At 44.7% G+C, this 70,614-nt stretch overlaps 2 protein-coding genes, 3 long non-coding RNA genes and 2 other non-coding genes across 9 annotated transcripts; 5 read left to right on the top strand and 2 right to left on the bottom strand.

Moving 5' to 3' along the window:
* Nucleotides 1-1,312: 1,312 nt before the first annotated feature.
* LOC139186592 (uncharacterized) lies at nt 1,313-4,601 on the top strand. The gene is made up of 2 exons (XR_011570231.1): nt 1,313-1,579; nt 3,937-4,601. It is a non-coding gene; the product is annotated as an uncharacterized lncRNA (long non-coding RNA).
* Nucleotides 4,602-5,447: 846 nt separating this feature from the next.
* Nucleotides 5,448-5,519, top strand: TRNAW-CCA (transfer RNA tryptophan (anticodon CCA)). The gene has a single exon. It is a non-coding gene; the product is annotated as a tRNA-Trp (tRNA).
* A 980-nt stretch (nt 5,520-6,499) lies between these two features.
* On the top strand, nt 6,500-6,602 carry LOC139186704 (U6 spliceosomal RNA). Its single transcript, XR_011570376.1, has one exon. It is a non-coding gene; the product is annotated as a U6 spliceosomal RNA (small nuclear RNA).
* A 13,505-nt stretch (nt 6,603-20,107) lies between these two features.
* On the bottom strand, nt 20,108-22,663 carry LOC139186591 (uncharacterized). Its single transcript, XR_011570230.1, has 2 exons — nt 22,418-22,663; nt 20,108-21,913 (listed from the first exon to the last, which is right to left on the bottom strand). It is a non-coding gene; the product is annotated as an uncharacterized lncRNA (long non-coding RNA).
* On the top strand, nt 21,070-22,875 carry LOC139186593 (uncharacterized). Its single transcript, XR_011570232.1, has 2 exons — nt 21,070-21,577; nt 22,583-22,875. It is a non-coding gene; the product is annotated as an uncharacterized lncRNA (long non-coding RNA).
* A 2,901-nt stretch (nt 22,876-25,776) lies between these two features.
* Nucleotides 25,777-44,912, top strand: TTPAL (alpha tocopherol transfer protein like). Of its 3 annotated transcripts, XM_070801733.1 has the most exons (6): nt 25,791-25,900; nt 26,702-26,928; nt 30,216-30,675; nt 34,002-34,195; nt 35,834-35,944; nt 38,720-44,912. In XM_070801733.1, exons 3-6 carry the CDS (start codon nt 30,231-30,233, stop codon nt 38,996-38,998), a joined length of 1,029 nt encoding a protein of 342 aa, XP_070657834.1. In that variant the 5' UTR covers nt 25,791-25,900; nt 26,702-26,928; nt 30,216-30,230; the 3' UTR covers nt 38,999-44,912. The 3 variants fall into 3 exon arrangements, with proteins under 3 accessions (XP_019828000.2, XP_070657834.1, XP_070657833.1); XM_019972441.2 differs by lacking the exon at nt 26,702-26,928 and having other exon boundaries at nt 25,777-25,900; XM_070801732.1 differs by lacking the exons at nt 25,791-25,900; nt 26,702-26,928 and adding an exon at nt 29,746-29,767.
* Nucleotides 44,913-48,339: 3,427 nt separating this feature from the next.
* SERINC3 (serine incorporator 3) lies at nt 48,340-66,784 on the bottom strand. Its single transcript, XM_019972442.2, has 10 exons — nt 66,628-66,784; nt 59,588-59,749; nt 58,846-59,036; nt 57,209-57,288; nt 56,418-56,555; nt 56,122-56,291; nt 55,231-55,321; nt 53,769-53,949; nt 51,895-52,122; nt 48,340-51,026 (listed from the first exon to the last, which is right to left on the bottom strand). The coding sequence occupies exons 1-10, from the start codon at nt 66,664-66,666 to the stop codon at nt 50,888-50,890; spliced, it is 1,419 nt and encodes a 472-aa protein (XP_019828001.2). The 5' UTR covers nt 66,667-66,784; the 3' UTR covers nt 48,340-50,887.
* Between the last annotated feature and the right edge of the window lie 3,830 nt (nt 66,785-70,614).

Genomic DNA, 70,614 nt, shown 5'->3' on the forward strand with positions numbered 1-70,614 from the left:
GGCGAGGTTATAAAAGACGTGGTGGTTTTCATTTTGCCATCTTGGATTACATGCTCTGAGGAAGCCAGCAGCCACGTTGTAAGGAACCTCAAGCAGCCCTGTGGTGGGGTCCACATGGAGAGGAGCTGAGGCCCCCTGTCAGCTGCCAGCCATGTGAGGGCACCATCTCAGAAGTGGATCTTCCAGCCATGGTCAAGCCCTGGCTGCCAATTTGATTGCAACCTCATGAAAGACCCATACCATCGAGGTAAGCCACTCCTGAAGCCCTATCATACAAAAATTGTGATGTCAAAAATGTTTGCTGTTTCAAACTAGGATAATTTATTATATAACCATAGATTAAAAAAAAAAAAAAAAAAACAGTTGCCCAGCACGATGATTGGCTCAGTAAGTATTGAATAATAAAAAACTAGGTGTTTAATAAATATTATAGGACACATTTACATAAATATTTAAAAGGTATAAGTGTAATATTATATAAACATATGTAAAAATGTAAACTCAATAATATAGAAGGGCACAATTAAGACTTTCCAAATTCACTAATAGTCCTTGGACAAGGTGCCTATGCAAGAATTCTTCCAATACTGAGATGCTAAGCTTCTTGAATTCCCAGTTTGTGTGTTTCTAATATTCTGTGATTATATGACTCTGAGATTTTAGGTTTCTGTCTCACCAAGTCCATGATTCTAAGACTCAGTGATTCTCTGATTCTGACATAGTATGAATCATCTATCAATACATCTCATCCTCTCATCCTCAGTCACCTCCTGAGATGGTTAGATGGCATCACTGACTCACTGAACATGAGTTTGAGAAGACTCCAGAAGATAGTGAAGGACAGGGAAGCCTGGCATGCTTCAGTCCCTGGGGTCACAAAGAGCTGGATATGACTAAGAACAGAACAACAACATCAACACATATTTTTGTTCAGAAACTCTTCTTTTCCAGGCACAATGTCAGGAGCTAGGGGCGTGGCAGAGAAAAGACAATCCCTGTTCCTGCCCTCCCTCTTGGGGGAGGCAAGGGGACACAGGCAAGCACATAGGCATGTATGACCCACAGTGAATTGTCATACAGGTAGGCGAGAACTGTGGGTGGGGGTGGACGTTCCAACTGTGGATTGGAAGGAGGCACCAACCCAGCCTCCTTGGGAGGGGTGTGAGCAGAAATAACTTCCCAGAGGAGCTAGGAAAAGAGAGAGAACATTCAACCAGGGAAAGGGAGTGCTAGAGTGCACTGTGTTCCAAGCGAGTGGAACAGCAAGTGCAAAGGTCCAGGGGTTAGGGAGGGAGGGAGAGAGCATGTGGCGTATCTGGTCAATTAAACCGAGGTTTGTCCGAGTTGGTGCAGAGCTGGGGGTGCGGGTGTTGGGGAGAGGCAGAGTGGCAAGAGACAGATGATTTAGTAAACCATGTCAAGGAATTTGAACTTTATCCTGAGGGCAAAGGGGAGCCAATGAAGGGTTTTAAGAGAAAGAGGGACACAGTCTGCTTAGAGTTTAGAAAAATGCCTCTGGCTGCTGCTTGTAGTTTTGAAAAGAAGAGAGACCAGGGAGGAGGCTGGAACAAGATGCGAGGTGAGAGAAGAAGAGGCCTGAATGCATGGGAAATGGACCCTAGAGAGACGCTTAATCCGTGGTGTGGTGATCAGATGCGGGTGTGGACTGTACTGGTAACCTGTGAACCCAGCCCTCCTGGACTTCTAAGGTTCTCTGACTCTGTGCTCAAAACTCCATACCTCTCCAACACAAAAGGCCTGTTGGTATCACTATATATATTTACAATCCCTGACCTCACAATGCCCTGCATCTCTCCTTTCCGAGCCTCAGTTTTTCTTGTTTGCAAAGTGGGGGTCATCAAGACCTTCTTGAATAGTAGCCAGGAACTGAAGGCTGGTGTGTGGTCAGCATCTAAAACAAGGCAGGTGGTCCATCTGTGGTAGGCAACTTTGCCCCAAGTGCTGGAAATACGGGTATTGTCAGAAAAGAACCGAGTTTTATGGTGACAAGACAGATCAGAAAGGAAAAACAGAGGTAAGGAATAACCCTGTTCTCGTCTGCTCCTGGTGACCTGGGTTGCTCTGGTTTCTGGGCTTCTGGCTGGGCAAATGGTACCCAGACTTCTTTGCTTGCTTCCAGGTACCATCAGGTATACCAGTTGGCCATCAGGCTCCCTATAACTGTAGCTTGATAGCCTTCCCAGTTCCTCCTTTTGATCTTAAACTCCCCTGAGAGCTTCACACACCAGCTAGGGGTAGCCCAGCAGGGTCTAGTCTTTCCTGGGCAGCTCAGAGCCAGGTTAAGTGCCACCCAGTTGGTTGGAGCCAACCAGCTTCCAAGTCAGCCCATGCTCAAGGTTATAGTACTGTAGGCACTCTCTTCTTAGACAACGATTCTGTTGGCTCATTCAAGAGCATGTCTTTGGAGACAGAAACCTCATTCATCTCCCTAAAATGACAATACAAGGGCCTGAGAGAGACCCAAGGCTCTTTTGTTACAATCTGCTTCTTGCTAGTGGTTCAGCTTTGAAAAGTGAAAGTGTTAGTTCCTCAGTCATGTCCGACTGTTTGCGATCCCATGGACCCATGGATCCCAGGCTCCTCTGTCCATGGGATTCTCCAGGCAAGAACACTGAAGTGGCTTGCCATTCCCTTCTCCAGGGGGGATCTTTCCAACCTAGGGATTGAACCTGGATCTCCTGCATTGCAGGCAGATTCTTTACTGTCTGAGCTACCAGGTTCAGCTTTAATTCCATTTAATTCACAAACCATCAGTTGAACTACACAACTGTAGGGAAACCCCACAGAGCTGGCAGAACCCTTGGAGACACTCCTTTCTTGGAAGAGGATATGGGAAGCTGAGAGTGATGTGCCTAAAACTGCATGGTGTTTTGTGAAGGGCTGGGCTTGGGGTTCAAGGTCAGAGCTCTCCACCTGTTTCTCTGCACACCACAGGGGCTCCACAAACATCAGTGAAATTAAGTCAAATTAGGAGTTTGTGACACATGTCATATACATTACTAGCTAGTATTTGCACTGACTATTTCTAGAAGTGAGAGGAGCCTGGAGAGAAAGGTGGCTTCTGGGAGGTTAGGGCAGCTGGGGTCAGGGGTGGGAGGAAGCTCTACTTTTAATTTTATGCCTTTGTACCTTTCGAGTGTTTTAGAACAGAGTCAATCAATCAAACAAATAATCATGATTAAATAAACAGTGAAGTGGGAGCCAGGCTCTTTTGTAACTCCATACCTTTGTACATGCTGTTCCCTCTGGGTGAAATACCCTTTCCCCATTTGCTCTACCTGGAAAACTCCTACGTAATTTACAAGACCAGACTCAAATGTCCAGTGTCTGAGGCCTGCTGCTGCCTCCCTGTGATGGTTCCTGTCTGTCCGTCCAGCACCTCCACACACCCTCATCAGCTCTGTTTTGTGCACCAGGAGGTGCCCATGCCTCCTGACTTCTCACTGGATTCCTCCAAAGAGAGCCATCAAGGGGAGATTAACAGGCAGGATGAGGAAGAAGCATGGCTATTTACGCCACGTAGCCCCTCATTTGACAGGGCCTGCACTTCTCCACGGCCTCACTTTCACAGTTCCAGCTACTTCCGGGAGCAGTAACACCGTTCCCTCTCAAACTCCTGCAGGTCTGGGGGTGAGATCAGTTCCCCATATTCTAGACCCTGGGTGTGTCACTGCTCCCTGAGGTATCCCTTAGCCTGCCCACACCTCTGTAAACACGCCATTCATTAAATTTGCCTCAGTTGAGCCAGTGGTTCTCGACCTGGAGATCTTGCTTCTCAGGAGACATCTGGCAACATCTGAAGACATTTTCAGTTGTCATAATTGGTTGTGAGGGTGCTGCTGGCATCAAGTGGGTGCAGGCCAGGGATGCTGCTAAACATCCCACAATGAACAAGGCAGCTTCTCTCCCCAGCAGAGAATTATTCAGCCCCAAATGTTAATGGTGGGACTTCCCTGGTGGTTCAGTGGTGAAGAGTCCGCCTGCCAACGGGTTCCATCACTGGTCTGGGAAGATGGGTTCCGTCACTGGTCTGGGAAGCCTCCACATGCTATGCAGCAACTAAGCGCGTGTGCCGTAACTACTGAAGCCCTGGTGCTCTCGAGACCACGTGCTCCGTAACAAGAGAAGCCACAGCAATGAGAAGCCTGAGCACTGCAAAGAAGAGTAGCCCCCGCTCGCCCCTAGAGAAAGCTCACGCACAACAGTGAAGACCCAGTGCAGTCACAAATAAATAAGTATAAATAAATAAAATGGCTATTTTTTTTTTAAGTAAGAGCCCCAGTCTGTTATGTTATAGTGAAGGGTCACTGTTAGGAAGACCGAGGGTGACCAGTTGATCCTTTTTTGCCCGGGACTTTTCCACTTTTGAATTCCATGGACTATACAGTCCATGGGGTCACAAAGAGTCAGCCATGACTGAGCGACTTTCACTTTCCAGTTTTAGCAGTGCAAGTCCTGATTCCTGAAAGCCCTCTCAAGTCTTGGGCAAACTGAGATGGTTTGTTACCTTAGCAGGTCAGATGATTGGTCTGCCCACAAAATTTAAAAATAATAAAAGCCTAACATATGTTGAATATTTATTATGTGTCAGATGCTTGTCTAACATTGTTATAAGTATTAGCTCATTTAATCTTCATAAGAACCCAGTGAGGTAAATATTAGTATCCCCGTTTGTACTGTGGCACAGAGAGGTACCACAATTACCTGAGGTCACACAGCTCCTGAGTAATAGAGCCAGGATTTGATTCCAAATCATCAGAATCATATTTAATTATGGTCTTTACTATACATTTGAATACAGTTGACTCTGAACAAAGTTGGGGTTACAGGCACCCATCCTCCGTGCAGTCAAAAATCTGTGTATAACTTATATCAGCCCACCTTACAATGGTTCCTCCATAGTAGTGGTTTCTCCAGTATCTGCAGTTCTGCACCCATGGATTCAACCAACCATGGATTGTGCAGTATTGTAATATTTACTATTGAAAAATATCTGCATAAAGGTGGATCCACGCAGTTCAAATCCATGTTGCTCAAGGGTCAACTGTATATTTTAAAAGATCTTTTGATTAATAATAATAATGATAATGGGTTTCCCAGGTGGCACTAGTGGTAAAGAATCTGCCTGCCAATCCAGGAGACATTAGAGATGCAGATTCATCCCTGGGTCGGGAAGATCCCCTGGAGGAGGGCATGGCAACCCGCTCCAATATTCTTGCCTGGATAATCCCATGGACAGAGGCAGCCTGGCCGGCTAATGGTCCATAGGGTCGCAAAGAGTCAGACATGACTGAAGCAACAGCATGCATGCATGAAATAATGATAATAACAATAATCATGAAATATATTTTAAAACTTTTAAAAATAGTAATAATGATAATATATATAAGTGTGTGTGTGTGTGTGTGTGTGTGTGTGTATGGACTTCCCTGGTGGCTCAAAGGTTAAAGCGTCTGCCTCCAATGCAGGAGACCCAGGTTTGATCCCTGGGTTGGGAAGATCCCCTGGAGAAGGAAATGGTAACCCACTCCAGTATTCTTGCCTGGAGAGTCCCATGGATGGAGAAGCCTAGTAGGCTACAGTCCACAGGGTTGCAAAGAGTCAGACACGACTATATATATATATATACATATATATATATATATTTGGCTGCACCACTAAGAGACCTATGGGATCTTAGTTCCCTGACCAGGGATTGAACCTGTGCCCCTACAGTAGAAGTGTAGTCTTAGCAGCTGAGTGCCAGGGAAGTCCTAAATTTTTTAAGCATTCAAATATACCTTCCAAATTTTAACCCAGTGGAGACAATTTATATTCTAACTTGAATGATCAGATTTTCCTGTAGTGTAGACCACAGAATAAAGCATGTTGGGGGCCACTTCTGCTAAATTAAAGCTGGAGTGGAAGACTCACGTGTTTACAGGACCAAACAACAAGGTCCTACTGAGTAGCACAGGGAACTATATTCAATATCCTGTGGTAAACCATAGTGGAAAAGAATATGAAAAAGAACGTATATACATATGTGTGTAACTGAATCACTTTGCTGTATAGTAGAAATTAGCATAACATTGTAAGTCAACTATACTTCAATAAAATAAGTTTTTAAAAATAGAGGTCATATGTAACTAACAAAAAATAAAATGCTTACAGGGCCAGGTGGGCAATATTGGTGGGTAAGGTGGGCCTATGCAATAGGGGGTGGTGGGGACTGTGGCAAAATGGGAACAGAAAGCATTGTTGAGAAGGGGCAGCCGGGATTCAGCTCCAGGCACTTGAGATCGGGGGCCCAAAAACAGCAGATCTTCTAAGAGAGGCCAGACGTTGATTTTTAACAGCAGCCAAGACAGTGAAGACAAAACAGAAACACTAGGTGCATAAACCGAAACTTACCTGTGGGTCAGACCCAGTCCCTGCCCACTACCCCTAGTGACCTGTTTTTTTTTGTTTTTTGTTTTTTGTTTTTAATCACTATTTGGTGCTTGCTTCAGCAGCATATACACCAAACTGGAAAAAGACAGAGAAGATTAGCACGACCCCTGTGCAAGGATGACGTGCAAATCCATGAAACTTTCATATTTGGGGAAGGGGATATATGTAACATATAGCTGACTCACTTTGTTATACAGAAGAAACAAACACAACATTGTAAAGCAATTAAATGCCAATAAAAAAAGAAAAAATAATAATATATGCAAAAACCATTTAAACATTTTAAAAATCGCTTTTTTAAACTGTGGTATATTCATACAATGGAACACTATACAGCAATGAGAATGAACAGACAGACTCCAGCTGTAAAAAATACAGATGAATCTCTCAAACACAAGCCAGATACAAATGAATATGCCCTGTATTTCATGTCTGTGAAAGTTCAAGAGACCAAAATAACCTAGGGTGTTAAGGGTCAAGATCATGGTTACTCTGTAGAGAGGTGAGCTGTGAATGACTGGAAGAGATGGGGCTGGCCAGGGTCCCCGTCTTCATCTGGGTGCCAGGGACATGGCGGTGTTCTCTTTGTGAGTATTACTGAGCTGTACGCTTAGGCTTGGTACATTTTTTAAAAATGTATGTTGTATACTTTAATTATATAAAAATTTTGAAACATACACATACACAGACTTTTACCATTTGGAAATATTTCTATGGATGAAGCAGGATTGTGCTTGAATACAAACGAAACCAAATGCTGGAATAATTGACTTCAGAGGCTGGGTTTCCCTGCAGAAAGCCTCTGAGAGCTCTTTGTCGGGTATATAAAAAGAACACATTGTCAGGAATGCCCTGATTTGAAATTATGGCATTCAATAAAACAGCTCCATTTTTCTCAAGGATCATTTGTATATCAATAACTGCTGAGAATCCTGTCAATTTTCTTCATTTCTTTTACTCAGATTCTTGGGTGTTTGAAATTATAAAATAACTTTCTATCTCATTTACATATCAGGCTTCCATGGGAAAGAGGTTTCCTGGCTAAGAAAATACGAGAACCTGAAGGTTGAGCTTCTAAAATCCTGCCTATCAGAAGCAGGATGTGCCTGGAGGTGATTCAAGGACAGGGATGATGGGAGGGGAATGTCCGTAAGGAGGGAGGCAGTGGGGAGGGGAGGCTGCAGCCATTTCTCAGAGGGCGTGTCTCCATTTACAAAGGGCCTTTCTTTCCGTTAGTCATCTCTTCAGCAAACACGTCCCAAGTGCCCACTCCGTGCCAGGTTACAAGTGTGCAAGTTAACCTTAGAATCACAAAGACGGGACTCCTAACACTGCCAAGACACCATCAGAGCCTATGACTGGGACCCTTGCTGGGTTCCACTGACCTCCCAAACAACCCAGATGGACCCCTCCTCTCGGCCTCCACCCTCCGCCCTGGCCCTGACCATCCCCAACTCCATGGGCGCCACCTCACTCATCTCCCTGCCCCTCTCAGGCCCCTAAATCAGCTCTCCTCAGAGTGTTTCTACGAAACACAAGTCAGAAGATGCTTACTTCTGGAGTTCCCTGGTGGTCTAGCCGTTAAGGAATCACCTGCCAACCCAGGGGATGTGGGTTCGATCCTTGGTGCGGGAAGATTCCACCTGTTGTGGGGTACCTAAACCTGTGTGCCGCCACTACTGCAGCTCATATACCCTAGAGCCCATGCTCTGCCACAAGAGAAGCCGCTGCAATGAGAAGCCCGCAAACTGCACCTAGAGAGTAGCCCCCACTTGTTGCAACTAAAAGTCCACATGCAGCAGCGAAGACCCAAGAAAGATCTGGCACAGCCACAAATAAATAAATACATAGATAAATTTTAAAAAGAAATTTATTTATTTAAAATTAATAAAAAAGAAGACGACACTCACTTCTATCTTAGCCAACTCGAAAGTTATACCCAGGCCACAGAGAGTAACATCCGAATTCCTTCCACGGCTCCCAGGCCCCACATCGATCTCCTCTGCTCCCCTCTCTCCAGTAATGCAGGTCCATTTCAGGGCCATTGCTCTCACTGTTTTCTCGGCTTGGACATCTCTTCTCCTACCTCTTCAAATGTCTGCTGATTCTTCTTTTTTTTTTTTTTTTGAGATTTTTTGATGTGGACCATTTTTTAAGGCTTTACGGAATTTGTTACAACATCACTTCTCCTCTATGTTTTGGATTTTTGGCTGCAAAGCCTGTGGGGTCTTAGTTCCCTGACCAGGGATAGAACCTGCGTCCCCTGCATTGCAAGGTGGATTCTTAACCACTGGGCCACCAGGGAAGTCCCTATCTACTGGTTCTTGCGATTCAGATGTCACCACAAATGTCAGCCACCCCCAAGCAATGGGCAACACAGGGGCCTCTCCATGGAGGACTGCAAAGCTGGGGACAGGAAGATGGCAGGCAGAACCATCCTGGGTGATGCTGTGTACTCTTTGAATTTTATACCATGTGCATATTCAAAGATTATTAATTTGAAGCAGAAGTATCTCCTTTGGGAGGCCTCTCTGGAAAGTGACCTTTCCCATTTACTTCCTCTTACGGTGCTCTAATTCTCCTTTATGAAGTGTTTAATACCATGTGTAACTGCCTTGGGTTTTGTTTTACTTTGACTCTTTTAACATTTTTTATTTTTGGCTGAATTGGAGGGGTTCTCTAGTTGTGGTGACCAGGGGCTCCTCTCTAGTTGCAATCTGCCGGCTTCTCATTGCAGTGGCCTCTCTTTGTTGCGGAGCACGGGCTCGGGGCACACAGGGAGGCTCGGGGCACACAGGCTTTAGTAGCTGCAGCTTGCCGGCACTAGTGCTCAGGCTCAGGAGTTGTGGTGCTCGGGCTTAACTGCCCTTACTGCGCACGGAATCCTCCTGGACCAGGGATGGAACCCGTGTCTCCTGCATTGGCAGGTGGATTCTTAACCACTGGACCATCAGGGAGGTCCTTGACTCTCTTTTTAGTTTATTTCTATCTTCCTGTCACGAGCACAGGGACTTTGCCTGTCTTCTCTACCACTTAGCACAATCTGGGTAGACAGTAGGTCTTCAAAAAATATTTATTGAATAAGTAAAGAAGAGAAGGGAGGGAGAGAAGGAAGGATGCCTGGGATGATAATGGAATTACCCGGGCAAAACTGGGGCTGGGAGCGTTGGGGCTTGAGGACCTGAAGAAGGTCAGGCCGATGGATGGACGTGTGAGAGCAGAGAGTGAGGCAGGCAAGATAATGTCCATTTTACACATGAGGAGTCTAAGACTCAGGGAGGGCAAGGGACTTGCCTAAGTCATCTAGGAGGCCAGGGTCTCAATTTGGAATCTAGGTCCCAAGTCAAGATTAAATAGAATCTCATCGGTTTGAGCACTTATGTCTACTGACTTATGAGTTGGGTATTATTATCACTTCCCCATTTAACCAATGAAGAAACTGGGGCACAGGGTGGTTGAGTGACTTGCCCTGGTCACACAGGAAGTAGCTGAGCCTAAAGCCTTTCTCTGGCTCTCAAGGGCTCCCAGTTTCCAACCCCCAGTCTTCCCAAGCCTCTGGCCTCACAAAAGCCCCCACTTAGCCCCTGGAGGAGCTGTGAGTTCAAACCCTGACCTGCTCTAGAGCTTTGGACAAAGCCAGGAAACGCTGTGAAACGCTCTGGGAGCCGGGTTCCCCCCAACTCCAAACTGAAAGAAGGCAAAAGTAGCCTTGCTGTGAGAAAAAAGTGATAAAAATAATTATACAACTTGTTAAGTGATAAAAAATAATTGTAGGGCTCCTGGCAAACAGCCTGAGCCGTAGAGATATGGTCTAATGATAGGAATTTATGGCTCTGTGGGTGCAGCCTTTTTGAGGTGGGGGTGATAGGAGGTGGGGTCATGAGTGGGGTCACAGGCAGAAAACTCCCAGCAGCCCCTTCTTGGGGTGAGGCCTGAGCCCCTCCCCTGCCATCCTGGGCAGTGATTTCTGGGGCTCTCTGACAGCCACATCCCCCAGCCCATGGGCCCCATTAGTCATCCATCTGGTTGTGGCTTGGGTCTCTTGCCACTTGCCTTCTTGCTGCTACTACTGCTAAGTCGCTTCAGTTGTGCCCGACTCTGTGCAACCCCATAGACGGCGGCCTACCAGGCTCCCCCGTCCCTGGGATTCTCCAGGCAAGAACACTGGAGTGGGTTGCCATTTCCTTCTCCAATGCGTGAAAGTGAAAAGTGAAAGTGAAGTCGCTCAGTTGTGTCCGACTCTTAGCGACCTCATGGACTGCAGCCTACCAGGCTCCTCAGTCCATGGGATTTTCCAGGCAAGAGTACTGGAGTGGGGTGCCATTGCCTTCTCCAACTTGCCTCCTTAAAAACCTATAAACTAGAGGACTTCCCTGGTGGTCCAGCGGCTAAGACTCCTTACTTCCAATGCAGGGGGCCTGGGTTCGATCCCTGGTCCAGGAACAAGACCTCACATGGTGCAACTAAGATCCATGTGAAAAAACCCTATACTATCAGCACTTCATAGTGACTTGGTTCAGTCACTAATTCTCGGGGTCCTGGGAGAAGGTAGGAAACAACTTTTGGAGGTGGAGTGAGATCCTGAGGGCACAGTGACCCGTTCCTTCTGCATCAGAGGATGTTTACTGAGGTCCCAATCTGTGCCTACTCTAAGGTGGCCAGGGGGAGGTGATGACTAGATACTGACTTGCCCTGGGTCAGAGTGCCCTGCAGGGGGACCTCAGGACTGAGCAGTGGGTTCCAGGTCTAAGGACTGCAGTCTCCCCACCACAAAAAAGACTGGGAGTGGCTTACCCCTAGAAGCATCCACAGCTAATTCTTATAGACATCAAATTAGAATTCTAGTTTTTATGAAAAACAAAACCTACATACCATAAAAGCTCAGATAATGCAGAGAAGCATAAAGAAGAAAATTCAAAACACTGATGTTTTATCATCCAGAGGGAAAAGAAAACACCCATAGCAGAAGTGGCAGAGCTATGGGGTCAAGAGCACACAGCATCTGAGGCCAAAGTGCCCCGATCCAGGTGGCAGCTCTGTGCTACCTGGACAGCCTAGAGAGTGTTAACTCTGCCTGCACAATCGTCTAAGGCAGCACCTGCCACACACGGCTGTTAGGAGCACTACTTCCAGAGGACCTAGCACAGCACCCACACAGAATGAGTGCTGCTACCTAAGTGACTGTTCAATGAATCCTTTCTCACGCATGCTCCGTACATACAGCTACACCCATGAACTGGATTTTTAAATATACTCAACGAGATAGTCTAGGCATCTTTCTACGTCTTTAAGTTCATTTATGTAAGAAAGGCTTTCCATTTTTTTACAATAATCAGAATTTTTAATTAATCGATTGACTTATTAATTAATTTATTGGCCACACCATACAGCACGTGGGATCTTGGTTTCCTGACCAGGGATCAAATCCATGCCCCCTGCAGTGGAAGTGTACAGTTCTAACCACTGGACCGCTAGGGAATTCCCTGGAACGAAGGTTTTTTGTTTTTTTTTTTTTTGGAAGGAAGGTTTTGATTTAAGCGCTGAACAGCTTACACATTCAGAAGCCCCTTCCTGACTGCAGATCCCCACCAACATCCCTTCAGAGATGTTTGTATCTGCAGAGAGCTTTCTGCAGATGCCCAAGGCAATTCTGTGTAGCGATACAGAAACTAGAGCCCACAGACAGCAAATAACATGCCCAGGGTCACAAAGCTGGGACTTGAATCTCTCACATCTGGACTCCAGAAGCAGAACTCAAGACAGAAAAATTCGCCAGGAGGGTTTTAGTCAAATGGATGTGACGCTGAATTCCTGTTCTGCCAGTACCAGCTGTGTCACCTCGGGCCAGTCTCTTAACCTACCTGAGCATCAGTTTTCTCATCTGTAAAATGGGGCTGCTGAGCCCTATTACACACTGTTGCCATAGAGATTGCTGTGCTCAGTCACGTTTGATTCTTTGCAACCCTATGGACTGTAGCTCTTGAGGAGCCCACAGGCTCCTCAGTCCATGGAATTTTCCAGGCAAGAATACTGTTGTGGATTGCCATTTCCTACTCCTGGGGATCTTCCTGACCCAAGGATCAAACCTACGTCTCTTGCATCTCCTGTATTGGCAGGCGGATTCTTTACCACAGCACCACCTGGGAAGGCTCATAGAGATTCTACTACCCGGGTAACAGCTGTTGTTCCTGGAACAGTAATGCCTGAGGGGCTCCATGCTAAGTGCCTTTCACACTATATAGTTATAGTTCAGTCTCTCAGTCGTGTCCGACTCTTTTTGACCCCATGAATCGCAGCATGCCAGGCCTCCCTGTCCATCACCAACTCCTGGAGTTCACTCAAACTCATGTCCATCGAATCAGTGATGCCATCCAGCCATCTCATCCTCTGTCATCCCCTTCTCCTCCTGCCCCTAATCCCTCCCAGCCTCAGAGTCTTTTCCAGTGAGTCAGCTCTTCGCATCAGGTGGCCAGAGTATTGGAGTTTAGCTTCAGTATCAGTCCTTCCAATGAACACCCAGGACTGATCTCCTTTAGGATGGACTGGTTGGTTCTCCTTGCAGTCCAAGGGACTCTCAAGAATCTTCTCTAAAAAAAAAGACTAACAAACAAAAAAAAGAGTCTTCTCTAACACCACAGTTCAAAAGCATCAATACCACATAACTAATGAGAGGCCCATATAAAGCAGGCAAACTGCACTGTGAGAGCCCTGAGAATGTATATTTCACAACAGGAGGGGCTTTGGCTCTTTTGCTCATCGTGTTACTTCAAGGCCTGATGCATAACGGGTGCTCAAAAAAAATTGATGATAAAACTAATTTAGCCAATATTGATGACAAAAGGGCTCTGGGACTTACCAGGTATAAGACTTTCGGCAAGACTCTTAACACCTCTGAACTTCAATTTTCTCCCAGGTCTAATGGGTACCATGACACAGGCACCATTCATCAGGTGCTAACACTGTACTGGGCCCTATTCTAAGAGATTTACATGTAATATCTCCTTTAAACCTTACAACACCCTTTGAGGTACCATTACTAACCCAATTAAAGTCAAACCAGCTGCGATCAAGTCACTAGGTCAAGGTCTTACAAGTAGTAAGAGGTGGAGCTAGGATTTAAATCCCTCAGGACTCTGATGCCAGACTACACTGTTTAACACTATCTAGGCTGCACTTCTGAGGGTAACCCTTCCTTCTCCTCAACCATACAAAGAATAAATGTATCAAGATACATTCATGGAGTGGAATACTACACAGCAATGAAAAAGGGAAAGTTATAAATAACGAAAACAATGGAGGTGAATCTCACAATTATGTTAAAAGGAACCAGGCACAAAAGAGTACTAGACTCATCAGAAAAAAATATAGGATATTTGGTTAAATTTGAATTTCAGACAAACTATGAATTTTTTTAGTATAAAAATATTCCAGCTGAGCTATTTAAAATCCTAAGAGATGCTGCTGCTAAAGTGCTATATTCTATGTGCCAGCAAATTGGGAAAACTCAGAAGTGGCCACAAGACTGGAAAAGGTCAATTTTCATTCCAATCTCAAAGAAAAGCAATGCCAAAGGATGTTCAAACTACTGTACAACTGTGCTTTTTTCACATGTGAGCAACATAGTGCTCAAAATCCTTCAACTTAGACTTCAACAGTATGTGAACCAAGAACTTCCAGATGTACAAGCTGGATTTAGAAAAGAGGAACCAGAGATCGAACTGCCAACATTTGCTGGATCATAGAGAAAGCAAGGGAATTACAGAAAAACATCTACTTCTGCTTCATTGACTATGCTAAAACCTTTGACTGTGTGGATGACAACAAACTGTGGGAAATTCTGAAAGAGATGGGAATACCAGACCACCTGACCTGTCTCCTGAGAAACCTGCATGCAGGTCAAGAAGCAACAGTTAAAACTGGACATGGAACAACAGCCTGGTTCCAAATTGAGAAAGGAGTCCATGAGGGTTGCATATTGTCACCTTTCTTGTTTAACTCACACGCAGAGTGTATTAAGCGAAATGCTGGCCTGGATGCATTACAAGCTGGAATGAAGATCGCCAGGGTAAAATCAACAACCTCAGATATGCAGATGATATCACTCTAATGGCAGAAAGTGAAGAGGAACTAAAGAGCATCTTGGTGAGGATAGCGAAAGAGGAGAGTGAAAAGTTGGCTTAGAAATCAACAATCAAAAAACTAAGATCATGGCATCTGGTCCCATTACTTCATGGAAAATAGATGGGGAAAAAGTGGAAACAGTGGCAGATTTTATTTTCTTGGGCACCAAAATCACTTTGGATGGTGACTGCAGCCATGAAATTAAAAGACGCTGCTCCTTGGAAGAAAAGCTATGACAAACGTAGACAGCATATTAAAAAGCAGAGACATCACTTTGCCAACGAGGTCGGTATAATCAAAGCTATGGTTTTTTCAGTAGTCATGTATGGATGTGAGAGTTGGACCATAAAGAAGATTGAGTCCCAAAGAATTGATTCTTTCAAATTATGTTGCTGGAGAAGACTCTTAAAAGTCTCTTGGACAACAAGGAGATTAAACCAGTCGATTCTAAAGGAGATCAATCCTGAATATTCACTGGAAGGACTGATGCTGAAGTTGAAGCTCTAATATTTGGCCACCTGATGCGAAGAGCCGACTCATTGGAAAAGGCCCTGATGCTGAGAAAAATTCAGGGCAGGAGGAGAAGGGGCGACAGAGTATGGGATGGTTGGATGGCATCTCTGCCTCAATAGACATGAGTGTGAGCAAACTCTGGGAGATAGTGAAGGACAGGGAAGCCTGGTGTGCTGCAGTCTATGGGATCACAAAGAACCAGACACGGCTTAGCAAATTAAGAACAGTGTCTCATAGGAAATTCAAATTTAATTGGCATCCTGGCCTTTTATGTGATAGACCTGGCAACTCTAAACATTATATATGTATAATTTGATTTATATGAAGTTCAAAAGCGCCCAAAATGAATAAATGGTGATAGCAGTCAGGATAGTGGTTGCCTTGGGTGGGGGGTGAGTGGAAAGGTTGTTATAGCAGTTTCATACCCTCATCTGGGTGCGGGTATCTGTGTATGTACACTTAGAACAATTCACCAGGCTGTACACTCAGGGCTTGTACATTTTACAAAGTAGGTGAATTGTGACTCCATTAAAACATTTTTAAAATTCTCAACAGCAATACACCCTATCTTTAAAATCTTCGGTAATAGCATCAAACTAATGAGGTGCTTGGAATGAGATAATGAGATAATGGAATGACAAAATGAGATAAAGTTTGTGAGTCTGTTAGCACATTCTAGGAGCTCATAGCAAGAACTCAGTAAATAGAAGTGAAGTGAAGTGAAGTGAAGTCGCTCAGTCGTGCCCGACTCTTTGTGACCCCATGGATAGTAGCCTGCACCAAGCTCCTCCGTCCATGGGATTTTCAAAGCAAGAAGTACTGGAGTGGGTTGCCATTTCCTTCTCCAAAGCCACTGTTAATTTGAAGATCGGCATTACTATCATCCTCTTGTTATTTTCTCTAATGCAGATTGACTGGAGCGCCACCAAGTGTCTACCTTTTGTCATAGCACCTCAGTTACTGCAAAGAACATTCTTTATCCAAGCTTGGAGTCTTAATTCCAAAGGGCAATGCTTTGCTTTTCTTTTGCTCCAGGATCACATAAGAAAGTACCAGAATCCACATGAGACCAATGGGTCCCAAGTCCAACTCCAGTCCTGTCCACGATAGCCCCCGGCAGTGCGTCAGAAGGAAGGCAGAAGGGATACACCGGTGTGCCTCTCTGATTCACTGTTGAAGTGCAATGACAAACAGCATCTTGTTTTACAGAAACTTGCATGGTAAACCAGTCCATCCTAAAGGAAATCAATCCTGAATATTCGTTGGAAGGACTGATGCTGAAGCTGAAGCTCCAATAATACTTTGGCCGCCTGATGCCAAGAGCCGACTCATTGGAAAAGACTGATGCGGGGAAAGACTGAAGGCAGGAGGAGAAGGGGGTGACAGAAGATGAGATGGTTGGATGACATCACCGACTCACTTAACATGAATTTGAACAAGCTCTGAGAGATGGTGAAGGACAGGGAAGCCTGGTGTGCTGCAGTCCCTGGGGTCACAAAGTCAGAAATGACTGAGTGACTAAAAAACAAAAACAACAACGAATGGTAATATTTGAAAGTAGCATTGGAAGGGTTTTCACATTAATAATAATCACAACTGTCAGTGAGCTCATCACCTGTGCAGGCACCATGCTAAGAGATATGTATCCATTTTCCCCTTAATCTTAAAATGACCTGTGAGGCATATATTGTTTTGTAGCCTGCTTTTTGCCTCTCAAGAGTACACTTTGGGCATCTTTCCATGTCAATAAATATAGCTGGGGCGGTAAGTACTTGATTCAAAGGCTGAGAAACTTAAACATTGTCAGCAGCCACTGCCCAGGTGAAGATCAATAATAGTTAACATTTATTGAGTGCTTTATTACACACCAGGCCCTATACTAATTGTTTAACATGAACTGTCTCTCATCTGGTCCTTGAGGCAATCTCGAGGCTATTGTTGTTCAGTTGCTCAGTTGTGTCTGACTCTTTTCGACCCCATGGACTACAGGCATCAGGCTCAAAGTAGCTTCTATTGTTATTCAGATGAGGAAGCTGAAGGTCAAAGAGGGAAACAAACTCTTCAAGGTCAGACAGCTGGTGTAAATGTCCACGCTGCGCTACAAAGCCAGGTCTGTCTGATTCTGGCTCTGGGCTCTCAACCAGGAGGACAATAGTGGGGAGGACCCAAGGGAAGGGAAGATCCCCTTGGGTGGATTCCCATGTGGAGAAAAGGAGCCACTGACAAATCCTGAAGGTGGGAGGAGGGAAGAACAGGGGATGCAGTTTCCAAAAGCCACAGTTCTTGGAGGGAATAAGAAGGCTTCCTGGAGGTGGTACCATTTGGACTGATTCTATGAATCCAGCCTTTTAATAACGTACCAGCTCCTGAGTGATTTCACCCCAGGCATGCTGCTGCTAAGTCGCTTCACTCGTATCCAACCCTGTGCAATCCCATAGACGGCAGCCCACCAGGCTCCCCCATCCCTGGGCTTCTCCAGGCAAGAACACTGGAGTGGGTTGCCATTTCCTTCTCCAATGCGTAAAAGTGAAAAGTGAAAGTGAAGTCGCTCAGTCGTCTCTGACTCTTAGTGACCCCAAGGACTGCAGCCTACCAGGCTCCTCCGTCCATGGGATTTTCCAGGCAAGAGTACTGGAGTGGGGTGCCATTGCCTTCTCCATCACCCCAGACATACAGGGGTTCAAATCCTAACTGTGCCACTCTCAGTTTAAAAAAAAAACAGCATTACTGAAGTGTGACTGATAGACAGTAAATGATACCTATTTAAATCATATAATTTGATGAGTATTGATATATGTATGTACCCACGAACTCATCACCACAATCAAGATGATGAACATTTCCATCCCACCAGAAGTTTCCTCAGGCCTCTTTATAAGCTGGATTCTCATCACATCCCCATTCTCAGGCAACCATGGTCACCATAGATGACTTTCTTTCACTGCGGATTGCTTTAAATTGTCTGGAATTTTACAGAAATGACATCATACAATTTGTACTTCTCTGACTTCTTTCATTCTATTTTGAGATTCATCAATATTGCTTACATATCAATAGCTTCTTTTTATTGCTAATATATATTAGCAATAAATATATATTATATATAATAATATATATAATAATGTTATACTATATATTAATATAACATATATAAATATAATAATATATAAATTAATATATATATTAGCAATAAAAAGAAGCTATTCCAGTAGTCATGTATGGATGTGAGAGTTGGACTGTAAAGAAGGCTGAGCGCCAAAGAACTGATGCTTTTGAACTGTGGTGTTGGAAAAGACTCTTGAGAGTCCCTTGGACTGCAAGGATATCCAACCAGTCCATTCTAAAGGAGATCAGTCCTGGGTGTTCTTTGGAAGGAATGATGCTGAAGCTGAAACTCCAGTACTTTGGCCACCTCATGCGAAGAGTTGACTCATTGGAAAAGACTGATCCTGGGAGGGATTGGGGGCAGGAGGAGAAGGGGATGACAGAGGATGAGATGGCTGGATGGCATCACCAACTCGATGGACGTGAGTTTGAGTGAACTCCAGGAGTTGGTGATGGACAGGGAGGTCTGGTGTGCTGCAATTCATGGGGTCACAAAGAGTCGGACACGACTGAGCAACTGAACTGAACTGATTGATATGTATGGGCTTCACAGGTGGCTCAGAGGGTAAATAATCTGCCTGCAATATAGGAGATGCATAGGTTTGTTCCTTGTGTCTGGAAGATTCCCTGGAGGAGGGCATGGCAACCCATGCCAGTATTCTTGCCTAGAGAATTCCAAGGACAGAGGAACCTGGCGGGCTACTGTCCATAGAGTCACAAAGAGTCAGACACGACTGAAGTGACTTAGCATGCAGGCTCTCACACATATCTACTCTGTGATATGTATATACATACATATACATATATAGTAATACATATACAAAAAATGGATGAACATTTTTTCCCCAGTTTTTTTGGCTATTAGAAATAAATAAGAACATTCATGTACACATTTTTTAGTACCCAATGCTTTCATTAATCTTGGGTAGATAAACCTAGGAGTATGTTTGCTGTGCATGCTAAGTTGCTTCAGCCATGTCCGATTCTTTGTGATCCCATGGACTGTAGCCCACCAGGCTCCTCTGTCCATGGGATTCTCCAGGTAGGAATACTGGATTGGGTAGCCATTTCCTTCTTCCAGTGATCTTCCTGACCCAGGGATTGAACCTGCGTCTCCTGTGTCTCCTGCATTGCAAGTTGGATTCTTTACCCACTGACCCGTCAATTGCTGGTTCATATATTAATAAGTGTATGTTTAACTTTTCAAAAAATGTATTTATTTGACTGTTTCGGGTCTTAGTTGTGGCACACAGGATCTTTTTTAGTTGTCGATGCAAACTCAGTTGCAGCATGTGAACTTCTGGGTTACGCCATGAGGGACCTAGTTCCCTGACCAGGAATTGAATCTGGGCCCCCTGCATTGGGAGCGTGGAGTCTAAGCCACTGGACCACCAGGGAAGTCCCGTATTTAACTTTTTAAGAAACTTCTGCAAACTATTTTCCAAAGTAATTATACCAGCTTGCATTTCCACCTGCAGTGTATGGAAGTTCCGGGTGCCATAGTCGGTCTTTTCAATTTTAGCCATTCTAGATGTACTAGTTTTTTCTTTTTTAACCTATGGCCCCCAGAGAAAGTTTCTCAGACTTTCTGAGCCTCTGTTTTCTCATGTATAAAATGGAAATAATCATGTCATCTTTGAAAGGTGGCTCAGCAGTAAAGAATCTGCTTGCAATGCAAGAGACAGGGGAGATGAGGATTTGATCCCTGGGTCGGGAAGATCCCCTAGAGGAGGAAATGGCCACCCACTCTAGTATTCTTGCCTGAAAACCCCCATGGACAGAAGGAGCCTGGGGAACTACAGTCCATAGGGCCACAGAAGAATCAGATGTGAGTGAGCACAGCAGATCAGCAAGTTGGAGAGGTAGTGAAGACATAGTTAAATGGCACATACAGAGATAAGCACACAGTAAACGCTTCGTAGAAAGTGGCTATTTTATTACAAGTGAACCCCGGCCACTCTATGGTCCGGTGACGTATCCCAGGACACAGCATCCTCAACTAGATGCAACGAGTGCCACCTTTGCGCTGAGTCGGTGCTGTTAGCCTGGAGGAATAATGATAGTGGCATTGATGGTGCCAGGCACTATTCTTGGTGCCTGTGTGTGCTTGATCCTTATAAAGCCCTTTGAGGTGGGTAATTGTTTCCTTCCATTTTACAGATGAGAAAACTAAGTTGTAGGAGCCAGATACTGGTCAAGGTCGCACAGCAGTTCATATGATTGTGCTGGGTTTTGAACCTAGGTCAGTCTGATTGGGGGTCCACAGGTCTTGTAACGAAGGACCTGGCTCAGGACTAGCAAGATGGCCCCATTGTAAAAGCGTGTCTCAGACTTCTCTGGCGGTCTAGCAATTAAGACTCTGTGCTTCTACTGCAGGGGACAAGGGTTCCATCCCTGGTTAGGGAACTAAGATCCCACATGCCATGTGGCACAACCAAAAAATGAAAAAAAAAAAGTTTTTAAAAGAAGGAATAATAAAAGCAATAACTGATAATAATACACACATGCATGCTAAGTCACTTCAGTCATGTCCGACTCTTTGTGACCCTATGGATTGTAGCCTCACCAGGCTCCTCTGTCCATAGGATTCTTCAGGCAAGAATACTGCAGTGGGTTGCCATGCCCTCCTCCAGGGAATCTTCCTGACCCAGGGATCAAAACTGAGTCTCCTGCATTGCAGGCAGATTCTTTACCGCTGAGCCACCAGGTAAGCCCAATTGGTAATGAAAGGTATCTTAAAAAATAATACAATGAGACTGGGCTGGACAGGCTCTTTGGCTGATGCTGGTGGGGAGGGGTTGTGATGTCTCACGCCCCTCCGGTCTCCTCATCATTCCAGGCCCTGTTTGGAAAATGCTTCAGTCTGGCTGCCCGCACCTCCATGCAGTCATCCTGACTCAGGTTAGAAAATCAATGCGTGACCAGAAAAACACAGCTGGGCTCTCACCACTTCTGAGAAATCCACACAACCAGCCCACACCATGTCTTCATTCCAAGTCAGAGAGCTGACCAGCTGTATACTGGGTCCTGATTCTGAGGCTCTCAGGAGCAAAAAAGTTTGGCACACAGAGAAACAAATCTCTGGCTCACTGGGGCCATGGATCACAAGCTCTGTATGACCCCCTCATGGGGTCAGGCATACCTGGCACTTGCCAAGCCCCTGACTTCTCCCAGCCTTGGTCTGGACAATTGTCTGGACACTTGTCAAGCCAAGTCAGGCTCTGGACGGCTGGTTGAGCAACCCGTGACCTCACACTGGGTCAGATCCATCAGGTGAGCATCTGGTTAAGAGCAGGGAACATTTCGTTCTTCAGAATCACGGGGCCAAAGAGTATGAACCTGCCCCATCCACAGTTCAAAACCCTGACACAGCCATTTCCTTCAGGTAAGTTCCTTCACCGCTCTGAGTTCCCATCTGCTAAATGCAGGTTAACAAGCTTCTCCACCTTCCAGGACTGTTGTGAAATTCAGGTAATGAGTGTCAAGGGAAGGCACAGACATTGGCAGACACTCAATAAGGGGGAGTTATTATGACAAATGGGGGCACTGAACACCAAATAGAAAACAGAAAGTTATACACACAGTGGGTTTTTCTTCATTTTCTGAATGTTGAGTCAGTGGGTGAGAGCCACTGGGAGCCAGGCTGCCCAGGTTCAAAACCAGGCTGCTCCATCACATTCTGCGTGGCCATGAAAACCTTTCTGAGCCTCAGTTTTCTTCTCTGTAAAATGGGAATAATAATAATAGGGTTATGAGGATTTAGTTAGATTCAAAATACTGGGAGCAGTGCCTGGCATATTATAATCACTTGATAAGCATTAACTATTTTTGATTAGTCACACAAGTTAGTTGTGGCACTGAAATCACACCGGTAAGGGTGTTTGACAGGATTAACAGGGATGGGAACTCATATTTAGTGAGCACCTTCTATGCACCCGGTGCTCCCAGAAGCCATATATTCAGAGATGTGTATTTGTACATACATCATTAACACGCAGTGAGGTGGGTGCTTCTAGTTTCATTTTTTCAAAACTTTCTATTGTAGAAACAAACCACAGATGCAGAAAATCATGCAAATTAATTTTGTACCTTAGTGAATTATCACAAGGAAAATGCCCTTGTAAGCACCACTCGGGTCACAAAACAGAACTCTGCAGTTGCCCCAGAGGACCCTCTGGGTACCCCATCCTAATCACAGCCCCTCTCCCCACAAATAGCCACTTACCTGACTTTTATAGTAATTATATCCTTGCATTTCTTAATGGTTTAAGCATCCAAGTGTGCATCCCTAGACAGTATAGTTTTGCCCATTAAAAAAATTTTTTTGATATGTCTTGTAAGCTTCTTATAATCCAGAGTTTCCCTTTATATCTCTTTCTTTCCCTTGCAGTTTATCTGTTGAAGAATTGAGGCTGTTTGACCTGGAGAGTTTCTCAAAGTTCTGGATTTTGTCAATTGCATCCTCATAGTACAGCTCAACATGGCCCTTTGACCTCTTCATTTCCTGCAAATTAGCCACTGGATCAGACCCAGGCTCCATCCCATTGGCATGATTATAAGTGGTTCTGTGTTCTTTTATCAAGTAGCATGCACCTGGCTGGAGCTTTGCTTTTGCTTTTTTCTTGATGTTAGCTGCTATTGTGAAAAATGGCTAAATATATTAATATATTACAGTTTGCAAAATGGCAATATTGTGTATCATTTAGGTTTCATGTATTCAGTTCAGTTCAGTTCAGTTGCTCAGTCATGTCCGACTCTTTGTGAACCCTTGAATCATAGCACGCCAGGCCTCCCTGTCCATCACCAGCTCCTGGAATTCACTCAGACTCATGTCCATCGAGTCAGTGCCGCCATCCAGCCATCTCATCCTCTGTCGTCCCCTTCTCCTCCTGCCCCCAATCCCTCCCAGCATCAGGGTCTTTTCCAGTGAGTCAACTCTTCACATCAGATGGCCAAAGTATTGGAGTTTCAGCTTCAACATCAGTCCTTCCAGTGAACACCCAGGACTGGTCTCCTTTAGGATGGACTGGTTGGATCTATTTGCAATCCAAGGGACTCTCAAGAGTCTTCTCCAACACCACAGTTCAAAAGCACCAATTCTTCAGCATTCAGCTTTCTTCACAGTCCAACTCTCACATCCATACATGACCACTGGAAAAACCATAGCTTTGACTAGATGGACTTTTGTCGGCAAAGTAATGTCTCTGCTTTTGAATATGCTATCTAGGTTGGTCATAACTTTCCTTCCAAGGAGCAAGCGTCTTTTAATTTCATGGCTGCAATCACCATCTACAGTGATTTTGACACTGTTTTCACTGTTTCCCCATCTATTTCCCATGAAGTGATGGGACCGGATGCCATGATCTTCGTTTTCTGAATGTTGAGCTTTAAGCCAACTTTTTCACTCTCCTCTTTCACTTTCATCAAGAGGCTTTTTAGTTCCTCTTCACTTTCTGCCATAAGGGTAGTGTCATCTGCATATCTGAGGTTATTGATATTTCTCCCGGCAATCTTGATTCCAGCTTGTGTTTCTTCCAGTCCAGTGTTTCTCATGATGTACTCTGCATATAAGTTAAATAAGCAGGGTGACAATATAGAGCCTTGATGTACTCCTTTTCCTATTTGGAACCAGTCTGTTGTTCCATGTCCAGTTCTAACTGTTGCTTCTTGACCTGCATATAGGTTTCTCAAGAGGCAGGTCAAGTGGTCTGGTATTCCCATCTCTTGCAGAATTTTCCACAGTTGATTGTGATCCACACAGTCAAAGGCTTTGGAATAGTCAATAAAGCAGAAATAGATGTTTTTCTGGAACTCTCTTGCTTTTTCTATGATACAGCTGATGTTGGCAATTTGATCTCTGGTTCCTCTGCCTTTTCTAAAACCAGCTTGAACATCTGGAAGTTCACGGTTCACGTATTGCTGAAGCCTGGCTTGGAGAATTTTGAGCATTACTTTACTAGCGTGTGAGATGAGTGCGATTGTGTGGTAGTTTGAGCATTCTTTGGCATTGGCTTTCTTTGGGATTGGAATGAAAACTGACCTTTTCCAGTCCTGTGGCCACTGCTGAGTTTTCCAAATGTGCTGGCATATTGAGTGCAGCACTTTCACAGCATCATCTTTCAGGATTTGAAATAGCTCAACTGGAATTCCATCACCTCCACTAGCTTTGTTCGTAGTGATGCTTTCCAAGGCCCACTTGACTTCACATTCCAGGATGTCTGGCTCTAGGTCAGTGATCAGTACATCCCCAAAATTGCATACTTAAAAAGGAATTCTTTTTTGTATGACAATATTCAACTTTAATTGAGCCTTCTGTCCTTTATCCCAGAAGTGGTAGAGTCAGAGCAGGAACGAAAACCCCTAACTCCCCAGACCCTTGCACCCGCTCCCAGCCCATTTAGCACCTAGCAGAGACTTCTGTGTCCTGCTGGTCCACGTGTGTCAGTCCTCATCTCCCTGGGACTCGTCTTGCTCCAGGGGTAAGAAAGGGGCTAGATTGTTTAACGCCATCTCCTGGATACTGCTTTGAGCTCTTGAGTCCTCCTGGACCACACAGTTTCTCTCCTAAAAGCGTTTCACTGTCTTTACCAGGACATCAGTATTATTCTGCTTGAAAGAGGGACCTAGGATATTGTCTCAAAAACTGTACAAAATATATGGGCGGGGAGGTGGAGGGCGCTGAGGATTTTAATGGACTGCGGTCAGAAGCGGAGAAGGCAATGGCACCCCACTCCAGTACTCTTGCCTGGAAAATCCCATGGACGGAGGAGCCTGGTGGGCTCCAGTCCATGGGGTCGCTGAGTCGGACACGACTGAGCGACTTCACTTTCACTTTTCACTTTCATGCATTGGAGAAGGAAATGGCAACCCACTCCAGTGTTCTTGCCTGGAGAATCCCAGGGACAGCGGAGCCTGATGGGCTGCCGTCATGGGGTCGCACAGAGTTGCACACGACTGAAGCGACTTAGCAGCAGCAGCAGCGGTCAGAAGGCTAGTAAAGCCTTTTTGAGGTTACCACTTTCTGAAACGGACTTCATGAACACCAAAGCAGGAAACAAAGAACTACTGAATCAAGATTCCAGAGCAAGAATTATGCACAAATGAGGGAAAGGAGGCCTAAGGAAGAATGGAAACTCGCTCAAAGTCACTTGGCTAAAGACAGACAGATGTCGGTCCCTGTATTGTAGTTTTAACCTTTGGAGCAGCCAGTCCTGGCGGCAGCTCTGGAATTTTGAAATGCTAACCCTGAGGTCTAGGTTTGAAGACCTATACTTCATTGGTTGACTCCGTTTCCCTTTCATAAAATAGCAGGATCCGTTTGAGAATCTAATGAGGTGACGGATGTAATACACCAGATGACATAGTTAATATGTTCTTGGCAAACGGCAGCTCCTTTCCTTCCTTCTCGAGGCCCCAGCTTCCCCAGCTACGCCACCGAAACCTGTGCCTCGCAGCCAGCCTCTCCCCAGATTCAGGAACCCACGGCGCGGTTTCGGCCACCAGGTGGGGACTGAATGCTTGTCCCTCAAGAAAAGGTCGCACATGCGCACTCACGGGGGCGGCGCCCCACCTTCCCACGCTCTGTGTACGTCACTTCCGGCGCGAGCGGCCGGGCCGGCTGGGCAGGGAGTGCGGGTCTGTTCTGTGCGCGCTGCCGGACGAGGCTCCCGCCGCCGATTGACCCGCGCTCCGCCCCGTAGCCGGGCCGGTGAGTGCCCGCGAGCCCGTGTGCCCGGGGGACGGGGGAGAGGGACCCCCAAGTGGGAGGGATGACCGGAAGTGGGGCACCCGCGTAGGGAGAGACCCCAGGAAACGGGGACCCCTCGGGAAGGGGTGACAACCGGAAGTAGGGGGCCTCGGAGGGTTGTCGACGCGGTGAGGGGGCTCTTGGGTCTCCAGGAACGGTGGATTCCTGACCTCTCCTGGGGGAGGGTGGGGAGGAAGGTGATGCTGGAAAAATGTTAGGCTCCAAGTGAGGAAGGTTCTCGGCTAACCCCTAACAAATCGTGTTTGCACCCATCTATATGCCCACCCATCGATTCCTTCACCAGATTGACCGAGTCGTGCGCTGTATTCGATACCGCCAGGGCCCTGGCTAGGTGCAGCGTGGAGCCCAGTGTGGAGCCCACGTCTTTGCTCTGCCTCACGCGATGGGTACCCTTGGGCCCTTAACCTCTCATCCACTGTTATTTACAGAGCACCGTCACTGTCCAAGCATTGGGGAGAGCAGTGAATGTGAGAGGCAATTTGTCTGCTGCCTTGAAATTCACATTCCAGTGGGCAGATCCCTCTTTGTAAAACAGTAACAGTATTAGTGTTCTCACCAAATATTGTGAAGATTAAACGAGAGATGGATGTAAAGTGGTTATCATAGGGCGCCATACATGGTAAAACATGCATGAACATGTTATCTCTTGTCATCATTCCACTGAGTTAAATTTCATAAAGCAAGCAATTATATTGAACGTTGCTGTGTGCCCAGCACTTCTAAGCATAGTGCCTTCCACAGGTGATCAGTAATTATTTGATAAATGAATGGATGGGTAAAACTGACTCAGAAGAGTTTCGGATAAACACACATGACACTGGACTGCAGTTTCTAAAAGAGAAATAGGAACCGAGTGCTGTGGAACACTGGAGTTAACCTGGAGAAGTCAAGGAAGGCTTCATAGAGGAGGTGACTTTGAAGCTAGGCCTGGTTGGAAACAAATGAGGTGAAGAAACTCCCAGACAGAGGTATCAGAAATGCATGAGGTGTTCATTAGTTTGTTTTGACTGACATTTAATGTGCATTGAGAGGAGGAAAGGTGGGAGAGGGGCCGGAGAGGGACTTTGAGTCTAGTCTGTAGTCCATGGACATTACAGTCAGTTTTCTGGCTTAAGTAATGGATTGGAATTACGGGCATCTGTTGGCGACTCCCAAGAAAACAGAGCCCAGGGTGGGTCCTGTGAACCATGATTGTTGATCTGTTCCTCACTCAGCATACCTCTGCCAAGCAGATTAAACTCATTCAACAAATATTTATGCAGCGCAGGCTATGTGTCTGACACCCTGTTAAGTGCTGTGTTTAAGATGATAAACAAGACAGTTGTGGATATTGCACACAAATTGCCTACAATTGCCACAGTGAGAGAAGTGCTATGCCACAGAGTTCCTGCAGGGGGCGCGGGGTGCTCCTAAACTGACCGGAGTCGGAGAGAGATGTCTTCCCTGCTTCAAAGTGGTCATCCCTGACCTGGATTATTTCAGTAGCCTCTAAATGGTCTCTTTGCTGCTGTCTTCATCGTCTTACAGTCATCCTCTTACATTCTCGAGACAACCCAGTGATCCTTTTAAAATCTAAATCCGATCATATCACTCTACTCAAACCCTCCAAAGTGAGTAAGCTCTTACTGGCCTACAAAGCCCAGTACCAGTTGGGACCCCAGTTCCTCTCTAAATCCATCTGCTAATATTCTCCGCCTTGTGCATTTGGCTCTTGCCATACTAGTCTCCTCCCTATTCCTTGATAAAGCCAGGCATGGTCCTGCCTCAGGCTTTGCACTTTCCTACCCCCACAGACCTACATGGCTTGCTCCCTCATCTCTTTCATCTTTGCACACATGCCACTTGATCTGGGTGAGGACTTCCCTGATCACCCTACTTAAAACTGCAGCTCCTATCTCCAGGTATATCCAACCCCCTTACCTGCAACCTCTTTGCCTGCGACCCCCTTGCCTGCTTTATTTCTCTCCATAGCCCTTATCATCTTCTAGTAGACTATACAGTTTATTTTGCTTATATTCTGTCTCCCTAATGAAAATGTAAGCTCAGTGAAGGCAGGATTTTTTCTTTGCTCACTGCTGTATCCCCCAGTGCCTGGTCAAGGGCCTGGTACCTATTAAGTGCTTGGTATCTGTTGAATGCATGAAGTGACATCTAATAGGGTGTTGGCCAGAGGCACTGAAGGAAGAGCCTGCTAGTCAGAGAAAACAGGATGTGCAAAGACAAGAAAACCACCTTTGGGGGAAAATGAAAGGAGCTGGGCAGGGCTGGAGGTTAGCACACAAGCGACAGAGTGGGCAGACCTAAGAGTTGGAGGAGGTAGCCTGGTCACTGTGGCTGCTGTGGCCTGTGGGGAAGACTGGCTGTGTATGCACAGAGGCCCCAAGACGACCCCTGCCTTCCTTGTGGAGCTCAGAGTTGGGGAAGACTGACAGCCCATGGACAGAGAGCTTGGGCTTCAAAACTGGGCAACCTTGCTGGGACCTTATTTGTGGAATATCTAAGGCAGCTATTTTTTTTTTTTTTTTTCATTTAGTGTGTTAGTTCAGCTCTTCTAAGAAGCAGACACTAGGGTGAGATTACAAATGGAAGAAATTTAATGGTGGCAACACACAAAAGGGAGGGGAAACTGGAGAAATCAGGGAGAGCTGCTGACAGCTATGTGAGCCTGGTCCCTGTGCAGGAGGTTTGGGCAAGAAGTCTTGGACTGCAGTAAAGGCTCGGCCAGGCTGACAGGGGATCCTCAAGGTTAAAGTTGCCTGTTGGAGGAGTCCTACATTTCACTAATTCATTGGCTGGAGCCAGTCTGGAAAGTGTACATCCCCTGGGTGGTGGATCCAGAGGGACAGCAGCTGGGAACACCCATCAGTTATGTTCCACCCCCGCAGGAGATCTGGTCAGTTTTACAGCCGCCATGCCAAGTCATGTGTGGGTATGGTAAAAAATTTTAAAGGACAGTGAAGAGTCTCCTTTTCTCTTAAATGTTCAGTGTCTGGTTCTGTTGCTTAAAGGGAACCATGGTTAACAGTTTTCTTGTACTTTTCTTCCAAAAATTTTAGGTGCATTCACAAGTATATATTTTTAAAATATAAATACAAGTCTTTTTTTTTTTCATACTTTCCTGCAACATGCTTTCTTTTTCCTTAATGTCAATTCATAAAGAGCTATCTAATTCCTTTTCATTACCAAATAGTATTCCGGGCATATGGTAATATTATTTAACTAGTCTCCAACAAGGAGATGGAGGTAAAGTATTTTCAGTCTTTTGCCATTACAGTTAATACTTGTAATGATCATCCATATTTTACACACACATATAAGTACATAAAAATGGAATGCTGGGCCAAAGCATAGTTTTTTTTTAAAATCAAAGTATAGTGAATTTATAATGTTTCAGGTATATAGCAGAGTGATACAGTTATACATATGTATCTATTTTCAGATTCTTTTCCAGTACAGGGTATTATAAGATACTGAATATAGTCCTTGTAGTCCTTATTGATTATGTATCTTACATATAGCAGTGTGTATCTCTTAATCACGAATTCCAGACTGGCTCCAGCCAATGAATTAGTGAAACGTAGGACTCCTCCAACAGGCAACTTTAACCTTGAGGATCCCCTATCAGCCTGGCCGAGCCTTTACTGCAGTCCAAGACTTCTTGCCCAAACCTCCTATATTTCCCCCTTTGGTCACCATAAATTGGTTTTCTACGTCTGTGAGTCTATTTCTGTTTTGTAAATAAGTTCATTTGTGTCCCCTTTTTTTTTAAATTCCACATGTAAATGATACCATATGACATCTGTAAGGGTATGTGGTTTGGAATCTTGATAATTGACACACTGCCCTAAAGAGGCTATGTCAGTTAATTCTCCCAACAACAAGCCCATCAGAATCCCTGTTTTGTGTTTTTGCTAATCTGAGATTCAAAGGTGTTTTAGTTTCCATTTCTTTTATTACCAGTAAGGTCAAGCACCTGTTCATACCTCTGTGAGCAAGGGGTGTGTGTGTGTGTGTGTGTGTGTGTGTGTGTGTGTGTGATGAGCGCGGTGTGTGTATCCTGCTGGAGCTGCCCCGGGGCTGGGTTGTACTGGACCTGACTGTGATTCAGATACTCCTCCAGGAGAGAACCACTGTTCTGAGGATTTGGGCTTGAGGATAGCATCTCTACCCACCTCCCTCACGCCACTCAGGGGTTTGGAGTGACCAATGCCAGTGCCGGGCTTTCTCGGCATCAGGCAGGGCTTCTGATTCGCAGGGATCCTGGGAGCTAATGTCAGAAGAAAGTGACTCGCTGAGAACCAGCCCTTCCGTGGCCTCGCTTTCGGAAAATGAGTTGCCGCCGCCTTCCGCCCCCGCCGGCTACGTGTGCTCGCTGACCGAGGACCTGGTGGCCAAAGCCAGGGAGGAGCTGCAGGAGAAGCCGGAATGGAGGCTCCGCGACGTGCAGGCCCTGCGGGACATGGTGCGCAAGGAGTGCCCCAACCTGAGCACCTCGCTGGAGGACGCCTTCCTGCTGCGCTTCCTCCGCGCCCGCAAGTTTGACTACGACCGGGCCCTCCAGCTGCTCATCAACTACCACAGCTGCCGGAGAAGCTGGCCCGAAGTCTTCAACAACCTGCGGCCTTCCGCCTTGAAGGAGGTCCTGGCCTCCGGCTTCCTTACCGTGCTGCCGCACACCGACCCCAGGGGCTGCCACGTCCTCTGCCTCCGCCCAGGTACCGCGCTTGCTGGGGGCGCGGGGGAGGGATGGGCGTGGGTACAGTCTGGGATGTGTCTGCCCAGGATGCTCTGTGTGTGTGTGTGTGTGTGTGTGTGTGTCTTATTCCCTTTAGTCCCCTCCTGGCCTTAATCAAGGCTGCTGCTGCTGCTGCTGCTGTGTGTGTGTGTGTGTGTGTGTGTGTGTGTGTGTGTGTGTGTGTGTGTGTGTGTGTGTGTGTGTGTGTGTGTGTGTGTGTGTGTGTGTCTTATTCCCTTTAGTCCCCTCCTGGCCTTAATCAAGGCTGCTGTGTGTGTGTGTGTGTGTGTGTGTGTGTGTGTGTGTCTTATTCCCTTTAGTCCCCTCCTGGCCTTAATCAAGGCTGCTGCTGCTGCTGTGTGTGTGTGTGTGTGTGTGTGTGTGTGTGTGTGTCTTATTCCCTTTAGTCCCCTCCTGGCCTTAATCAAGGCTGCTGCTGCTGCTGTGTGTGTGTGTGTGTGTGTGTGTGTGTGTGTGTGTGTGTGTGTGTCTGCCTTATTCCCTTTTGTCCCCTCCTGGCCTTAGTCAGAGCTAGACCCAGAATCCTTCTTAAGAGGACAGGAGCCGAGACCACCATTCTCCTGTGTCTGCTTCTGCCTGTCTGTCAGTCTGTGTGTCCCTCTGGGCCACGTTTTCTGCTGCCCTTTGCACATCTTCACACTTCTGTCCGAGTACTGGCTTTTGATCCCTCTGTACACCCCTCAGCTTACCTGGCCACCCAAATAAGTTCCTTCAGTGCAGATTCCAGATTTCTAGGGTTGGGAATCTGGTGAGCTTAGAAAGCAACCCTGATCGTCAGGTCTAAGCAGGGCTGCCGGGACACCCCCACTCCCACCCTGTCACTCCTTAGTGAGCAGGTGAGGTACAGATATCAATGTCTGCCTGCCTCCTCTGACTTCTCCCCCCTCCCCTCTGCTTTGTGAAGTCAGTGAAAAGCTTCACTTCAGATGCACTTTTCCATCTCAGCAGTGCATGATGGTAATTGAAATGCCTGACATTTCCATGATGCAGTAGTTTGCAATGGGGGTAGTTTTCTCCCTATTCCCTCCCCCACCAAAGTATCAGAAATGCGAGAGGAGGCTTTTTGGTTAACATAGAGACCAAGGGGTCCTAGAACTCAAGCATTCTGATTCTCGGTCTTCTTTTCCTTCTTCCCTGACCCTAAATACTTAGTACACTCAGGAGAGTTCTCTGCTCTTCCCCCTGCCTCAATATTTTCCGTCAGAGCCGAGCTGAGAACAAATGTGAAAGTAAGATGGCTGTGTTCTTCTTCCCAAACATGCCAGGAACATGAGAACCTGCTGGGCACCCTTTCTGCTCCTGTGCAAATAACTTCTTAAAGGGACAGCTGATGGGGAGTGGAAGCCTCCCTCTGTCTTGACACCCCCACGTTACCATTTCCTTTAGTCATTTACCAAAGCTTGTTGGGAGACCAGCCTTTTCTGTGTACCAGGCACAGTATTAACTGCTTTACCTGCTGTTTTAGGTGTTTTCTAAAATTAGGTGGTGTTCATATTAAAACAGGGCTTCCCAGGTGACTCAGTGGTAAAGAGTCTGCCTGCCAATGCAGGAGACATGGGTTCCACCCCTGGGTTGGGAAGATCCCCTGGAGGAGGAAATGGCAATCCAATCCAGTATTCTCTTCTGGAAAATTCCATGAACAGAGAAGCCTGGCTGTCCATGGGTTGCAAAGAACTGGACATGGCTGAGCAACAGAGCACGCATGCACGCATTTTACAATAAACAAGGTGGTCGAGCAGTCAGGGCACCAGGAAACCTAGAAACCAGTCAATGGGACTTTCTGCTGCTCCTCTGTACTCAGCTCATATGAATATTACAAAACAATCAGATGTTACCACACTGGTTTTGCCTGTTTGCGTGCTTTCAACTCTTAGCTCCTGAGATGGATTTTCCCCCCCATATGTCTGGAGCAGATTTGAACACCTCCCCACAAACTCATCATTTTAGCAGGAGGCAGACAGATTTTTGTTCTCAACTAGCTCCCCTGGTGGCTCAGCTGGTAAAGAATCTGCCTGCAATGTGGGAGACCTGTATTTGATCCCTAGGTTGGGAAGATCTCCTGGAGAAGGGAACCCCTATCCACTCCGGTATTCTGGCCTGGAGAATTCCATGGATTGTATAGTTCATGGGGTCGCAAAGAGTCGGACACGACTGAACGACTTTCACTTCACTTCAATGTGAAATAAATCTGGAAGGTGTTGGGTTTGCCTTTTTGTAAGCTCTTTTGAGACATACGTGATTGTAAAGGATGACAGCCAGTCTGTAGAAGCAGGTTTAATTGGCAGCACTACAAATAGCAAGCTGGCACAATTTTTACACAAAGATTTTTTTGTATAGAAATATTGAACATGTCACAAATCTCATTGCGGACAATCCAGTGGAGTTTTATCTTTCTAAGATAAAAGAGACTCACGTATCTTGGTGGGATTTTCTTGAGAATAGTAGATAACACTCAAAAGTTGTCATTCTCATCTTTTCCCCAAAGAAAGAAAGACTCCTCAATCATATGGGGAGCATTAAGGGAGCAACCAGCCTGGAAAGGGGAGTTTGTTCAAGCTACACCATTGGGAAACCATCTCCATCTCTGCTGTCCTTGGTCTGGGCTTCATCCTCGGACCAGCTCTTGCCTCATGGGTCCCTGGGTCTCAGGCTCCCAGCCTCACCACTACAAGACAGAAGAGAGATCTTCTCTTCCTGAAGGGTCCAGGTCCTTTGGGGCCAAGAATTGAGTCCCTGTGCTTCTTCTTGACCTCACTTGGATTACTTGCTGTGGCCAAGAGGATGCTGTGCCCACACTGGCCAAGCCTACCTCTGGACCCAGGAGTGAAGTCACTTTACACACTCAGTATGGCTAGCATGGGAAGAAGTGGGTCCCCCCAAGGAAGATGAGGGTGGTCTTACGAAGATAAGGGCACTTGTGATGGCAGAAGGCGCACATGTCCATTAAGGCAAGCATTATTATCCCATTCGACTTAGGAGGAGACGTAGGCCCAGAATGAGGAGAAAACTTACCCCAGGTCACACAGCTAGGAAGATGCAAACCCCAGGTGAGTCTGACTTCAGAGCTCACGACTTCATCTTCAACACTCAATTGCTTTTCCATTTCAGAACGTGCTGCTATGTTTGGAGTCAAGAAGCATCAGCTCCCACTTAAAGATCTAAATAGTCATGCCAGTAGAATTCTTTTCCATTTTTAAGCAACGGTTTAGGAAGGAGATAAATCCTGGCCTATCTGATTACGTGTTTGTATTCATTTCTGTAACATACTATCTTTTACGACCTTAGACAGGTGGATCCCGAGCAACTATCCAATTACGGAAAACATCCGAGCCATATACCTGACACTAGAGAAACTCATTCAGTCTGAAGAAACCCAGGTGAATGGAATTGTAATTCTTGCAGACTACAAAGGAGTGAGCTTATCAAAGGCATCTCATTTTGGCCCTTTTATAGCCAAAAAGGTGATTGGCATCCTTCAGGTATGGCTCCTATCTGTCATGTACCTGTCCTGTGGCTGTTTGTCTTTCCCAGGGCCCTGTCTACCTCCAGTTCCACCTAATACACAAACCCCACCTCCCACGCCTCCCCACACTCAGGACAATACAAAAGCATTATGGGAAGAAATGTAAAAGTCCAGTTCACCACTCATTCTCATCAAGGTCTCCAGTAGTTACTGGGCAAAATCAACTTTAGGACAAGAGCCCAAAAACCAGAGAAATGCTTTCTGCTTTGTTTGTTTGTTTGTTTGGGGGGTTTTTTTTGGCCCAGAAGACAGAGAAATTCTTGACAAATGGAACTGAGATGTTTCTGCTGAGGTGATGGAGCCTCTCCTTTTTTCTGTAGAACCTGGGCTCAGGGAACCCTGCTGGGCTGTTTTGGTCAGATGCTTTTCACACCTCATGTTGTGCATTTCAGAACACAAGTCTCTGGGAACCATAAAGTTCCTCCTGCGTCTGCAGTGTGTGATGGTTTGCACATGCAAAGTGCTTGTTTTTTTAATTGAAGTATATACTTGCTTTACAGTATTATGTTAGTTTAAGGTGTACAGCAGAATGATTCAGTACTTTTATAGATTATACTCCATTAAAAGGTATTACAAAATAATGGCTATAATTCCCTGTGCTGTCCAATATATCGTTGTTGCTGCAAAGCACACTTACAGTCATGGTAAGCCATTCAGTCCTTCAGGGAATTCTCTGAGATACACAAGGTAAAAGTTATCTTTCCTTGTTGATAGAAGAGGAAACCTTCAGGATGTAGTCTGGCAGCCTGGACCCTCATTCATCAGACCCAGTCGATGGGGTGCTGTCTCCTGTGAGCTGTGGGGCACCAGTGATCCCACGATTCTCCCCCATCAAATTCCATGGTGTTTGAGCCTGTCTTGTGCACCAGGCTGATTATTTAAACATTTAAATGTCACTTCCAGTCATTATCAGAAATGTGAATTCTTGTGTGGAGGTAATACTTGGGCTTCCCTTAGCTTCCACTCTTCTTTGCTTCTGCCAAATATTGTGCAGATTCAAGTGTCAGGATAATGCATTCAATCAGTGGTTTTCTAGTCCTGTAAGATGGTCTGGGGGACAAAAAATGTTCCAGGGTCAAGTATGTTTGGGAAATACAGCATAGCATGCCCCTTTCTTGTGAATTTCAACATAAACATTTGCATACTGAAAGCCTGACCAGTCCCGCAGTTAAGGAAACCTGTTTGACTGTATTTAGTCTACTGTTTCTCAAACTCAGTTGCTTACCACAGAACCCTTTTTGCATCACAGGCTAGTAACATCCTGAGAAATACACTTTGGGCAACACTGATCTAGAAGGCCTGATATTTGTTAGATCTGACCACACAGGCTCAGACTGTTTTTTTGCCCTAAGGAGGGCAGCTATCCACCTGCTTGCCTAACCCTTTCCTAAGCCAGCTCTGGGTCCTTAGATAGACTCTTTGCCTGAGACCCATCTTCCTGTCTAGCCCTGACTTGGGCTGTCTTTGAAGAGACTGGGAGAATCAGACCAGACTGATGTTGGGGCTAAAAATGGGAAAGGCAGGCTGTGGTAACTCAGTTTTCAGATTCTAACATCGGGATTCTAACATTCCCTTCCCTTCCCTTCCCCCACAGGATGGTTTCCCCATTCGGATCAAAGCAGTCCATGTAGTGAATGAACCTCGAATATTTAAAGGTATTTTTGCCATCATAAAACCATTTCTGAAGGAGAAGATAGCAAACAGAGTAAGTGATGATCCTATCAAAGATACTTTAATTTTTTTTTATGCTTCCTTTTCTGTGACATCTCTAAGTTTATTGCAACAACTATAAACTTATTATTCTTTTTTTTTAAGATTTACATATTTATTATTTTTTGTTTCACTGGGTCTTCATTGCTGTGCGTGGTCTTCTCATTGCAGTGGCTTCTCTTGTTGCAGAGCACGGGCTCTACGCACATGGGCTCAGTAGCTGTGGCTCGTGGGCTCTAGAGTGCTGGTTCCGTAGTTGGGCCACATTTAGTTGCTCCACGGCACATGGGATCTTCCCATATCAGGGATCAAACCCGTGGTCTCTTCACTGGCAGACAGATTCTTAACCACTAGACCACCGGAGAAGCCCAGTTTATCATTCTTGCTTGGGACTACTAAGTTGGAAAGTACGAGGTTTCAGATAAAATAAGTGAACAGTCTTTTCTGTGAGGGGAAGATGAAATTAATGGGAAAATAATACTTGACTGTAGAGAGAGCAGACCCAGGGTTGTTTTTGTAGGAGCATCTCTGCTCCATGATCATTTAGGCTTTTTAATATCCTGGTCTGGGCATTGTGAACCAATATCATATTTTATGTATGCTGCTGCTGCTGCTGCTGCTAAGTCGCGTCAGTCGTGTCCGACTCTGTGCGACCCCACAGCCGGCAGCCCACCAGGCTCCCCCATCCCTGGGATTCTCCAGGCAAGAACCCTGGAGTGGGTTGCCATTTCCTTCTCCAAAGCATGAAAGTGAAAAGTGAAAGTGAAGTCGCATAGTCGTGTACGACTCTTAGCGACCCCATGGACTGCAGCCTACCAGGCTCCTCCATCCATGGGATTTTCCACACAAGAGTACTGGAGTGGGGTGCCATTGCCTTGAGGACGTGGCAAAGGGTGGGCATTGGGTGGGCAGTTAAAAAGAGTCCTGGCAATTTCTGACTGTAGCTCCTTGTGCTTTAAAACTGTTGTCTATTTGTCGCTCAGTCGTATCCAACTTCTTGAGATCCCATGGACTGTAGCCTGCCAGGCTCCTCTGTCCATGGGATTCTCCAGGCAAGAATACTGGAGTGGGTAGCCATTGCCTTCTCCAGGGGATCTTCCTCACCCAGGTATTGAACCCAGGTCTCCTGCATTTGCAGGCAGATTCTTTACCATCCAAGCTATAGGAAAGTCCCTGTAGCTTAAATTGTTTAAGCCTTTCCATTTACTTAATTTGTTGTCTTACTGTGTGAAGTTTGTAGAGTAATTCAAGGTTTATGAGATCTGTGAGTTTATAGTTTAATTTTTATGTTAGAGAGGATAGGTGACACTTTAAAAAGACAGTCTGGGGACTTCCCTGGTGGTCCAGGAATTAGGACTCTGAACTTTCACTCCAGGGGACCTGGGTTTGATCCCTGGTTGGGGAGCTAAGATTCTGCAAACCGCAAGGTGCAGCCAAAAAAGAAAAAAACAATAGTCTTCCTCTGACCCTGAAGAGCCAGTGATCTTTTAAACTTTCCGAGGACCATGACTGAAATGTGATGGGTGGTATTTTTCTTCTTCTTTCTTAGGCCTAAGAAAATGGTTATGGTCACTCACATACTCTTCAATTTTGTTCTCGCTTTCAAAGAGGAAATGTAGAATCTCATTTGTGAGGGAGGGAACTTGAAATCCAGATTCCCAGGCCCTTTCCCCAAAGATTTCAACTCGTCAGTTCAGGGGTAGAGCCCAGGAACCTGTGCTTTTAAGACTTCCTTAGGTGATTCTGCTGCACTGTTAGGATTGAGGACCTCTCAGTGTGGCCTCCCACCCTGGGTTTGAACCCATGTTGCTTCCTGGAGCTTCTGTTTGGAACCTGCTTTTACCAAAGCAGTCTTTGGGCAAGGTCTTTTACATCTACGAAATGACCTTACTGGTGTCCAATGATCTGTTCAATTGGTCCATCGTATGGTAATTCATCCACTCAAAACTATTTTTTTATCAGCTTTGTGCAGATATGGTCTCAATGAACAAAACAGACCAAAATCTCCGCCCCCAAGAAGCTTACGTTCTAGAGAGACAGACAGTGAGTTATGTCTGTTATCTAGGATGAGAAGGTGCTAATGCTATGGAGAAAAATAAAAAAGAGAAAGGAGACAGCAGGTTCTGGAAGGAAAGGAGCAGTAGTATTCCGTAGGATAGTCAGAGGTGGTGTCATTGAGAAGTTGGCGTTTGAGCGAAGACGTGAATTCATGAGGGAGTGAGCCTTACAGGGATCTGGGGGACTCTGAGCCGGGCGGGGGGCAGGGGAAGCAGGCCTGGAGGAGCCCCAGCACTCCCCCTCCCCATGGGAGGAAGGGGAGGCAGAGGTGTAACGGGCCAGACCGTGTGGGCCATCATGTGGACTCTGGTGTTTAGTCTGCGTGAGATGGGTGCACTGGAAGTCCATGTGTTTTAGAGGAGTGACTTGATCTGACCTACGTTGACGAGTGCTTAGGCTGTGGTGGGACAAGGGTTTAAGCACAGAACGGAGGAAGACACTCTGAGAATCCAGGAAAGAAGGGATGGTGAACTGGTCCCACTAGGGTAGCAGGGAGTGCCAGAATGCTGGAGGTATTTTGAAGGACCAGCTAACAGGATACAGGGTGTGAGGAAAAGAGGGTGAAGGATCCTCAAGCTTTTCACGGCACTGGAAGAGTGGAGTTGGCATCAACCATTCCCTTATCCATTCAACAGATGTGTGTTTGAGCACCTTCTAGTAAAGGTTACTGATTAACCCAAGGACTTGTGTGCTTTCCTTTCATTCTCTGTAGTTTTTCCTTCACGGGTCTGACCTGAACTCTCTCCACACAAACCTTCCAAGAAACATCCTCCCCAGGGAATACGGGGGCACGGCTGGAGAGCTGGACATCACCTCCTGGAACGCGGTGCTGCTGGCCTCGGAGGAGGACTTCGTAAGGGAGTTCTGCCAGCCGGGCCCTCCCTGTGACAGCATCCTAGGCCAGGCCCTGCCGCCCGAGGGGCTGAGCTCAGAGGTGCCCTGTGATGACTCCATGCGGGCCATGAAATCGCAGCTGTACTCCTGCTACTAGGCAGTCCCCCGCGAATGTCACCATCTTTACAACCTTTCCTTCTTTCTTCGGAGAGGCCCAAGGAGGATTCGAGGTGCCAGGGATTGTCTTGCTCCTTGGAACGGAACTGTAGCATGGAGGAAAATCCTGGACAGCTCTGAGCCATAGGGTGAGGCTTGGGTGGCTTGAATGACTCTGTGGAAGACATGGAGAAAGTCCCCCAGCAATTCCAAAATATTTGGAATCCCAGTGTGCAGCCATGAATGTGGAAGCCGTATCTGGTTCTTAGAGAGCTCAAAGCAAGAAAAATGAGGACCAACGTCACTTTGATCCCACATTCCAGGAGAAAACCCCGATTGGCCAGGCAGTGCATTCCTGTGAGACGGTTTGGCCGAGCCTGCCAGGGGGCCACATGTGAGATGATGAGATTGTCTTGAAAGAGACTACAGACCTCTCTCATCTTGAAAGTCAGAGGTCCATCACTGGGTCTGGAAAGCACCTTCACCGAATCATGCAAGAGGACAGAAGCAGCACCTCCTGATCAAACTCGGGAACCAGGGGCCTTATGTACCTCTGGGATTCATGGGTTGAATCTTGCAATAGAACCTTAAAGTTTTTCCGAACCCATAAAGCCTTAGTCCTGGTTCTCAAAAGAATCATACATGATCCTAGACGCACGTGATTTTACTCAACCAAGAAGCCTGGACGTCAGTCCTGTGTAGCTAAAAGAATTCTGGCCTAAGAATTATGAGACTTGGGCCCCAGCCTTAGATGTGTTTCTGTGGACAGGACACACGAGCCTCTGTGGCCTCCAGCCTTCTCATCTGTAAAATCAGGCTGAATGAAGTGACGATGAGGGCCCTTTTGTCCACTAACGGGGCTCTGCAATTTGGTTATTTATTGAATGTTAGACATTGGTTTTCTGCCTAGAAAGAGCACTCTCTAGATACCAGTGGTTGGATTCTGTATTTTTGTGGTATGCATGGGCCTTCCCAAGAGGGATGCGTCATTGCTTCGGCCCTGTCTTTATAGAAACCAGTGGATCAGCAATACCCATTTTCCTTTCACAGGGAGGGTAGTGAAGGCAGATGCGATGCCCATGATCTTGGATGAATTCCTTCCATCTCTGAGACTCTGGCTTATATTTTAAACTTGGCGATGGTAAAGGGTTAAATTAATTGGCATTCTTAAAATCTGGCCTCTGGAAATAAGGGCAAGTTATTCTGGAACACCTGCACCCCAACCCACTTGAGTTTCTCTCTCTCATGTCCAGCCAGATTGAATGTTAGTTCTGCATTTTAGCACTTTAGACCCTTCCTGTCAAGAACTTAGCCTTAGCCCAGGCCTCAAATTAGGTGGTTCATCTGATGGCTTTTGACCTATTTCCTTTCATTCATTCCATGCACATTGTGGTGTTAAAAAGTGACAAGTACCATGCACTGTGTGTGTTAGCTTCTCTGTGCACTTGTTAGAGCAGCAGCAGGCAAACTGAATGACTCAGTTAGGACTAGAACAGTCCTCTGACACGTAAAGGCCAATCAGTTGTTTATAAGCTATTTCTCTCTCTCTAGCACTTTTTAAAATGTCTGGAGAAGTTGTTGGTGGAAATGACTTACCTCATTCGTGCCAATTCTAGGAAGAACTGTTTTCACCATAGATACTAACCTCGGATGCTCTAAGGACCTGGCTGGGTGGGAGGTGTCAAAATACACCCCCTGGCTGCCTCTAGTCCCATCTAGACGATGCCATGACAACGATGGCATGACCACCACTGCTGAAAAGGTCTAAATGGGACAAGCGGGATGGCTGTAGTAATGAGTGCAGAACCCAGCTGCCTGGGAGAATCGGTCACAGGTTTTCTTAGGTCCCAAAGAGGACAGAGATTAAAAAACAAAACAGAAAAGTTAGACATGAATCATTCAGCCCCAAATTTCCAAGGTTTAAACTCTGCATTGCATTCCTGGCCAGTTGACTTTGTCCATGTGTCTTAACGTGGGGACGGCCAAGCTCACCTCCAGAAATTCCTCAAAGACCAGGAAGGGTGTTGCCCATTTCCCAGACCTTCCCAGTTAGATCAAGGAGCTGTTTCGTTCGGCTTCCGAAAGGATTCAAAGCCAAGGGCTGTTCTACCTTCTGGAGCTGCTGGAGCTGCTGTGTTTTATGTTGGCTCCAGGGAGAGCAAGTGGTTTTGGCACTTCAGGAGGCTTGGTCCGAGCTGTGAAAGCAGGATCTCCCTGGGTGAAAGACGTGGGGGTCTCTGCCTGGCTTCTCTCTACAGCTGCCTCAGCAGGGCAGGGGAATGACCACAGGGGCACCCCGGGAGTTTCACTCAGCAGTGGGAGCAAGTAACTGAACACCAGGAGAACTGAGTGTTTTCCTTAAGGTAAAAGTTTTGACTCATTTCAGACACCTGAAAAGGAACATTTCCTGCAATTCAGGGCTGTGTGCTGTAGGCAAGAGAAAGAAATAGTAAACCAGGAGACCCAAGTTCCAGCTTTACTTTGCCACATGACCTTGGTCAGCTGCTGAACATCCCTGAATCGTCTTATGATGAAGGGGGTCTACACTTGGGAGCCCTGAACCCTCTGTTCCTGGCATCAGGGATTTGTTCTCCCCCGCCCACCCCCACCCCCGCCATCTGAATGACTTTTTAGGTAGTTTAGGTCTGAATGAACTGACACCTAATGCTTCCAAATGAGTCTGTAAGCTTGGGTAATGGGGAGGGGGGTTTTTACTTCTCTACTGTACAGAATTCTGGAAAATTGTGCTTCTTCCTGGAATTCTGTTCTTTCATGGCCAGAGGCTGGGAGTAATCTACAGAAATAGCCAAAAGTGCAACAACCCTGGCTTCTCCTCTCGAGTTTCCTATTTTCTGTCGGCAGAGGTGGCCTCAGCTCCCTAGTACTTCATCCTGCTTTCACAAGGAGCAGCCTGTCCTTCAGTCAGTTCAGTCACTCAGTCGTGTCCGATTCTTTGTTACTCCATGAACCACAACACGCCAGGCTTCCCTGTCCTTCACCAACTCCTGGAGCTTGCTCAAACTCATATCCATTGCATCGGTGATGCCATCCAACCATCTCATCCTCTGTCATCCCCTTCTCCTCCCGCTTTCAATCTTTCCCAGCATCGGGGTCTTTTGCAAGGAGTCAGTTCTTCGTATCAGGTGGCCAAAATATTGGAGTTTCAACTTCAGCATCAGTCCTTCCAATGAATATTCAGGACTGATTTCCTTTATGATTGGCTGGTTTGATCTCCTTGCAGTCCAAGAGACTCAAGAGTCTTCTCCAACACCACAAAAACAAAAGCATCAATTCTTCAGCACGCAGCTTTCTTTATAGTCCAACTCTCACATCCATACATATGGAAAACCATAGCTTTGACTAGACGGACCTTTGTTGGCAGAGTAATGTCTCTGCTTTTTAATATGCTGTCTAGGTTGGTCATAGCTTTTCTTCCAAGGAGCAAATGTCTTTTAATTTCATGACTGCAATCACCATCTGCGGTGATTTTGGAGCCCAGATAAAGTCTCACTGTTTCCATTGTTTCCCCATCTGTTTGCCACAAAGTGATGGGACTGGATGCCATGATCTTAGTTTTTTGAATGTTGAGTTTTAAGCCAACTTTTTCACTTTCTTCTTTCACTTTCATCAAGAGGCTCTTTAGTTCTTTTTCGCTTTCTGCCATAAGGGTGGTGTCATCTGCATATCTGAGGCTATTGCTGTTTCTCCCTGCAATCTTGATTCCAGCTTGTGCTTCTGGCCCAGCGTTTCTCATGATGTACTCTGCATGTAAGTTAAATAAGCAGGATGACGATATACAGCCTTGATATACTCTTTTTCCTATTTGGAACCAGTCTGTTGTTCCATGTCCAGTTCTAACTGTTGCTTCTTGACCTACATACAGATTTCTCAGGAGGCAGGTAAGGTGGTCTGGTATTCCCATCTCATTCAGAATTTTCCACAGTTTCTTGTGGTTCACACAGTCAAAGGCTTTGGTGTAGTCAATAAAGCAGATGTTTTTCTGGAACTCTCTTGCTTTTTCTATGATACAGCTGATGTTGGCAATTTGATCTCGGGTTCCTCTGCCTTTTCTAAAACCATCTTGAACATCTAGAAGTTCATGGTTCACATACTTTGAAGCCTGGCTTGGAGAATTTTGAGCATTACTTTGCTAATGTGTGAGATGAGTTCAATTGTGCAGTAGTTTAAACCTTCTTTGACATTGCCTTTCTTTGGGATTGGAATGAAAACTGACCTTTTCCAGTCCTGTGGCCACTGCTGAGTTTTCCAAATTTGCTGGCATATTGAGTGCAGCACTTTCACAGCATCATCTTTTAGGATTTGAAATAGCTCAACTGGAATTCCATCACCTCCACTAGCTTTGTTCGTAGTAATGCTTCCTAAGGCCCATTTGACTTCACATTCCAGGATGTCTGGCTCTAGGTGAATGATCACACCATCGTGGTTATCTGGCTCATGAAGATCTTTTTTGTACAGTTCTTCTGTGTATTCTTGCCACCTCTTCTTAATATCTTATGCTTCTGTTAGGTCCATACGAATTCTGTCCTTTATGGTGCCCATCTTTGCATGAAGTGTTCCCTTGGTATCTCTAATTTTCTTGAAGAGATCTCTGGTCTTTCCCATTCTAGTGTTTTCCCTTATTTCTTTACATTGATCACTGAGGAAGGCTTTCTTCTCTCTCCTTGCTGTTGTTTGTAACTCTGCATTCATATGGGGGTATCTTTCCTTTTCTCCTTTGCCTTTAGCATCTCTTCTTTTCTCAGCTATTTGTAAGGCCTCCTCAGACAGCCATTTTGCCTTCTTGCATTTCTTTTTCTTGGGGATGGTCTCAATCACTGCCTCCTGTACAGTGTCACGAACCTGACATTGCTCAATGTCACGAGCCTGTCCTTAGAGCTTTACAAACACTTCAGTTCACAAGATACTACATTTTTGCCAGAAAGAGAGTCAGGGTAATAAGAGATATTTTCCCTGAATTCCTGTGAGATGTTGAGCCTTCCAGAAATCTCCATGTGTGGGCAGTTACTTTAAATGCCATCTGATTCTCAGATCAGTTATGGGGTCGCTTTTTCATTTGCGTAGCCAAAAGCTATGGTACTGTTGTGGCATTATCATAATACCTCATTTTAAGGTTTTCCTTTGAAACCACTTCTTTCATTTAGGAAGTAAAATGTCCGCTAAGCTAATGATGTGTGGCTGTCCTGTGCCATGAGAGGCGTGGAGATCACAAACAGAAAACATGGCAACTGTTCAGGAAAGATGTCTAGTCACGCTGGACATCTGAAAAGTCACACTTTTCAGTATTGAGGTCTGTGAGTTTTGTAAATCTCGACTAAATTCCCTCCTGCTCTCCTGACGCAGAAATGGCTTGAAATACAATATATAACGTCAGAGTCAGATATTCTTCCTTCACGGCGCTTGCTCCGTGCAAAGGCCCAGGGTGATTTGTGAATGGCCTTGATAGTGACCGTTCCGCTCTCTGCCAATCAGCCACTCATCTTTTCGTCTCACTGGGCACCACGTTTTGCTGGGCAGTTAAGTAGCTGCCGTCCACTGGGATTCTTAGGGATATGCCTTGACCTCTTGGCATATCAGGTGGGAACCAGTTACAGGTAAAATACTTAAAAGTTCTCTGGGGCCAAGAGCCTCTGACAGTGACTCTGAAGGGGTTAGAGATGGACTAATTGGGACCAGATTGGGGCATCATTTCGGCCACTGGTTGCCTTCCTTGCTTCAAACTGAAATTCAGTTTGGCTTCAAGTATAGGGACACGTGGTGGTGGATTCATCTACTTCGGTGTTTGTTTTGACCAAAAGTTTATTTTTCTAGTGCATTTTCTAAGTCAAAATGGTGAAAACATGTAATTTTAGTATGCATGACTGGGTCTTAAATAATAAAAAATCTCTGTAAGGCTGTGTGTGGAGTTCTTTTGTGACTATGGCAGTTTGGGTAAAGGTTCTAAGTGTTTTATTTTTCATGGCCAGGGCTTCCAGCTAGTAAAGAGTCCACCTGCAATGTGGGAGACCTGGGTTCGATCCCTGGGTCAGGAAGATCCCCTGGAGAAGGGAAAGACTACCCACTCCAGTGTTCTAGCCTGGAGAAGTCCATGGGCTGTATAGTCCATGGCGTCACAAAGACTTGGACACAACTGAGTGCCTTTCACTCCCTCACAGTGGCCTGGGGACAGCCTCTCACCTGCTGAGGCCGGAAGGGGGCACTGTGGCAGCACGTGCATTTTCCAGGCAGCAGGCCAGCTGCCTCTGAAGATCAGATGCGGTGAGAGGACAGCAGTGTGAAGAAAGGAAGTGGAGCGAGATGTCCACAGTGACACAGAGGGCCACTCGCGAGGCCCAGGTGTACTTCCCAGACTGGCCTTGAACCCTGATAGCTAACAGTCCCTGAGTGCTCTTATGGGCTGTGCATCCATCTTGTTAAGTGCTTCATGTACAAAATGTCATTTAATCTTCAAGCACCCTGAATTAAATATTATTGCCCCTGGGGGAGAAGTAAGGTACAGAAAAGCAGCTTGTCCAAGGACCCACAGCTATTAACAGTTAAGTAGCACTGGGATTCAAGGCCAGGCACTCTGACTGGAGCCCACAATCTCCTCCTGATGGCTGGAGTCAGCCCCCAGACAGACCATAGAAAGAAGGGAGGTATTTATAGAGTCAGAAAGCGTCAGTGTAAAAAGTGGCTTGTTTTCTGGCTTCCTGGAGAATAGAAAGCAGAAGTTCCTAATCTCTTGAGGCCCAAATTGTAACTGAACACTTTATTCTGGAAGCACCTACAAGTGAACACAAACTCCTTGAGGGTGACTTGGGTGTGGCCTGCTCAGCTCTGGTCCCCTGGTGCTTAGCTGTTTCTCTGCCCTCTGTTCATCTCCCCAGAGGAGACAAGAGCTAGGTCCCCGTCTGTGGCGGGTCTGGTGTGTTGGGGATGGGCCAGTTGAGAAACCCTCGGAATATCCATACGTTTACTGCTGGCTTTGATGATGCAACAGTTAGTACTTAACACTGCAACATACCAGCTCTTCAGGTCAGCATTCTCAAAGAACTTAGTCTGTTTCTCACGTCTGGAAAGACAGAGTTCATGGCTTCAATTCTTTTTACCTCCATAACAGTGTTAAAAGGATCAACTTAGGTACTTTAGAAGCCATAGGAGTTTTTTCTACGAGTTTTCTAAAATACCCCTTAGTTTTCTCCAGTGCCCACGCCTCACAGGACTTGTTCAGCACTTCTACACAATAAATGGCACCAAATGTTTCATGGTATTGTGTTTAAAGCTGCTGAGTATGGATGAGGACCTCCCTTGTGGTCCAGTGGCTAAGATTCTGCACTCCCAATGCAGGGGGCCCGGGGTTCAATCCCTGGTCAGGGAACTAGATCCTACATGCTGCAATTAAGAGTTCACATGCTACAACTAAGACCCGGCCCAGCCAAATTAATAAAAATTATATATATATATATATATATATAATTTTTTTTAAAAGCTGGTAATAAATTCCTTTAAGGGCACTACTTTTGTGGAAAAAAAGAAGAACTTTAACCAAATGTTTGCTCTCTTATCTGATAAGGTACCAACCCTCTTGGAATACACTGACCCAGTAGGACAGCAGTTACTGCTTTCAGGGAGCTACTAATTTTCCTTCATTAATAATGGGTAGAGAGCCAGCTGGCCTGGCCCCCCTACATGAAGCAGTCTCTATAGTTTATCTCGTCTCCTACATCCTTTTGGGCCAAGGGAGACTGGGATCTAAATCAGCCCTGGATTTGTTTCTCTGCTTTGCTTCTTACTAAAGTGTCTGTGGGCAAGACACTAGCCTCTCTACATCTCAGTGTGATCTACAAAAGGGGAGAATCATCACCACTTTACAGGGCTGTGGATAATATCTGTTCCTTGCTTGGGACGTGTTGCTATTTGGGGGCAGCTCTCATTTTTCTTCACCTGAGGATGCAGGCACCATGTGACTGAAGTCACCCAGCAGTAGTGAGGAGCCCGCTGAGCAGGTGGCCCGATTTGGGCAGTAAAAAGGATGGAGAGACCGACACAAAAGTGTAAAGAGATGAACAGCAGCTCCCATTAATAAGCACGACCCTGGCATCTGCCATCCATCCACAGAGATCAAACACATGCCTCATAGTACTGAATATTCACTTTAGCCTCAATGTGTAAAAAGAAAAATATCATCAAGCAGGGACTTGGAATGAACACAAAAGTTGTTGGGTTTAAATTAGGTCTGAGTTGTGGTTTGGTCCAGAACATCAAAAGCACGGAAAACCAGGTCCACAGCCATTCTTTGGGAGTATCTTTGATCATCAAGAGTTTTATTTCCCATCCAACAGAATGCCTAGCAAGAGCAACCTAGAAAGGGAAATCCGAGAAGGGCCGACAAGCTTTCTCCCAGCTCTAAGCATGCAGAAGTGGCAGCCACACTGTTGCCTTTAATGAATTCCTAGGGCACACGGCTGGCCTTGGAGCCAGGGCCCCCAGTCAGCAACAGTGGGGGACAGACAGGCCTGCCTCATGGCGATGAGGCACCAGGGGACTCTTCTAGAATGCGACGACACCATGAGGTCTGAGGATTCAAAATACCCCCTTGCTTTACAGTGGAATCCTGAGCTTCCCTAAAATACTGTTTTTTTTTAATGCATGTGTATAATTCAGCACTCAACATGTATAATTCACTTGAGTCTTGAGTACACCAACCTGGACAGCATATTAAAAAGCAGAGACATTACTTTGCCAACAAAGGTCCATCTAGTCAAGGCTATGGTTTTTCCAGTGGTGGTCATGTATGGATGTGAGAGTTGGACTATAAAGAAAGCTGAGTGCTGAAGAACTGGTGCTTTTGAACTGTGGTGTTGGAGAAGACTCTTGAGAGTCCCTTGGACTGCAAGGAGATCCAACCAGTCCATCCTAAAGAAGATCAGTCCTGGGTGTCCATTGGAAGGACTGATGCTGAGGCTGAAACTCCAATACTATGGCCACCTGATGTTAAGAGCTGAAAAAACCCTGATGCTGGGGCAGATTGAGGGCAGGAGGAGAAGGGGATGACAGAGGATGAGATGGTTGGATGGCATCACCGACTCGATGGACGTGGGTCTGAGTGGACTCCAGGAGTTGGTGATGGACAGGGAGGCCTGGCATGCTGTGGTTCACAGGGTCGCAAAGAGTCGGACATGACTGAGTGACTGACCTGAACTGAACGGAACTTGAGCACACTACTGGCTGTCCCAGCAACAGGCCAGCTTGAACTTGCTCTTAGAACCAAGCAAAGCAGGGACTCTGCCCCCTCGGTTTTAAAAGAGAATTTGTTATTTCAAATTAATATCGAAGTTATCATCATGAGAAAAAAATAAAACCTTTATTGGACTCTGTTACACTTATTTTACAGTTTAGTATTGCTTTTAAGTGACATAAGGTGGGGGAGGGGTGGTACACGGTGATGTTTTTAAAGTTCAGGACCCTTAAAAGTCTTAATCTGGCTGGCCCTTCTTTAAGGAAAATGGGGTGACTGCTTTACACCGGCAGAGTAAGGGGCTATACCTTCCCTAACTGTCCCCCACATCCCTGGCAATTTTCTCTCTGAGCCATGGTATAAAGAACTGGTTTAAATGGTGGTAGTTCCAACAGTTCCTATCCAGCCCTGCTTCCTGACCCCGCACCTACAGCTCAGCTGAGACTGTCCCCTCTAGGCCGTGTCTAATTCTGTAAGAACCCTCAAATCTCACCTCCATTAGATTACGGCTGAACACCTCTGACCTCCGACTACTGACCAGTCTCATTTTAGCCCATGTGGAGATGAGCAGCTACCACCAGCATGCTTACAATGGTTAAGCACTTTGCAAACTAATTTTACTCTCTAAATGCTCTTCCGTACCAAGATAAACTTTCAAACAAAGGAGACACTGAGGCTTAGATGGCTTGTCTTTGCCTAAGGTTGTAAAGCATAGTATATACTCAGTAAATATTTACTGACCAGCCTGACAGAAAATAACAAAAGCATGCTTCCAAACCCAAACAGCCATCTTCAGAGACCACCTCCATCTTCCTTCGAGCACAGGTTGTTCCTCCCCTTCTGGTTTTTCTCACCATATAAACAGAACCACCAGAGATTTCAGGTGGCTAAACTAGCATCGCTCAGGATCGACCTCTCTCCCACAGCTAATCAACTGCCGAGTTAAAACGTTTAATTACTGAGGAGCTCTCAGCTGTCAATTTCTGTTCTCACTTGACTTCTCTGTTTCAGATCTCCTAAGGACTGCCCCGGTCTCATTCTCTAGATCCCTTCTCCATACATCAGCCGCAGTGACTGACGAGACCATCTGCCCACAGCACTCTGTGCTCCCTGCTGCCCCTGCACAAGGTCCAAACTCTTCAGTGTGGTTTACAAAGCCCTTCGTGGCCTGGTCCCAGACCACTTCTCTCCATTAAAGCGCCACTGAACACGATGTATTTTTTTTTAAATCTCCCTACCTGTAACATACCGTTTAGTCTATCCTTCAGCAATGCCACTCCACTCCTCTATTCCTCTCATTAGTGAACTCCTAACATTTCTGGGCTTAGATATCACTTTCCTCAGGGAGCCTACCATGACACTCCCCACCCAGCACCTCTCCTGTGAGTTCTCTGCAATTCCTAAATCACAGCACTAATTACAACACGTTGTATCACCTGTCAGCTCATTTCACCCTCTTTGAAACTCTAAGTCCAAGCTGGCAGAGCCGGTGTCTGTCTGTTTGAGGCTGTATCCCAGGCCTAAGGGGCCTGGTACAGACGTGCAGTAAACCTTCGCTGAGCACGCAGACTGCTCTATCCTTCCGTGTGCCACCTCTCCCAAAGAAGCTGCCAGAGAACACAAGCCTTGTCTCTCATCTACCCAAGTGTCTTGCCCAGGAAAGACATTTAGTAGAACTTCTGAATGAGTTCAAGACTTTACTCACTGGTCAGACCTTAAACTTTAGAAGGAACAGGAGAGCATTCTGGAAGATGCTTTATAAACCTTACTGCCCAAAAAAGTCTAAAAAAATGAAAAACCTAGAACGCTGCTAACTCATCAAAGCTGTTAAAGAAAGGACCTTAAAAAGCGTAAGTCTTTCTATTTTAATCAAATACCTTTATAGTGCAAATATAATATATTCACATGCATTTGTAGTTTTACATACTCGTAACAAGATAATGACATAGACTAAAGCTGCACCAGTTTTTCAAGTGAATCTTCAGTTTAACCAAACATACAAAGCGTTTATTGAAATTAACATTTCTAGCAAAGCCACAGGCTTGAATCAAGCAGCATCAATGCTGTAGTATAAAAAATAAAAAGGAAATTAAAAAAACTCAAGACGTAGAAGCAGCAGCCAGACCAACAACCCCTCTTCTGCGGCAAGACCTGCACACAGACTCCTTTCCCCAAGCACTGAGTTTAAGGACTGAACAGAGGGCCTGTATCACACAGTAAAGACTTTCACAGAAGAAAACTGTCATAGAAATGCATCATTATAATTATTTTGTTCTTTAAAGATACTGCAATAGAAATATATTAATGACAACCTCAAGTATCCAATATTTTTCTGTCTTACATTTTAAATCAAAGTTGTAGGAACCTACAAGTCTTAATAAAGAACTCTCTTCACAGCACAGCTGTAGTTCACTTTAAAACATAATGTTCCTTTTGCTCTCTATCCTTACAAATAAACACAATAGAGATATAAATGAAAGGTTCTGATCCTGCATCAAGCATTATTCCATCTTGCCCTCCGATATAAACCTGGATATAGTCTTATTTGCAAAGCATTTGCTTAATATATTAGTTGAAGCGAAAGTAAACAGTAAGTGAGCTTTCAGCAAAGGAGACCTTTATGAATTTCAGTGGTGTCCTTGGCACTCAGCTTCAGCTGAAGTCTCGATTGGTGAGGACAAGCGGAGCCACAAGGGTCCAGACGTAGAGGAGGAGGCAGACCCAGCTGGAACTGATCTTGACCCACACAGCTGGCCACTTGCTGGTCATGCTCTGGAAGTTTGCATCAGGGCTGAGAAAACAGCAGAGAATTAGATGGTTGCTGTTGTTTAGTCACTAAGTCCGACTCTTTTGCAACCCCAGGGACTACAGCCCACCAGGCTCTTCTGTCCATGAGATTTCCCAGGCAAGAATACTCGAGTGGGTTGCCATGCCCTTCTCCAGGGGATCTTCCCGACCCAGGAATCGAACCCATGTCTCCTGCTTGGCTGGCAGATTCTTTACCACTGAGCCACCAGGGAAGCCCCTGAGAGTTAAGCAAAGTAGCCTAATTTCAGCATATAGCAGCCCCTCAGCAAACGCTAAGAAATTCTCCACTGAAACTTGCCTGACACTCACTACTCTGTAGTCAGTTACCAGAAAGGACTTGATAAAGTTGCTATTTTTTCATTTTTATGAGCAGGGGGCTCTGCCACTCAAACAGCTTTTATCTTTTAGCCTGCATGAAGAACTCTGATCATTCCCTGCAAAAAGTTCTTCAGGGACATCTGCCTATTCTACATACTGGTAAAATTCAAAACTGAAATGAATTTACTGAATCCTCCCTGCTTTACCAGATGTTCCCTTTGATCAGAATACTCTACATGGCCATCTCTAGACAAAGAAAACTCAGGGAACAAAAGACAAGTCAGATTGCTTTATGTCATGATTTTCTCTCTCAAGTTACTCAAGTTTGGAAGGGCTTCCCATGATTTTAACTGTAAGTATTCCAACTGGATTTTAAATGCAAGAGGAGAAAAAAAAGTCAGAAGTATTTCAGGAAAGTGTGAGCACTGAACATACTTTCATTATATGGGTAAAAGAAGGGGATTCTGAGGTCAGGAGCTTTTACAGGCCACGCCAAGGGGCTGGGTGGGCTTCCTCAGTTCTCTGCCTCCTACCTGTACCAGTTGGTCAAGGTCATCATGATGTACAGGGAAGCCGAGCAGAGCATGAGGTGGAACATGGAGTAGTTGTATTGCACCCCCTCTCGCTCGTTGTCCACTGCCCGCCGAGGCCGTCCATCTTCCTCATCGCTGGCACCATTGGCAGCCGTATCTCGGAGGATCACGCTGTCACTGCCCGACAGCGTCAGCTTACTTACTTGGCTATTGCTGGAATTGCGGATGCTGGAAAGTGATCCCAGAAAGGTAAATCAGAAGGGGGCCATGAAGATGAAGTGCTGTCACGAGCCTGTACACGTGAAGGTTATTTCTAAACTGCTCCTGCTTCGGGGACTGAAGGGCTTCTGAAGGGTTTGCTTAAAGTTCTGATCCTAACAGTTACAATTTGATGCTTTAACTGCCTGGAGGGGTTTCCCAAAATACACTATGCTTACGGTGTCTGCTTCCAGGACTTCAGAAGTATCTCTCCTTTGTTCAGAATGCAATGCCCGCCTTCGCCCAGCTAACTCACTCACTCTTTAACTCTCTAATCATGCCGTGTCCTCTAGGAAGTCTTCTCTGACGTCACCCCGTTGCTAGGCTGGATTAAATTGCTGTAGCTCCTTATTCTTCCTTCTGCCGTATCACTTAACCACTCCTGTCTTCCTTGCTATTCACAAGGAATGACCTTCTGGCAATGACCTTAGTCATCTATGCATGTCTAATACACAGCAGATACTCACTAAAAGTTTGTTAAATGATTGAATAAAAAAGTACATACAAATAAAGGACAAATTCCACATGAACATCTCAACAGACATTAAAAAAATTTTTTTTTGGCAAAAATCTGATACTTTTTTTATGATAAAAACTCAAACTAGAAATAGAAAACTTCCTCAAATTGATAAAGGGCCTCTATGAAAAAGTTGTATTTAATAGTGAAAGATTAAAAGCTTTCCTCTTAAGATCAAGAATCAAAGGAAATAAACAAAAATAGTCACAGAGAACATGAAAAAAATGAACATAGCTGTAAGCCAATAAAACTTTATTTAGAGAAATAGGAAGTCAGCCCAAGGGCTGTAGACTGCCAACCCATATTTTAAGAAATAATTAAAAAAAGAAAAAAAGGGAAAAAAAGGGTAAAACTACACATTATGTGTGCAAAGCTGTCCAAATTATGACAAATTCGTATGTATTTCAGAATAGTATACTGTTATACTATTATATAGTATGGTCTCTATTTTTAAATTATATTATCAAGTGATATAAGATTATGTAACTATTTATAAAAATATACATAATAATATAGATACAAATAGATTAATAGATAGTAAGTATAAGCAAAAGAAAAAAGTCTGAAATAATATGGGCCAAAATTTAACCACAGAAAAGGTGAATTTAGAGGGAGGACAATTTCATTTCCTACTTTAAACTGCCCTCACTTATGCTGTTAGTTTATATAAATATATCTTTGCCTATTTGTATTATTTCACATTTTAAAATTATTAAAGTATCACACACTATTAGATAGACAATATCAATCAATAAAAATGGGTGAGAGAATGAGTGCAAACTGCTAACATATTGTATCTGAGGTTTTGGATTAAATACCAACTTGAGCATTTTGTGCATAAAATTCTGCTAGTTGCTTATATTATTTACAATGATCATAAAATAAACATTGCCCTAAAAAAAAAGAGATAGCCCAACCAAATTTCAGAGCCACTATTCTAGCTAATCTAGAGTCAGGTCAGGTAAGAGCTTTATCTTCCTATACAAAGGAGAATCTCTTAGTAAGGCTGGGGGAAATCATTTCACAAGAGGATTTACTGAACTTACAGAAACATACACTGCAGGGTTAACTGAGGCAAGTCAAGGACTTTGTAACTTACCTAGAATAGGAAAGGGAGAGAACAAAGACTAACAGCCCAATGAAATTCTCTTTATTCAGAGAAGGCCCGCTCTGTAACGGCACAGCAGGGGTAGGGGCCGGAGCAGTTGTATTCGCAGGAGCCAAGGTGGATGAGGTCATGTGCGTAATGATGCTCAACAGGCCAGGGTTGCAGGAACGATCTGACAATGAGAAACTGCTTTTTATCTTTAGGGATAACTCATGGGGGTCCAAAAGGATTTGAGGGGTGTGTTTACACATCACTCAGTCGTGGTAGCAAAACATAATTTCAAACATGAGAATGTTCTACTTCAAAGAACCTGCAACTGGGCAGTCAGTAACACATCTGTGTTGCAATCAAAGACTTGGTTTTCAAGAAAGAGTCAAGAAACTACAGCAACAGAGTATTTGTCCAGTTTCATAAATGTCAATCTTGATTTCACTGGTTTTGAAGTTTAACTAGCAAGTCTTTGGGGCTCTACAGTCGTGTGCTTAAAATATAAGGAGTTTACACAGGCTTAGAGAAGGAACTTAGAGTTACCGGGGGAAGGGTGGTGGGGAGGTTGGGATGGACATGTACACACTGCTATATTTAAAATGGATAACCAACAAGGACCTACTCTGCTCGGTATTATGTAACAGCCTAAATGGGAAAATGTACAACTAAATCACCTTGCTGTACACCCAAAACTATCACAACACTGTTAATCAACTATAACCCAATATAAAACAGTTTAAAAAAGATAAATTTGTTTGCAAAATAAGGTAGATTCAATAAATTTGGCCTGGTTATTAAAAAAAAAAAAGGCACAAGGAGTTTAGCCCTAGTCCTGTTTCTGCACAGTTATACAGGAATACAACAAAAATAAGTTGCGTCATCATTAGATGGTCTGCAGCAATGGTTTTCCACAGGATACTCTACTGAGAAACAATCCCGTAAGACCTACAAAAGGAGATTTCCTGCAGCTGTTTCTTAAGCCTGCACCACCAACATAAAATTCAATTAATGTAATTCTACAAAGGGCCAAAACAACGTTGCCTTTTTCTGCTCTTAACCAACTCTTAACTAATCTGATTTAGTCTGGGGAAAAGCCTGGACCACATAAAGGTCCTTCAGGTGGTCCTTTAGGCTTTCAGCTCTGAACAGTTAGGAGCAGACATGGAGAATAAAATTTGAAAGGTAAATACCAAAGACATTGTACATTTAAGTGAAGTTTTTGTTTGTTCATTTGTTTGTCTGACATTTGCTCCAGCTCTAGTTCTGGCACCCACCAAAGGAGTAATTTCCTACTTTCTTTTACTCCTGGTGTGCATGGCACATCTTGTGGGATCTTAAGTTTCCAACCAGGGATCAAGCCTACACCCACAGCAGTGAAAGCTGAGTCCTAACCACTGCACTGCCAGAGAACTCCCATTTCTTAGTTTCTTTCCATCAAATGAATGTGCTTTTAGAATCTGCTTACCAGGTTCATTGGACATGGCTGACCACGTGAGGTACATGGTGTAGAGGGTGATGAGAGAAGACTGCAGGAGGCCAGAACGAGGCTGGTGTTCCTGTGGAATCGGAAAGGAAACAATGCCATAGGGACTGCAAGGGCTGAACTTCTAGAAGCGTACTTCCTGGGACCCACTGAGCTGTTATTGAGAACCTTCTGATTCTGCTTGACAGATCAAAGATGACAAGTAACCTTTCAGTTTAAGTTAGCTTGAAAAATAACCAAGAAAGAGGAGGCATGTACCACCAATTCTCAGGCATTTCATAACCCTGGAAATTCCTGTGGATCATACAAAGGCTTGGATTCACCACTAGTTCCCTGGTATAGTGAAATCAAAGCTAAGCTTTGCCCTTAACTAGCTAGGAAATCCATCAACTCTCTGGACCTTCAGTTTTCTCACTTTTAAAAGGATAGGTGATGTTTTTTCATATTTCGTATCTAAAAATCCATGAATTTTTAAAATATGGTATTTAAATGAGGAAACTCAGGAGCATGAGTTGTGTTTTAAATATTAAAATCATATGTTTCTAGTTCAATTCCCCTAAAATATCTCTGCTAAAGATTTCTAAGAATCATTCTTGTGATATAAACAATTTTATAAGGACAATAAATTCTCAAGTTACATAGTTTTTTTTCCCCTTAAATAATAGGGAAATTATTCATTTAATTATAATACTGACATTCAATGGCACATTTTATGATTAAGATATAATTATGAAGACTTTATTATGCTACAGTAGAAAAATGTTTAAGTAGATAAACTTGGACATAAATTCATATAAAAAGTTACCTAGGTTTCAAGTTTAGCATTAATTAAAAATCTCTCATAGGAGGAAGAAGCAGAAATCACAACCATACCTGAATTTTCGGATGGATTGACAAAACCGAAATCACCACGCAAAGGATCAGATTAAAACTGATGAAGAACTTGTTCTCTGTGCAGCCATCTGGTTTGGTGTAGTATGTGTACAGCAACCCAGCAAAGATGATTGACAGGATATAAAACAAGCTTGTCACAGACAGTAAAGCTAGAAAAGAGAAAATGAACATGAATGCTCACAGTTATAACAAGCTTTTAAACTAACGAGGATCAATTTTCACCCAGTTTAATGTAGCACGATGCAGTATGGCTCTCATAGGGGTTTGACACCTACCGGCATACCAGCATTTTGGATTCCCTTCTTCCATTCGATTTACCCATGACTCATTCCAAGAGTGAGCAAAGTCTACCAACAGCACCAGCTGAATGAGGATGAAGAAGGCAGCCCCTACCATGCCAATCACAAACCAGGCTACAAACCAAAAGCACAAAGTTATTCTTTACCACAGGAGCAACATATCAGAACGTTACTGTCCAGCACACTAAGAAGGTTTCAAGTAAGAAAAGGTAATAATAAGACATATTCTGTCTCGAGCAGTACAGCAAGAGTATCACAATTCCAAACTCAAAGGCATTCTGTGACAAGTGTTCTGTCGGGTTTCAGACCTTTTAAAATCGATTCTAGCTTGTGCTAAGGGGAGCCCATGGTCTGACAATCCAAATGGAAAAGATATAAGCCCTTTCCTTTACTCACAGGGATATAAATCACAGTGGAAATCCACAGATGCCATATGATGCCACAAAAAGGAAGCAGGTTAAAACGGGGATAGTGGAGTACATGGTTACAAGTCCTTATGTTGACAAGCCCGATTAACTTCATATTGCCAAGTGAGAAGGGAAACCTAAAATATTGGCAAAAAATTAACATCTGGTTTCAGAATAGCTGAGAAGTGGGCTGAATGTCTCCTGGCTTTAATCAGTCAATTAATATCTTAATATTAGTATCAAGTCATGATAATTGAACACCATCTCATTTAATTACCAGTTCTGCAAAATCAGTAATGAATGCAGTCATCTGTAGAGTGTGTATACATTATAATTTACCCCTGTTATAGTGAACCATACCTGTGTTGAAGTGGCCTCCAGGAATATAGAAAGATCCAACCATGACACCAACAATGGCAGCAATTTTGAAGAACCAAAATCTATTAAAACATAAAAGTACATTTATGAAACACTAATTTTTCCTTTTCATTGAGAAAATGAACTTCTGAAATGCAAAAATAAAGCCTTACTAGCCACTTCCAACATGATTGGGCTTGTTTCTTCATCTGACATGAAGCTACTTCATTCAGTATTTCACACAATTTGAGGACAAACATTAGCACAGAGACCCAATCATTCACGTTCGTAAGAAAGAAACACATTACCTTAGAGTTTCCCTGCTTTAACAGCTCGTTAAAGAACCCCTCTATTTGTGGCCTTGCCTTCACAAGGCTTGTCTAAATTTTTTCAAATTTCATACCTTCCTACCTACAGCCTAGATAATATATCCCAAGACTCTTTAACCACCTCTATAGATACTTGCCTCTGATGTATGAGTTGCTACAGCAACGGGGACTTAAGCTGTTTTTCAGAAACCAGGAGTTAGTTTTTGTCCAGTTTAAGCTGGTTAAGACTGGTTGGGACTACTGACCCTACAACAGGGCCTGCACAGGTGGTTCAATGAATTCAGAGTGCCAAAAACTCCACTCCCTGATTATGCTAAGTATCCTGTTAAAGAAAGTGAAAGTGAAGTCGCTCAGTTGTGACTGACTCTTTGCTATCCCATGGACACCAGGCTCCTCTGTCCAAGGGATGGTCTAGGCAAGAGTACTGTCGGTTGCCATTTCAAGCTTGTAATTAAGATAAAGACCTGTGCAGAACACCGATTACAGCACCTGTTCCTTACCTTCCCATTCCCACAAGTAAGACAACCCTGCTTCTTTATCCCATAAGTTTCTACAGCCTCTGGCCTTCAGGGAGGCGGATCCAAGATGTGTCTTCCAGTCTCTGCTGCAAATCTCAGCATCTCAGTTTGGCCGTCTGGCAAGCTGCACATCAGGCAACTGGACATAAACCCCTTGTTCACAATTACAGAGCTCATCACAAGACCAAACCTGGCTTTCAGTGAACCTTTAAACACTACTTTGCATGGCAGTGCAGAAAGAAAGCAGCTTTGGAGCTGAACAGATTTGAGTTTCAATCCTAGGGCCAACCCTCTCTAGCTGAGAGATCTCAGGCAATTTCTTTAACCTCTCTGAAATACATGTACAAGAGGAACTGGGGATCAGGAATGGGAAGCGACAGAATATGTCAATCAGTGGCCCAAATATATTCACTATTTATTTTTCTGTATCCTGTCTAAATATATCAGGTACATGTTTATCTTTTAACAATAGAAAGAAAAAAAATGTGTGTGTTTGTGTGTGTGAAGTGCCTAGTACAATGCTTGAACGGTTTCATAGGTGTGCAGAGAAATGTACGAACCTGAAGCAAAAATATTTTTTTAAAATACTAAATAAATAAATAATACCAAAAAAAATTCTCGTTGTCCACTCTATCTCCCCCGCTATACTGCAGAGCTCCAGCTGAAAATGACCTTGAAACAACTTCCCATGTATAACAGAAGTACTCTACTGCCTTCATCAAAATGGCAACATTAACTGCAAAGGCGAAGATACAACACCATGACAAGAAAACAATAAATAATTCCTACGTACCCATTGTGTATCGCTGCTCTGGGATCTTTACTAGTTTTCACATTTAACATGAGCAGAGAGAAGGCAAAGAAGAAGACGGCCAAGGCAAAGCTGATTCGATACACAGCTTTATAACGAACCAGCACATCACACTCTTTATCCATAATATCAGTAATCCTGGTACTAAGTCCTTCATCACAGAAGCCAGGTATCTGGAACAAAAACATTTTAATGCTAAGGGAATACCCACATTTAAAGAGAGATTCGATTCCACCACAGAAAAGCCTGGATTTCTAAAACCGGCCACTTCAACAACTGCAAGACCCTCCTGTGGGACTTTTCGCTTTGGCTTTCAATTCACTTACAATCTTGTCACTGAACAATATAAACAAGTTGCAGTTTTAAAATAAAAGTCAAGTGCTCTCTTTTTGGCCCTTTTCTGCAAATAAAGGCTAGTCTAGATTAAATTTTTAAAATTAAATATACTTTATTTAAAAGAGCTTTAGGGCCACTCTTTTAGTATCTTTTCCAAAGGTGTTAGACTAAAGATGTTGCTTCAGATACTACCTTTACTTTGGGAAAAGACTAATACCTTCCTACTCTGTTTTGACTAGAACTGAAATGTACGATCCCAACCAATCCACTGAACTTGATTGAGTTTCACAATAGTGAAGACATAAATACTAATTACAACTAAAATTTGTGCAAAACATGAAATAATTAAAACCACTACATTAATAAGGCTACTGTTACTTCTACTTACCTTCTTCAGCTGAGTCTCCATCCCCTCATGAAACATGATACAACAGACAATGGTGCCCAGGAAGAGGATGAAAGCGTAGATGAGGCGAGTCAAGGTGGAATTCTTACTGTTGGGACAGCAGCTGCACAGCAAACAGGACGCACCGCCGCAAAGGCACGGGACCTGCAACGAGCAGAGCGTCGCCACGTGAGGCGGCCTGCAGCGGCCTCCTTCCCGACCTGCAGGGCGGAAGACCAGCACACCAGGCTCTGAGAGCCTTCTCTGAGAATCAGAGCTGGGAGGAAGTGGTTAAAAGCATGAGCTCTGGAGGCAGTGTTATTTCTACCATTTTACCTCAGCAAGTTACAAAATGTAAGCTTATTTCTCCATCTGTAAAATAAACTCAGTAACAGAATCTTCCTCCTTCAGACACTGCTATATTAAATGAGCACTCAACACAGTACTTAAAACATAGTAAAGGCCCAGTAAGTGTTGGTTATGTTCCCACAGACAGCATATTTTATTTAAAAACAATATATCTTAATACTAAGAAAAACAGAAACCTAACTCCACCTGCTGATTTCTGAGAATCCTAGCTACCAAATCTAATATTACAACATAAGGCAACATTACACAGAAACCCTTAAAGCAAAAGACTTTTGGCTCCATTGAAGAGTAACCCAGAGATTCCTCAAAATTAAACATAGAATTATCATATGACCCAGTAACTCCAACTCACACATACACCCAAAAGAACTGAAGTTTTCAAACAAAATTTGGACATGAATGTTCCAAACAGCACCACCTACAATTGTTGAAAGGCAGAGACTAAATGCCCATCAGCTGATGAACGGATAAATAACATATAGTATACCCACAAAGGGCAGAATATTATTTAGCCATAAAAATGAAGTACTGATAGCTGGTACAACATGGGTGAACCCCGAAAACATGATGCCAAGTGAAAGAAGCCAGACACAAAAGGTCACATACTGTGTGATGTCATTCATATGAAATACCCAGAACAGGTCAATCTGGAGACAGAAAGCAGAGGAGTGGTTTCCAGAGGCTGGAGGGAGCAGGGAGAAGAGAGTTGACTGCTAAGTGGATCCTGAGTTTCTCTTTGGGGTGATGAAAATGTTCTGGAACCAGACATATGTTATGACAGCACAACATGTGAATGTACTAAATGACACAATTATACACTTTAAAATAGTTAATCTTATGTGAACTTCCCCCACTTGAAAAAAAAGAGTCACCTGGATCTTCGGTCAGCTCAACTCTCCTAACAAGCATTCCAGATGAGAGGACATACTTTGAGTCATTCTTCTATATGCCTGATTAGGAAACCACTTGAATTGCTTTGACAGGTGACATTATCAAGTCACATTACAAGGATAGGCTAATTCAGAATCATCAGCAGCAACAGCAGATGCAGACACTGGGGGATTCTGGTTTACAGTATGGCCCCAGTAATACTCTTTTATGAGATAATGTCAGCAGTATATAGCACCTAGCATAATTTCTTTCATAGCAGGGGCTCCATATATCACAATACCCAGTAATATCCATAATCAAAACAGCCATGGGGAATTGACCACCCAGCTCCAGTCTTCAATTCTTAACTACAGTCTGGGTCAACAGACCGTAACAGAAGTCTGTGTCTGGTCACAGATAGAGATACAGACATTTTACAGCTAAAAACAATGACACTAATTGCTTCCAGTTTATTTTGTCTGCACTCACATGCTTCTAACTCCTTTAGCTGTTTTTTCTCTAGTCAATTAAATAAACTAATAATAATCGCCCACTGTTTGCTATCAGTTGAATTATGTCCTCCAAAATTCATACGTTTATGTCCCAATCGCCAGTACCTCAGAATGTGACCTGATTTGGAAACAGGGTCACTACAGATATAATTTGGTAAAATGATGTCTTATTGGAGAAGAGTGGGCCCCTAATCAAACATGACTGGTGTCATACAAAGGAGAAATCTGGACACAGTTGAGCATCACAGGGAGAACATCATGCAAAGATGAAGGCAGAGATCTATAAACCAAGGAACACCAAAGACTGCTAACAAACCACCAGGAACTAGGGAAGGAGCTGGAACAGAGTTCCGGGAACCAACCCAGCTGACACCCTAATCTCAGACTTCTAGCCTCCAAATGAGGAGCCTGCCGAGGTCCAGCCCTGGCTGATCCAGGGTATTCGAAGGAGAGACGGCGTCAGCGATTTATTTAAATATTAATTAGAGATATAAAGAGTAACAGAATGATGATAGCTCAGTAGGAAAATTCAGTGGCGAAAAGAGGCTGAGTAGCTTAGTTTACACGGAAAATCAATATAACCTGTGACACCAGGTTAGCTCTGACCACGGAGGCCGCAGGCGCCCTCTCGAATAGCGGAAGGTGCCCCACCTTAGACACCTTCTCGAGTGGGTCTTAGAAGCCCAGGCAAATAAATGGTCGCAGAGGACCTCCGCGCTCCAGATGGAGACTCAGCTGGAAATTGAGGAAAAGAATAACATGAGGAGACCAAGCTTTGGTGAGCAAGGCCCGTAGCTTTATTTTCAACAGGGGCTTTTATACCCTAAGTTACACATAGAGGATAATAGGGGATGTGAAATCGTGCAAAGTCAGCAGTCTTTGATCCTTATCAAAAACCAGGGTTTCTATCCTGCAAATTTATCGTATACAAATGGTTTAGGTGATTTACATCATCTTCTGGCCAGAAGGCCTATTAACTTTTTATGACTCTTGACAAAGGTTTGTCAACCGTAAGACTTATTTTCTCTAAGAGTAATTATTTTAAGGTTTGGCGCCATCCTCCGAAGGTGTTAGATAAAGTTACATTCCTATAGGGCAGAGGTGCAGTGGGTTTACAACAAAGGAAAGAATTTATTACCTTAAGGGTCTAAAGTTGCTAGCACCAAGGCCACTACTTATTTTTTCTACATACCAACTATATTAATTAATACACATTCAAGGATACAATACAGGGGATGTGGAAACTTGGCAGCAAGCATTGGCTCATCAATGAAATCTTTTACTAGTTTTATTCTGACAGTTTCTAACTCTCTGAGAGGCTCTAAGCTATTTGAATATCTTAAGCTTCCCATGCCTCTCGAGGCTGGGAGACTAAACAATCGTATGCATAGCTGTAGGAGTCCGGGTAAACTTGTCAGGCGAGTTAGAGAGCTATCTGAGGGGTTTGGATTTAAACACTCCTAATTGCCCAGAAACTTTATTAATTGGAGCTGTAAGTTAACTCTTTGTCAGAGAGAGCGAGATGGTGGTGGCGGACAGCCCCCAGTAAAGTCAGAGGTGAGAGCACAAAGCAATAAAGTAGGCAGACTCTGGTTTTTGGGGGTAGATGCTCAAGAATATCCAGGGGGACTCCTGAGGCTCGATCCCGCCTTTGCGTATGCCGAGCCTCCTTCCTCACGACCTTTGTCATGAGTGGAGTGCCTGTTGCCGGCTCCTGGCACGAGCCAATCGATTTCTATTATTTAAGTCATCCACTTTATGGTCTTTTGTTATCCAGCCCTGGCAAACCAGTACACCTACTTACTTGTTTATAACTGTCTGTACCTGGAGTGGGCAGGGGTGACCACCTAGCATTCTATCTTTTGCACCTTTACACAACAGGTACTCAAACTGTGGAACAAACGTGTCTTACTATATGTTACGTCACTCCCCTATTTTCATGATCTGTGTGCAGGTTGGAAAGATTTCCAGACACGAGACAGAATAAGAGAAAAGAGTTTACTGGACTGGCAGACTGGCTGTTAGCACAGCGGGCCAACCTCATGACAGACCATGGAGAGCCACCTGTTAGAACAGTGGGCCGGTTCAAGGGAGAGCCGACCCCTTCGAGAGTTAGTAGGAGACCTGGGTTTGATCCCTGGGTTGGGAAGATCCCCTGGAGAAGGGAATGGTACCCACTCCAGTAATTTTGCCTGGAGAAGTCCACGCATGGAGGAGCCTGGCAGGCTACAGTCCATGGGGTCGCAGAGAATCGGACACAACTGAACAACTAACACTATCACTTTTCACTTTTATAGCCTCAAGACAAAAAAAATCCTGCTGGAAGGGTGGCATTAGGTGCTTGGTTAGGGTGCTAGAGGGTGAGTGTTAGGGTGAGTATTTGTACCTAATATGGGGTCAGGGAGCAGGCTGGTTTAGATCAGGGGGGTTCATGGCAACAGTTGCTATGGGGCTCAGATAGTTCCAGAGATGACCTTGGTGTGGAGCTCCACATCTGTGACCTTGGTATAAGGCTCCACACCTATTTCCATAAATAACTCTATTTGAGATAAGCCGGAACCTGGGACCCTTTCCCAGAGTGCTTGTACCTGGACCAACCCTTGAACAGGAGAATACGAAGAAACTGTAAGGGACTAAAAATAACTGCCTGCAGGAACAGTAAGATACAACAGGACCACAAACCAACTGCTACTTCTGAGCTGCAGAGAGCAAAACAGCACAGGGTATTGTGCATGGTCCCTGCATGTAACACCACCAAGGCAGGGGGGGTAGGGGGGGTAGGGGGGGTGGGCGAGCAGACCGCTTTCAGCCACATCTCTTACTCAACCCACTGATCCGTCCCTACCCACATCCCATTTAAGGAACCAGCTCCTACACCCCTTGGGAGCAAGCAAGGGCACCTGTTGCTTGTTTTTTCTTCCTCCTGCTTGCCTGAAATTCTCGTCTGGCCTCTTACTAATTTGTATTGATTAAAGATTCCAAGGACCCAGGCACACTCTTCCTGTGCCCGGGTCGAACACCTTGCAGTCATCCTTGATGCCTTCTTTCCCAAAACTCTCATTCCATTTATCAGCACATCAGCTCTAACCTCAAAATGTATCCGGAATCTTGCTACTTTCATAGCATCCTCAGTTATCACACTGGTCCAGTCACCATTATCTCTCACCTGGATTAAATGCAATAGCTCCTATCTTGCTGCTGTAGTAACCCATTCAGAACCCTGAATTAGTATAAAAATTATTTTAAGATGAAGACATGTGAGATTCAAAAGATGCAGGGGAAAAAATGCCCTCTCAGAGCATTTCTCATCTGACTGAATGCGGCAACTACCATAAATTCTCCCTCCAAGAGAGTTTTATTGCCTTGAAGAAGATAAAAAGACCTCTGCACTCACATAAACAAGTACTATCACACACTTTCTTATCTCCTGTTAGTTCTCCTAAAAACCCATTCACCTTTCCTAAAGAAACCTCTTTGTTTTTCCCAGGGAAGCGCTTTCCTGCACCCCTCCACCCATTAAGAAAGGCATATAATAAAGTCCTATATTCTAGCCACTCTTTCGAGTTGTTCATCTCTGAAAACTCCTACATGTATGTGGGTTGCACAAGTACAAACTCTTTTTTCTTGCTAATTTGTCTTAGTTTAATTTGCAGGCCCGACCACTAATCCACAGAGAATCCAATAAAAGGTTTTCCTCCCCTACACTGCTTCACCCTTTCTTTTTCACCATCTATTCTCCACACAGCAACACTGTGTCAGTTCACATCATTCTTCTTTTCTCTAATGGATCCCCACAATCAGGAAAGAGTAAAAGCCAAAGCCCTTAGACTGATCAATGGGTATCTACATGATTTGGACCCCTTTACCTTTCTTTTTTAATTATCCTTCCCCTCACTCACTCCATTCCCTGGTACACTGAATTACTTGCTGTTCCCACTGAACAAAAGAAATCAATAAACTATAAAAGTGATTTATAGGTAGAAATGCTTTGATGGCATCAACTCAAATCTCGGCTTTACATCAAAGCCACCATATGTTTCAGGTTTCAAATTACCATATTACTCCCTAGTTAATGACTTTCTTAACTATTTTTCCCTAAATCATATTTTGTAAATGCTGCAGTTTTGTAAATGTACTGTAAGTATTTGCAAAACACTTATTTTGTAAACACTGTAAAAATCAACTGGCCAGGATTTTTTTTTTTTTTTACTGTGACAGAAAAAAGTACAGCAGAGGCCAAAGAATTATTTCATGAAACTTGTATCTAAACAGGTGTATTAAATAAACCATGTAAGAGTTCTTATTTTTGGCAAGGTCAAAATACTGGAAAGCCACGAGGCCCTTAAGTGACCAACAGCTCTTTTATGTTCAACAATCTTAAAGGATGGAAAATATAGTCTGTCCCTAAAATAGGATAGTGGAATGAGCTGAGATTGACTCCTTGGCCAATTAAGTCAGTCGGGGAATTAGGAAACAAGGAAATGATGTCAAGGAATCATGCCCCTTTGAAGCGAATGTATGAGTGAACTTAGCATAGTTTCTTCCATAGATACCATAATTTTCCTTTCGCAAATATGACGTTTACAATTTACAAAGTGATTCAACCCATTTATTCACTTCATCCTCACAACAGCTCTGGAGGCGAGGAATGCTGGGATGATGGTCCTCATCTTAAGTGAAGCCAGAAAGAAATGACTTGTACGAGACCCCAAAATGTTCAGGCCATGACTTCCAATTCTTAATAATTATCCACAAGGCCTTCTTTCCCTTGAGCCAGAATCGCACCCAGGCCTTGGTTAAAAATCTCACCTCTGCCACATACTCTGTAGCTTTGACAAATCCTGTGCTATGAGATAAATATATTATCCACACACACCTCCTGCCCCCACAGCCCAAATAAATGACGCCACCCTAAGAAGGCGCTTGGAAACGAACCAGAGTGCCCCGGCCTAGAGAGCCCAGCCCCGGGCCCATCCCAGCTCCAGAGGAACCCAGAGCCGGAAGGCTGGCGGGGGCGGGGCAATCAGATTGTAAACAATGGAGACCTGGCCTCTTACGTTCCTCAGCAAACGCAGAAGAAGAACGGCCGCATCCGATCGCCGCGCATCGCGGATTTCACCCTGGACCTCCCGGGGTTTATATACCCTCTGCAACCCAGGGTCGGCCCCTCAACCCCCGGGCCTCCGGGGCCCAGACCCGTTCGGGGCTCACGGCTTGGGGAGCCCTGTCGCGCCACCCCCGCCCCCAGCCCCAAGCCATAAGACCAGCAGAGACACTAGACCCCGAACTCACCCAGCTGGCGAGGGAGAAGACGCCCAGCACGGCCCCCATGGTGACTCGGGTGATGGAAGCGGCCGACACCCGAGTTCAGAGTACGGTGGTTAACTGCCGGCTGAGGCGTCACCCAGAAACGCGACGGTTTCTCGGACCGGAAACGTGCGGCCTGCGTCACCGCGTGGCCCCGCCCACCAGCCTTGGGGGTTCGGGGAGAAGGCGGGGATCAACTGGCAGGGGTCGAGCTGGTTACATTCCTTCGCCTGCTGTGTATTCCCTCGCAGCGCGCTCTGTCAACATCTGGGGTACAGATCAGATCAGATCAGATCAGTCGCTCAGTCGTGTCCGACTCTTTGCCACCCCATGAATCGCAGCACGCCCGGCCTCCCTGTCCATCACCAACTCCCGGAGTTCACTCAGACTCACGTCCATCGAGTCAGTGATGCCATCCAGCCATCTCATCCTCTGGCGTCCCCTTCTCCTCCTGCCCCCAATCCCTCCCAGCATCAGAGTCTTTTCCAATGAGTCAACTCTTCGCATGAGGTGGCCAAAGTACTGGAGTTTCAGCTTTAGCATCATTCCTTCCAAAGAAATCCCACGGCTGATCTCCTTCAGAATGGACTGGTTGGATCTCCTTGCAGTCCAAGGGACTCTCAAGAGTCTTCTCCAACAACACAGTTCAAAAGCATCAATTCTTCTGCGCTCAGCCTTCTTCACAGTCCAACTCTCACATCCATACATGACCACAGGAAAAACCATAGCCTTGACTAGACGGACCTTTATTGGCAAAGTAATGTCTCTGCTTTTGAATATGCTATCTAGGTTGGTCATAACTTTCCTTCCAAGGAGTAAGTGTCTTTTAATTTTATGGCTGCAGTCACCATCTGTAGTGATTTTGGAGCCCAGAAAAATAAAGTCTGACACTGTTTCCACTGTTTCCCCGTCTATTTCCCATGAAGTGATGGGACCGGATGCCATGATCTTCGTTTTCTGAATGTTGAACTTTAAGCCAACTTTTTCACTCTCCACTTTCACTTTCATCAAGAGGCTTTTTAGTTCCTCTTCACTTTCTGCCATAAGGGTGGTGTCATCTGCATATCTGAGGTTATTGATATTTCTCCCGGCAATCTTGATTCCCGCTTGTGTTTCTTCCAGTCCAGTGTTTCTCATGATATACTCTGCATATAAGTTAAATAAGCAGGGTGACAATATACAGCCTTGACATACTCCTTTTCCTATTTGGAACCAGTCTGTTGTTCCATGTCCAGTTCTAACTCTTGCTTCCTGACCTGCATACAAATTTCTCAAGAGGCAGATCAGGTGGTCTGGTATTCCCATCTCTTTCAGAATTTTCCACAGTTTATTGTGATGCACACAGTCACAGGCTTTGGCATAGTCAATAAAGCAGAAATAGATGTTTTTCTGGAACTCTCTTGCTTTTTCCATGATCCAGCGGATGTTGGCACAAGAATGTATGACCAAGTTAAGAAGAGACTGACAAAGGACAGAAATACACTGACATGTTGTGATTACTATGAAAAAGTAATATGAGGGCATATTCTTTCAATAAAAGTTTATTTAATGCTTACTATGTAAGGAGGAGGTAATTAGGGAGCAGTCCTGGAAGAACTTTTTAGCTAACCTGAGGAATTTATCTTTAGTCTAAGAACGGAAGGATAATCCCAAATTAAGCAGAAAAGATGTGCACTGTTTTCTAAAATGTAGCATTTATAAATCATTTGGGGTGAATGAAAGGATCTAAGGATCCACTTATATGTAAATATCTTCCCTGACCTAGGCATGGAACCTGAGTATCCAGCATTGCAGGCGGATTCTTTACCATCTGAGCCACCAAGGAAGCCCCAAACAGTACATTAAGTTACACTGAAAGGCAAAAGAGAAGAAGGAAGAAAAGTTATGACCAACCTAGACAGCATATTTAAAAGCAGAGACATTACTTTGCTAACAAAGGTCTGTCTAGTCAAAGTTATGGTTTTTCCAGTAGTCATGTATGGATGTGAGAGTTGGACCATAAAGAAGGCTGAGCGCCGAAGAACTGATGCTTTTTTTGAACTGTGTGTTGGAGAAGACTCTTGAGAGTCCCTTGGACTGCAAGGAGATCCAACCAGTCCATCCTAAAGGAAATCAGTCCTGAATATTCATGGCAAGGACTGATGCTGAAGCTGAAACTGTGATACTCTGGCCACCTGATACGAAGAACTGACTCATTTGAAAAGACCCTGATGCTGGGAAAGATTGAGGGCAGGAGGAGAAGGGGACAACAGAGGATGAGATGGTTGGATGGTATCACCGACTCAATGGACATGAGTTTGAGTAAACTCCGGGAGTTGATGATGGACAGGGAGGCCTGATGAGCTACAGTCCACGGGGTCACAGGACACAACTGAGCAACTGAACTGAACTGAACTGAAAGGCAGAGTGAGAAAGTCTTGTTTCAAACTAAAGAGAAAGTAAGTTGGTGACTAGGATGTATTTAATATTTTTCTGACATTTGCGTATCTCCCTTTTTTTAACATGGTGAAGGCTTCATTTTTCAAATCTCATCAAAAGGTAAATCACACACACACAAAAAAAAGGTAAATCACATCTATAGTTACATGACCTTGTTTTAGGGTGTGTGTGTGTATGTGTTTGTAGAAGTGCTTCCACTTCTACCAAGCAATACTTGATTTCCCGGCAAGTAATGGTGTAGATTTTCCTTTGTAAATTTAAGTATAAGTTGAGTTCATTTAAAGAAAAAAATTGGAAAAATAACTTACAAACCGAACAGAAGCAGTGCATGTAGATATGACAACGATGATGATGGTGTTATACACATAATTGGTGCAGGGGAACTTTTACCTGGGAGTATGAGAACCTGCAGGGTTTGGATCCTAAAATATTCAGGTTGCAAGAAGGCTTAGACATATATTCTAATCTTTTCTTGTTCAAAAAATGGAAAAAGACTCAAAGTGAAATGATTTCCCTAAAGTCACAGAAAGGGGTGATGGCAGAGGAAGAAGAATTACTCAAGCTTTCCTAATTCCTGCCTCAGCCTCTTTCTTTCTGCACCGCAAACTACCTTCCCAAGTCAGGTTGTTTCAGGACCACGGAACCTTCCAGGTAGCCCTTAAAATCCTTGCTTCTCTGTGTCTGGGCATCATTGGACTGGGCAGAAAAAAGCTAAGACTGTGATAAAGCCAATGATCAGATTCTACCAGGAATATGCCCACGGTCATAAAGCATTAGAGTTACTTAGCTTGTTTCAGGGCTTCCCTGGTGGCTCAGATGGTAAACAATCAGCTTGCCATGCAGGAGACCTGGCTTCGATCCCTGGGTTGGGAAGATCCCCTGGAGAAAGGAATGGCAACCCACTCCAGGATTCTTGCATAGAGAATTCTTGTTTGAAGGGACAATGCATTAAGAGAAGCCACAAGGTAGCTTAGTAAGAGGGAGTTGGGAAGAGCTTATTATAGAATTTGGGTTTGTGCTTGTTTCTGCTAATGAGGGGCTTAGGGAAGTGAAGAACGTTTTTGAATTGGACACAGTTAAGAAGCAAAGGCTTACCTCCGTAGCTCAGTCAGTAAAAAATCTGCCTGCAATGTAGCAGTCCACCTGCAATGCAGGATACCTGGGTTCAATTCCTAGGTCAGAAGATTCCCTGGAGAAGGAAATGGCAACCCACTCCAAATACAGAGTGACCTTGTCTGATAGTTGCTCATATTCTGTGAGCACTTGTTTATGTTCAGTGAGGAACATTGGGTCTAGCCAGCAGCTGAAGCTTTTTTCACTTTCTGACCTCCAAGCATTAGTCCTCCCGTGTGGGACCCTACCCATTTCTCCGTGTTTCTGACCCTAAACAGTTAAATGTGCTTCATCTAGGTGGCAAAGGTGGGGGAGAGGGTGAGGCAGGAGATAGATGGGCTTTAGGCCAGACAAACTAGCCTCTTGTTTGCATTTCCTGAGACAGGAGGTAGGTGGGCTCCAGGTTAGGCATTTATAATA

Source organism: Bos indicus, chromosome 13, assembly GCF_029378745.1.
Source record: "Bos indicus isolate NIAB-ARS_2022 breed Sahiwal x Tharparkar chromosome 13, NIAB-ARS_B.indTharparkar_mat_pri_1.0, whole genome shotgun sequence".
Lineage (NCBI taxonomy): Eukaryota > Metazoa > Chordata > Mammalia > Artiodactyla > Bovidae > Bos > Bos indicus.

Excerpts from the sequence above, each read along its gene's own strand:
- TTPAL (XM_070801732.1), top strand. Across the intron at positions 30,676-34,001 it reads CGTCCTCTGCCTCCGCCCAG|ACAGGTGGATCCCGAGCAAC; the intron begins GTACCGCGCTTG and ends TTACGACCTTAG. Across the intron at positions 35,945-38,719 it reads AGGAGAAGATAGCAAACAGA|TTTTTCCTTCACGGGTCTGA; the intron begins GTAAGTGATGAT and ends CATTCTCTGTAG.
- SERINC3 (XM_019972442.2), bottom strand. The coding sequence starts at position 66,666 with ATGGGGGCCGTGCTGGGCGTCTTCTCCCTCGCCAGCTGG. Across the intron at positions 59,750-66,627 it reads TCTTCTCCCTCGCCAGCTGG|GTCCCGTGCCTTTGCGGCGG; the intron begins GTGAGTTCGGGG and ends TGCTCGTTGCAG. Across the intron at positions 57,289-58,845 it reads AGAGCAGCGATACACAATGG|ATTTTGGTTCTTCAAAATTG; the intron begins GTACGTAGGAAT and ends ATGTTTTAATAG.